The 60471-nt window shown below is 35.0% G+C and overlaps 7 protein-coding genes across 9 annotated transcripts in view; 3 read left to right on the top strand and 4 right to left on the bottom strand.

The window, feature by feature from the left end:
- Nucleotides 1–9759: 9759 nt before the first annotated feature.
- LOC141386517 (uncharacterized) lies at nt 9760–10901 on the bottom strand. The gene is made up of 2 exons (XM_073955114.1): nt 10811–10901; nt 9760–10744 (listed from the first exon to the last, which is right to left on the bottom strand). Exons 1-2 carry the CDS (start codon nt 10825–10827, stop codon nt 10069–10071), a joined length of 693 nt encoding a protein of 230 aa, XP_073811215.1. The 5' UTR covers nt 10828–10901; the 3' UTR covers nt 9760–10068.
- A 1091-nt stretch (nt 10902–11992) lies between these two features.
- Nucleotides 11993–13178, bottom strand: Prp38 (pre-mRNA processing factor 38). The gene has a single exon (XM_073989116.1). The coding sequence runs from the start codon at nt 13052–13054 to the stop codon at nt 12092–12094; it is 963 nt and encodes a 320-aa protein (XP_073845217.1). The 5' UTR covers nt 13055–13178; the 3' UTR covers nt 11993–12091.
- Nucleotides 13179–19080: 5902 nt separating this feature from the next.
- Nucleotides 19081–21638, top strand: shrb (charged multivesicular body protein shrub). 2 transcript variants are annotated; one of them, XR_012408555.1, is made up of 5 exons: nt 19152–19488; nt 20369–20546; nt 20696–20991; nt 21056–21431; nt 21523–21638. XR_012408555.1 is itself a non-coding variant. In XM_073956987.1 (4 exons), the coding sequence occupies exons 1-4, from the start codon at nt 19311–19313 to the stop codon at nt 21094–21096; spliced, it is 693 nt and encodes a 230-aa protein (XP_073813088.1). In that variant the 5' UTR covers nt 19081–19310; the 3' UTR covers nt 21097–21638. The 2 variants fall into 2 exon arrangements, 1 of the variants encoding a protein (XP_073813088.1); XM_073956987.1 differs by having other exon boundaries at nt 19081–19488; nt 21056–21638.
- Nucleotides 21639–21787: 149 nt separating this feature from the next.
- Nucleotides 21788–28317, top strand: LOC141387380 (uncharacterized). The gene is made up of 3 exons (XM_073956988.1): nt 21788–21982; nt 22042–27745; nt 27807–28317. Exons 2-3 carry the CDS (start codon nt 27716–27718, stop codon nt 28206–28208), a joined length of 432 nt encoding a protein of 143 aa, XP_073813089.1. The 5' UTR covers nt 21788–21982; nt 22042–27715; the 3' UTR covers nt 28209–28317.
- LOC141387381 (U6 snRNA-associated Sm-like protein LSm6) lies at nt 28229–30552 on the bottom strand. The gene is made up of 2 exons (XM_073956989.1): nt 30378–30552; nt 28229–28460 (listed from the first exon to the last, which is right to left on the bottom strand). Exons 1-2 carry the CDS (start codon nt 30466–30468, stop codon nt 28312–28314), a joined length of 240 nt encoding a protein of 79 aa, XP_073813090.1. The 5' UTR covers nt 30469–30552; the 3' UTR covers nt 28229–28311.
- A 6984-nt stretch (nt 30553–37536) lies between these two features.
- LOC141406419 (uncharacterized) lies at nt 37537–44631 on the bottom strand. Its single transcript, XM_073991778.1, has 3 exons — nt 44443–44631; nt 37815–37897; nt 37537–37747 (listed from the first exon to the last, which is right to left on the bottom strand). The coding sequence occupies exons 1-3, from the start codon at nt 44470–44472 to the stop codon at nt 37630–37632; spliced, it is 231 nt and encodes a 76-aa protein (XP_073847879.1). The 5' UTR covers nt 44473–44631; the 3' UTR covers nt 37537–37629.
- Nucleotides 44632–59909: 15278 nt separating this feature from the next.
- The window catches only part of LOC141405165 (uncharacterized), an 8541-nt gene continuing 7979 nt past the window's right edge, over nt 59910–60471 (top strand). For both annotated transcript variants that reach the window (XM_073989233.1, XM_073989232.1), the window contains exon 1: nt 59910–60048. In XM_073989233.1, the coding sequence (XP_073845334.1) occupies nt 60019–60048 (30 nt within the window). In that variant the 5' untranslated portion in view covers nt 59910–60018. The remainder of the gene's footprint in view (nt 60049–60471) is intronic.

Genomic DNA, 60471 nt, shown 5'->3' with positions numbered 1-60471 from the left:
AAAGTCGGACGAATATTTTAAATACTTAAGAAAAATTTGCTAGATATGAGTAACTATTGCAATTTATTCTAGAATTTTGGACGAAAATAGCTAATAGCAGTCCTTTTGTAACAATATTCGAGGTCTAATATGAAAATAAATGTTGTCAGCGTTTGGAAATGCAAAGAAACGTAATCCGGGCTTAGGTAAAGTAAACACACTTTTGGTTTTTACTTGGTGAAAATCGCAAGTTTCGTTTTATATTTGACATTAAATGTATTGAAGTTTTAGAATAGGGTTTCGAAAATCATTTTATGTCAAGAGATATCGGAAATTACGATGAATAATAAATTTTTAAGGAAGAAAATTTCCCCGAAAATAATGCATTTTTTCAAAAGGTTACCCCACGTTCTTTCCTGGACAATTTACTTCATTCTTTTGACATTTTTGTACTCATTTTGGATCCTCCGGTAAAGAAATATAATTTTCAAGAAGTAAAAACCATTATTTTCGCAATTTTGGCAGCCATAACCCTCGTTCATAGTAAGCGTATAATTTCAGTCGTACGCAGACAGTATGACAACTTCTACAGTTTAATTTCTCTTCATAATTTCTCACAGTTTTCGACATAAAATGATTTTCGAATCCGTATTCTAAAACTTCAATACATTTTATGTCAAATATAAAACGAAACTTGCGATTTTTACCAAGTAAAAACCAAAAATGTGTTTACTTTACCTAAGCCCGGATTACATTTCTTTGCATTTCCAAACGCTGACAGCATTTATTTTCATATTAGACCTCGAATATTTTTACAGAAGGACTGCTTTTAGCTATTTTCGTCCAAAATTTGGGAATAAATTGCAATAGTTAATCATATTTAGCATATTTTTCTTAAGTATTCCAAATATTCGTCCGACTTTTTATTCATGCAACTTTTTTAATAAAATTACGGCTATTTTTACATATTTCTATAGCAGAGGCATTCCAAAAGAAGAAAAGAACAAAAAATTGCGGAATTTTGCTTTGAAAATCCTTAAAAACTCCAAATATATAGTGCTTATAGGTGTACGAATACGAATTTTGCCACCCACACTGGCGCCATCTATACCTAAATGACGGAATAAATTAAAAATTTGTTTTGTTATTATAAAATCTTTCTTCGTTATGGTAATTCCTATCAATTATTTCATATTTGCATATAAAATATGGAATTAATAACGATTTTATTAATTTTTTATGGGTGTACGAATATGAACTTTGCATACTGTATATTATAAATTTGCGCGATCGATATTATCATGATCATTCTTCCAATTGGAGACCATTTCGCGACTGGTAATGACATTTTCATTTTGACCTTCCAAGGTTGTGACCGATACCGACATTTTGCACATAGGAGGGCATTTCGCGACCCTACATGTTCATTTTGCCTATCGGAGGGCAATTCGCGAACGACATAATTATGGTCATTGGCGACTGATATAATTGCGCGGCCGATACCGAAATTTTGCGCATCGGAGGACATTTCACGACCGGTAACATTTTGTTCATCTGAGGGCAATTCGCGAACGACATCATTACGATCATGGACGACCGATATAATTGCGCGACCGATAGCGACATTTTGCGCATCGGAGGACATTTCACGACCGGTAACATTTTGTTCATCGGAGGGCAATTCGCGAACGACATCATTACAATCATGGACGGTCGATATAATTGCGCGACCGATACCATTATTTGCCCCCAATTTGGCAATTATTATTGTCGCCAATATTGGTATCATTAGCAATACTATTACTACTACTAAAGGCCTGCGTACATAAGCTGCCCCGCCTGAATAAAGAAGGCCGAGGAAATTTAGAACTGGGTTGCCCTTTTCTTTTTTATTCTTTTATCAGAAGTAAGCAAGGTAAGCAGGCAAGGCAGCTTATGTACGCAGGCCTTTATACTGTTAAAAGTACTACTATTATTACGATTGACCATTTGTTCTGCACAGTTGCCATTATGTGGTAGAATGGGCATTGCGATATCCATTTGGCGTTTCATATGTATATGATTTGGCGTTTCATATATGAATTTTTGTTCAAAATGTGCAGAAAAAATGAATATATTTTATTTATTTATTCGATTTATTCGATATTTTTAAAAAATCACATACCGTATTTTCTTTTTTTTTTATAATATGAAAGGAAAAGCACTTTATAGGTTGTTTGTTGCCACATTGTGGTACACAGCAGACTTTCAATCGTGGCATCTAAAAAGAAAAATATATTCTTATTAATCACACTTCATCAATTAAGGATATAAAATACTAACAGAAGAATGAAATACAAATAAACAACATCCAATATAAATTCTCAATATTCCCATGGAGCTATTTCTAAATTACCCATTCCCACGTTTTCCCGTATATTCTACACGATGTGGGAGGAGACAAATATGCACGCCGGAAGACGTAATGATGATCGTAATCATTACGATGGAAGACGTAATGATTATGATAACTATTACGATGGAAGTCGTAATGATTATGATCATTTTTACGCCGGACGACCTAATGAGGAGGTACGTCGCCCTGTTACTTCCGTGAACTAGGGGCGAACGCCGCCCTGCAGAGCAACGCAGCAGAGCAGAGCAATGCAGCCCCGCAACTACTTATTGTGGTACAACACTTCGTTGAGGGGGAACGCCCCCCTGCAGAGCAGGGCAACGCAACCTCAGCCGCCGAGCACAGCTTATACGGCGTTTAGATTATAGTTTTTTGCAGGGTTAACCTTCTTTATGAGGATTTATTTGAAGTATACACAATGGAAATGACACTTGAAACCCAGACCCACTGGGTTAACCCGGTTATATGTAAACGGCTTATTAGTTAAACACATATTAAACAAATTATTTACTTATTCCGGACCTACAGTGAATCAACGTCAAAAGTATCCACTTCAATTTCTTTCATTAAAACTGTGATTGCTAACAGTTAATTAATGATAGCGATTTAATTCTTTTTAAATTTTTACATTAGGTCTTAACTTAAATATAATAAAAAAAATTAACGAATTTCGGGTAAATTTAGATAAAGAAATAAGAATTGTTAAACAACATCGCTTTCTACCTCACAGTGAAAAGTATCCACTCTAAAAGTTTTATGAAACAAAAAGGATTTCTTAGAGTTTTAGCACTTGGTATGACATCCTTTGTTATCCTTTATAGCTTCTAGACTTTTTGGAAAAAATTTAAATAAATTTTCGGTGCAAGATATCTGCATTTTTCCCCATTCTCCTTGCAAGGCATTTTTCAGGGTTCCTATACTTTAGATGTTATGTTTGTATCCAAAATACTCCATAAATTGCTGTGTATCGGGGAGATGTTTGAATCACTTTTGGACAGTTATGTATATGGCATCCATTCTCGAAAAATGTGTGATTTGTGCTTGAGGTCATATCTTGATGAAATTGGAATGTTGTCCCAAATCCCATTTTTTCAGCGCTATATTTCACATTATCCTTCAGAATGTTTAAATAATACATCTTATAGGTCATTTAGATATGACATCATTAGCCGGATTTAGCCCATTATCAGGTTTTATTTGCTAAATCCAGCCAAAATCTACCAGATTTCCCATACCAAAATAAATCCTCCTATTGAGTGGATTTGTTTTAAATCTGGCATAAATCCTCGTATACAACTCTGTTTTTTGCAACATGATGCTAGAAAATACAAAAAGTTGCAATCTGTCACAAGAAACAAGGTAGATGCATCGGTGAATTGCTACACTAAAAATGAAAAATATAAAAATTTGTAAACAAGGCGGAACAATTAAATTTGTTTTGATGTACAAAGTTGATTTTAGTCAACCAAGACTAATATTTATGATGTCTAAACGATAAAATAATTCTTTATTTGCTCTTTAGTTAGCATTATGTCCAATTTATGTTTGGTTTACATTCGGCGTCGTTTCGTGATTTCGAGGGCGTTTCGTGATTTCGCGCGGAATCAAGCAAAATTTATCATTATTTCGCATACAAAAATGAAATCATTTCATTTCGTGATTTCAGCGAAATCAACGTCGAAATCACAGTACTCATGGTATACAACCCTGTTTTTGCCTAAAAAAGTACCAAAAGTTGCAACACTTTTCACGTGTCACAATAAACAAGGTAGATGGTCAATTGCTGCAAAAAAAATTTTAGTAGCAAAATGTGTAATAATGTGAAAAAATAATAAATAAATTAATATAATAAATTAATTTGTTACAAGGATATTTTCCATTGTATTCCCGTACCCATGGTACAATAATTCTTAGGTAGGCCACAGCTAACAGCTGATTACAATTTTTTTTTTGTTATGGCTTAATCTGTCAAAACCGTGTTGACATGCAGAGTTGATATTTATTATTGATCAAAAAATTCAACTCTGTTTTGTTTTCATTTCAACATTTCGTTCTTCTTCTTTGTATACTCATCCGTTATCATTCATCAAAACAATTTTGACGTTTTACGCCATAGCGACAGGGTTGTATTTTTTGGCGATTCTCATACCTGGCCTACCTATGAATTATTGTACCATGCCCGTACCTTTTTAATCCCAGCAAAAAGTTTGCATCCACGGAAGCAATTAAATCACTGGTGCAAGTGTCACGAAGTGCTTCTTTTTCTATGAATTCCTCAGTGAATTTTACAAGGGAGCGCGCAGAAAGGAAGCACTCCATTTTGCTTCCGCAGCACGCAGTTAGGAAGCACTCCATTTTGCTTCCGCAGCACGCAGCTAGGAAGCACTCAATTTTTAAAATTTTTACCACTTTTACGAGTTTTGCGTTCCCGTACACAAAATTTGTATATAAATCGTTTACGACTTTTACCACTTTGTAAAGTACGGGAACAGGCCATTAATAAGACATTTTAATTTTATTCTTATAGGCCGTTTATATATAACAAGGTTAACCCAGTGGGTCTGGGTTTCAAATGTCATTTCCATTGTATATACTTCAAACAAATCCTCATAAAGAAGGTTAACCCTGCAAAAAACTATAATATAAACGCCGTATTACTTTAATTTCATTTGTTGAATGAAAATTGAATTTTTTATCGTTTATACATAAAAGTGCTTGTTGGATGTAATCCAAATGTGAGGAAAAGGATTGCCTTTTTCATTAGTCCACTGGAAGCGCATCCATGCATGTAATGAAATCCTCACTCCAACTTGCACCACTTCCATTTTTTTTTGCTGGGATGGTAATATTAGAAAAAACGAGCGAATTGTAAAAAATTTCTTTCCCATATAAATTTTCTAAAAAATACGGGAATGAAAAAATGACGGAAATTGCAAAAACTCCAGCAGAAATGTCAAAATCAACGTATCAGCTATCGTATTTAGATGTCAATGAACATGCTGCTAGTTTATACTAGGCCAAAATTATATGACAGAAAACAGGAGAAGAGGGTGTTTGTTATTCAGCGCTATTTTTGTTTAAAGAGAACTGTAAGTCTTGATAAATTTCGGAGTACGGGAACGCATTTGTAGCACTAAACAGGAAAACTACGGCAAGTAGTAATATTTTGCACGTTCTGAACACAACCAATATGTATTATTATGATTTCTCAACGATAAAATCAAGGCATATTCATTAGGCCGGGGCGATTTGTATGGAAGGAAAAAAGTGTTATCGGGCGCCTGGAGATTCTGATTTTTGGGATTCTACTGAGCAAAAAAGTCAACTAGACCATATGTCTACGGTGAAAATCGAGTCCCCGGATTTTGACTTGAAGTTTTTTTCAAGGATTTTTGGATATTTTGACATATAACACCCAAACCACTGAGATTTTCGATCCAACACAAAGACAACAATTGTAGCCAAGACAATAATAAAGAACTTTCTAGTACATCGCAAAAGCATTGCAACGCTCCTTCAGGTAGTTATGGCCTCGAGAAGGTGCACATTTTTCGGAAAATATCGATAAACGACACTGTGCTACAAAATGGAACTCAAAGTCAGTGGGTGGAAAATTTCTTTTGGAGATGAAAGCCCTTGGTGAGTGTACTGAGAACCCAAAAGGAAATTTTCACCATAGGTCAAGTTTCCGAGATATTGCGTGATTAATGGTTTAATTTTGGCCCCTTAATTTGTGATCAAATAGCTTTATATCTCTCTAAAGCGTTATTGTAGCTTCATTTTGACATTAAATGTCTTCAGTCTAATCGAATGGTGAATCTTTTTGTAGAATATTCCATCCCTCTAACTCAATTCCTTTCATGTCCTTTTCGTCCTTTATTTTTTGAACCGTAGTAAAAGTACCACAAGGCGAGATTTTACAGCATCCATATATTCTACAAAAATGTTGTTCAGAAGATTTTAGGTACGGTTCTCATTGATGACCAATCGATATTTCCTCGTTTTCATGGTCCTTTTTGACATTTTACCGGTTTTTGTTCAGAAAACTATGTTTTGTTTTTATGTATATTCGTTATTAGTCTGTGGTGCTTCTGAAATACTTACCATAAATAGCTCTTGTAATGACGAACACGTTAATAACAAATTTTATTGGAGGACAGATCCGGTTATCTACATTTTTGAACCGGATATTCTGATATTAAAACCGATTTTGGAACCGGTTTTAAGTAACCGATTAACCGAATATGTATATCATTAGAAAGATAATAAAATTGTCAATCAAATGACAGCAAGTAGCTGATTACAACTTTGTTGGTTCCGATGCTAAAACAAAAAAACCGCGTTCTTAAAATATCACTGGGTTCTTTTTGGCGATGAAAGTCGATAAAGATAATTTTATAAATCTGGAAAGGCAGTTATGTCATAAGTCAAACTTCTGAGTTATGGCGAGATGAATTTGTGTTATGTTGTTTTTTTTATCATGCACTTAAAGTTCATCAAGAATGAATTAATTTCGCCATAACTCAGAAGTTTGAACCACGTCAATAACTGTCCTTATCATTTTTCCATAGCGCAAATTTATAAAAGGTTCTACTTCTTATTTTTCCTACATTTTATCCAAAACTATAATGTTTTTTGTTTTGTTCAATATTTATTTTGAAAAGCTTCGTAACAACAAAGTTGTAATCAGCTACTTGCTGTCATTTGATTGACAATTTTATTAGCTTTCTAATGATATACACATTCGGTTAATCGGTTACTTAAAACCGGTTCCAAAATCGGTTTTAATATCAGAATATCCGGTTCAAAAATTTAGATAACCGGATCTGTCCTCCAATAAAATTTGTTATTAACGTGTTCGTCATTACAAGAGCTATTTATGGTAAGTATTTCAGAAGCACCACAGACTAATAACGAATATACATAAAAACAAAACATAGTTTTCTGAACAAAAACCGGTAAAATGTCAAAAAGGACCATGGAAACGAGGAAATATCGATTGGTCATCAATGAGAACCGTACCTAAAATCTTCTGAACAACATTTTTGTAGAATATATGGATGCTGTAAAATCTCGCCTTGTGGTACTTTTACTACGGTTCAAAAAATAAAGGACGAAAAGGACATGAAAGGAATTGAGTTAGAGGGATGGAATATTCTACAAAAAGATTCACCATTCGATTTGACTGAAGACATTTAATGTCAAAATGAAGCTACAATAACGCTTTAGAGAGATATAAAGCTATTTGATCACAAATTAAGGGGCCAAAATTAAACCATTAATCACGCAATATCTCGGAAACTTGACCTATGGTGAAAATTTCCTTTTGGGTTCTCGGTACACTCACCAAGGGCTTTCATCTCCAAAAGAAATTTTCCACCCACTGACTTTGAGTTCCATTTTGTAGCACAGTGTCGTTTATCGATATTTTCCGAAAAATGTGCACCTTCTCGAGGCCATAACTACCTGGAGGAGCGTTCCAATGCTTTTGCGATGTACTAGAAAGTTCTTTATTATTGTCTTGGCTACAATTGTTGTCTTTGTGTTGGATCGAAAATCTCAGTGGTTTGGGTGTTATATGTCAAAATATCCAAAAATCCTTGAAAAAAAACTTCAAGTCAAAATCCGGGGGCTCGATTTTCACCGTAGACATATGGTCTAGTTGACTTTTTTGCTCAGTACAATCCCAAGAATCAGAAACTCCAGGCGCCCGTGATGGTGTTCAAATCGCCCACTCTAATATTCATATAAGGTAAATGCATGAATTCCAACAACTAACAAATTTACAAAAACAACATTGTTGTTATTGAAAATTAATTGTCAAAGAAAATACTGAATAATAGGGTCTTTCTTAAAATTTGTTTATGAAAAACATAAATACATTTTGAAAATCCTCTAAAATAGAACAAATTTGAATCAAAATGTAAATATGAAGCATACAGAACTGGCGTAGGTCATTGTTATTACACGTTTACGGCGAAAAGAAGAATTTTATGGTAGCACATTTCGAAGTTTCAAATTTCATGAGTAGACCCTATTACATTTTGAAAACTAAATTCACAAAAAAAGTAAGAATACAGCTGATTGTCACTTCTACCTTGTATAAATATGCCTCGGATAAAATCATTTTTTATTTTTTCATTTGTGAGTATTATACACAATTAATACGATACAATAATTTTCGAAATAAAGCAGTAAAGTTCTATATTGTCGTTTTTTATGACTAATTCTTGTTTTGAAAATTCATGTTCGATCAGCTGCGCATATGCATCTACCTTGATAATTGTGATATGTTTGAAATCAACAAAAAGTAAGTATAAACACCGGGGTGTATTTTAGGATTTCGTGAAATCCAGTGGATTTTGGAGCGTAAATGTAAACTTGGCATTACATTAGCAACTTTTTCGTCATTTAGAGCTGATTCGTCATTTATTTGCTAAAACAGGCAACATTTTGCGTCATTTGCCATACAAAAATAAATGACGATAGCTGCGTCATTTATTCTAAACAACCCAGCTAACAATTTTTTCCGAGGGCTCTGATATCAGATTTTTTCTGAGATTTTCTGATTTTTTTTTAGAAATGTGGCCGCTTTAAAGCACGAAAACACCATACTATTATACGCAACCCTGCTTTTTCGCCATAAACTACCAAAAAATTCAACTGTTTTATGATGTCTTTGTTTGTTTGTGTGTGTTGTAGAAAAACAAAAATGCTCAAACGATGACAAAAGTGAAAATAAATGGTTAAAAAACTTGCAAAAATTATGTTTTTTTTTGTTTTTGGAATTAATTTAAGTTATTTGATACACATTTGTGTTGTGAAATTCCTATTTTTCAGAATAAATACCTATATTGTGTGCGTGTGTTTGTGTTATTGTATAAGTGTGTATGTGCGATTGTGTGTGTAAGCAAATGACGCAAAAAACAGATGTAAATACACTTCATTTGATTCTAGGATTTCGTAAAACGAAATCATTTAATGTGCATATGTAAATTGGACTTTAGCTTCGTTCCCGTACTTTTTAATAGTAAAACTCGTAAAAGAGAGAACTGTAAAAAATGTTTTCTCACACAAAAGTTTTTTGAAATACATAGTTCGGGAACGGAAAAATGCGAAATACATAAAAAAACTGGAACTGTCAAAGTCGGCGTATTAGCCAATCAGACGCCGGCAACCATGTTACTATTTTTTACACGCTCAAATTTGTCGAGTGAAAAGTTTTTAAAGAGAGCGTCATTCAGCGCCATTTTTGTTTAAAGAGAAGTTAGCATTTTACAACTTTTTTGTGTACGGGAACGGGTTTCCGGGTAAAATGTGTAAAAGTTGTGAAAACTTTTTAGCTATTCACCCTTATTACGGTTGGCGTTGTCGTAGGCGTTCAAGTGTCGTAGACGTAGTCGTAGGCGTTGTCGTAGTCAATCATTTTTGGTATTATGTAAAATTTTCGACTACGTCTGTTTTGTAATAGATTGCAAAAATACAGGGTGTTGAAGATTATTAACATTTTCGACTATTACACGCCACCCTGTTATAAAAAAGAAAACAAAAAATAGAGTCAGTTAAAATAAAAAAAAACAATTATTTATTAATAAACCATAAAAATGTTAAGTATGGGTTATTTTATATCCGACGATGAGGATGAACATACTCCGAACGATTTAAAAGTAAGACGAAAACAGTTACGACAAGAATCAAACATATTTTCCATGACTGATACTCAGTTGCTGTTGCTGAAATCCATTTCTGTGAGGGGTATTTGTGACTAGGGTGCAGGGATCCTGGTTCACTTGGACCTGTTGCTCATTTCCATGAGTGATACCTATGCTTACAAGGGTTATTGTGCGGGGATCCTGATTCACTACGACCTGCGGCTCTTTTGCATGAGACCTGCTTACGCTTTGGGGAGTAACTGTGCAGGGATCGTGGATTTCTAAATCTTCATGGATTATACATGCTTCAAACAGTTCTTCCTCAGTGGTTGTTTCTCGAAGCGTTGAAGGCTGCTGGATTCCAATTGACTGATTGCCCGCGTTTACAATTGTATCCAATTGTAACAAGCTTGATGCTGCTTCTTCCGTGTCTGTTAGTATGTACTGCTTGAAGGATCCTCCACCTGTAGCACGACATTCCGCCTTATTGTGAACTAACTTCATCCCTAACTTGAATTTGTAGTGAGCCCAGACTTTCATCCAACCCTCACCTGTTCGTACTGGCGGTCCTAAAATGTTGAGTTTCGTACTAATTTTATTCCACTCTTCTTTCACGCTAATTTTTTTTATTCCATTGCTGTAACCTCTGGCCAAATTTGGATTGTTCTGCAAAATCTGGACCATTGTGTCAAACTGCTTTTTTGTGGTGACTTTTGTTCTAAAACATGTGCAATATTATAAAATTTATACGAATATATAATATTTTTGTTATATAGACACATACCTTTTGTTTAAATCCATTTTATTTGTTCGTTTTTATTAACGTTTTAAGAAATTTGTCTGTTGTCGTCAACAAAATCTCTAACGACTAATTTTACAGCGTTTCTCGTAATAAAACGCCTCTCGTGGTAGCAAAATTGTAAAAGAATGGCATACAGAGTTGTAATATCTCGTATACGACATACATAATACCAATTAGTCGTTGCGAAAATGTTGTGTACGACATACATAATACCAATTAGACGTTACGACACGTCAATTTGCAATTTTGGATACGACTACGCCAACCGTAATAAGGCTGATTATTTCTTGCACAATAATAGTCCATATTTATATTAGGCAAATTTCCTTGCGGCAATTGTCAGTTTTCGGAAGAGAGAGGTGAGGCACATGGTAACCCTTTGCCTCTCAACACCCTATCTCACCGACAATTGCCGCAAGGAAAATTGCCTAATGTAAATATGGACATAGCAACTCAACTGTAGTTGCATTGCCAGAAGAGAAAATCATGCAATTCAAATGAGTATAAAGACGAACATTTTTGTCAAATTCAATAAATATCAGTGTTTTGAACCTTCTGCTATTAATACGGGAAAAGCTGGTCATGTACCAACCTAAGCTGGTTTGTAGGAGAGACACGAAAAGGGGATGGGAGTGGAAAAAAGTTGCTCGTACTGGCAATACCTTTTATCCCAATGATTACACATGCAAGTAACTTACAGACAGTTGTGTATACATATTATAGTCGAAACTTAAATTTTTTCGAACTGACACTTGCATGTGTAGACGTTCGGAAAAAAATTGAAGTTACTTTCAAAGCACTTACATTGATTACTGACAAGAAAATTTTGTCGGCAGTGAGGTTGTTAGTTGGTGTGGCAATGAATATGTGTGAGTGTATTTGTGTTTTTCGAACTGCCACTTGCATGTGTAAACGGGGGGTATATTTTTCATAATTGACATTAGCTCTGTTCCTTTACGTGGAAGAATCTTCAATTTTTACCACTTTTTACTCGAAACGCGTTTCTTTACTTTAGACACCATACAAACCATATGGAAGCAGTTTGCAACTTTTACTACTTTTCCCGGTTTTACCATTTTCAAAAGTAAAGGAACAGACCAATTGTTTTCAATGTTTTGAAACCAAGATTTGCCGGAAAAGAATTGTAAAAGGCAACTTGAAAGGGAACAAGAATAATTCCCGCAAGGAAGGAATATGCATCATTTTTTTATTGTTGTCAACATAATGTTGTGTAATGTTACATTTTTATTTTACATTTAAATACTAATATCTACGATCTCTACGATCACGGTCTCTATCGTGACGATTTCTGTCGCGACGATCATAATCGTCCCTTCGATCGTAATCATCTCGCCGGTCATAGTCATCACGTCGATCATAATCATCCCTCCTTCGATCTCTATCCCTTTCACGATCTTCATAACGATCTCTATCTCGTCTATCGTAGTCCCGTTCCCTGTTACGTTCACGTTCTCTTCTATCACGATCTCTTTGATATTCACCATCATAATCACGAGATCTATTTTGGCTGGTAGTGACAGCTTCTCTGCGTTCCGGCGAAGATGATAATGATTTTGAACGCTCTTTGCGTGATTTCCTAGATGATTGTTTTGCTTCTTGTTCTGGTACCGGAGGTTCCTCGTCACTTATCACATCTTCATCCAAATCCTCATCTAAGGGTGAAACTTTCGGTTCCAATTCATTATTTTCCTCGTGAACAGCTCTCTTCTGCAGCCGAGGCAATATAATGTCACAAACACGGTCACTTCGCAACAGCTCATCAATGAATTCATCCATGTAGACAATTTCAAAATGACCCAACCGATTTTGTCGCCTCAATTTACGATTGTCTATGTACAATGGTTCCAAATATTTGTAACAATCCAATGAACTGCCGGTCAGGCGGAGATAAAACGCTCCCAATGCTCTTACATATTTGAACTCTTCGTTTTTTATAAATTCCACAACAATATCTTTTTCCGGTTGGATTTGTAACATTTTCAGTGTGAGACATAGAAATTGTGTTGGTTTAATGTTTCCACCATACACACCGCCAATATAACGCAGTTCCATGGCTTTGTCCACCAACAATTCAGCGGTCAGGGCAAAACATTGTTCCTTCCAATATTTTGAGTCGTAAATGCGGGAACGAATAATTTTTTCAATGAGATATTGTGGGTTAGTGCCATGAACATTTTTGGCTTCTTTTACTGTACGATTTGCCATCTTTTTATCTTTATTTCAATTAGTTTTTAAAACATTTCGCAGAGAAAACACACGGTATAAAAATGTAAACAATGTCCGAGGCAAAATGTCAAACATTGAAATTGTAATAGATTGAACTCAACAATTGACAACAGGGTGACTAAGAGATGTGAGTCTGTGTTAAACAGGGTGAAAACGAAATTAAATATTTTGACGTATTTTTTTACGATGTGAAGAGAAAGAATGTGAAAGAATTGGTCTGTTCCTTTACTTTTGAAAATGGTAAAATCGGCAAAAGTTGTAAACGGCTCCCATATGAATTGTATAGTGTCTGAAGTAAAAGAACGCTTTTCAAGTAAAAAGTGGTAAAACTTGAAGATTCTTGCACGTAAAGGAACAGAGCTAATATCAAAGGGTGAAGAATCTTGCAATTTCCCTTTAATTAAAATTAAGAAGAGAATATTTTAGTGGGTGTGGAAACATTTCTATTATTTGGTCTGTTCCTGAACTGCAAGAATCTACTAATTTTTACTTTTTTTTTGATATTGACTTCTTGATTTGTTTGGCTTTAGGTCAGAAAATAAAAACAATAGGATTTTGTTTTTTATTTTAGTTTTATTTTTCCAATATTTCGACCCTCTCCGAAGGTCATCATCAGGGAAATTGAATTTTGTTTTTCTTTTCTTAACGACTGTCAAATGTGCACATCTTATTTTTTGCACGAGAATTATACAACAGTTGTAAAAAAAAATAATATGTGCACATTTGACAGTCGTTAAGAAAAGAAAAACAAAATTCAATTTCCCTGATGATGACCTTCGGAGAGGGTTGAAATATTGGAAAATTAAAACTAAAATAAACAAGTAAAAAATTATCAGTCGGCTTTGCCGACAGAGGTATACCCTCAGCATGTGTATATTGAAACAATTTTTTCCCAAATTACGTATGTATTTAGGGGGTTTTAAAAAATTTAGGCGTTTAAACCGACAAAAAGGCTGATTAGGATTAAAGTTCAAAAGTTTTGAGGAGGAGATACTAAAAGGAATGGATCGACATTGGCCGTTATGGAAGTGGATCTCCAGCCACAACATATGGTGCCATAGGGGGTTTTTACACTCTTCGGGCTTCAAGAAATATGGACTTGCCCCTAAAAAAACTTTAAATATCGTAATTGAGGCAGCGAATGCAAGTTGCTTCAACAAAAAAAGTTAGTCGATATTAGGTCTTAAAGTGAACTTATCCGAAATTTTGTGTGGGAGGTACCGGACGGAGCGGACAAGCAAAGTCCATATTTGAACCTGATCTATATCTGGAAGATACGTAATGATGTGTAAAGTATAGATCAATTCGGCCACTCCCTTCAAGAGTTACCGTACGAACAATTTTTCCGAAAATTTTTGAACTTTTGTGGGGGAGGTACCTGGAGGAGTGGACCGATATTGCCTATCTTCAAACATAAACTATTTTTGAACAAAATATTACCAAGGCCATATTTTGGATCGAATCGGCCCATCCGTTCGAGAGTTATCTTGCGCTCCAACCACCTCACAGGGTGTCATAGGGGTTTTTTGCAACTTTCATGCTATTTTCTCAGGAAGTATGGACTTGCCCCTGATGAAACTTGTACCGTCGTATGGAGGGCAGTGAATACAAGTTGCTAAAACAAAAATCAAAGCGATTCGAGAGATGGCCCTAAACTGAACTTTTCCGAAATTTTGTGTGGGAGGTACCCGAAGGAGTGGATCTATTGAGACCATATTGGAACCTCATATTGCTCTGGTAGAAAGTTTACGCTAGACAAAGTATGGACCAAATCGGTTACTCCCTTCAAGAGTTATCGCGCGCACAAACTTTCCGAACATTTTCGAACTTTTGTGGGGGAGGTACAGGAAGGAGTGGACCGATGTAGCTCATCTTCGAACTTAAACTAAGTTTGGGCAAAATATTACTATAGCCAAAATCTGAACCGAATCGGTTCATCCGTTCGAGAGTTATCGTGCGCTCCAGCCAGCAGGACAGACAGACAGACGGACGGACATTGCTCAATCGACTCCAAATTGTCTGAAACACATTTTGTCCAAACATACTTGGGGTCTAAAACGATTATTTCGATGAGGCACATTTTCATCGTATCAAAGTGTATATACCCTCCTTAGCCTAAAGGCTGAGGGTATAAAAACAAAATCCTATTGTTTTTATTTTCTGACCTAAAGCTAAACAAATCAAAAGTCAATATAGTCCAAAGGTCAACAATAATTAAAACAAAAATTTTTTTGATATATATTTTTTTTAATTTCCTTGCAGTTTAGACACGCAAATAATGTGTTTGTCAGTTTTTTATTCTTCTTTGGTATATAAGCTGCCTCGCATGCTTGCCTTACTTCATGGTACAATTACTAGGTATATGCATCAGCCAACAACTACAACAAAAACGAGTTCAGTACTGTGAAATGTCAAAAATGTTTTCCAAAAATAAAGCGATTCACACAACTTTTTCAACAAAATTTGATTAGGAATTTATTAATAAACACATTATTACAAAAACCCGTCAAAAATTCACGATTTTTCTTTTAAATTTTTGTTTTTTAATTTTGTGTTTTCAATTACAACAACTTTTGGCTTAAGATGAGTTTAAGCATTAAGCTCGGATCGATACCAAATTTTTTCCACAGGTAGGTCTCGTTACCCTGATCACAAATATATATAACATTTTTTTTGCGGAAGTCCATACTTCTCGAGATATGGGCCTTCGAAGTTCCGAAAATTCCCTTGTTAAATGTCGGCTACTCAGAGAAAAATTTTAATTTAAAAGAAAATGTTGCTCCCGTTCCCTAGATTGGCTCCTGTCCATAGCAGAAAGTCTAAAATCCCCGGCCGAGCTTAATGCTTAAACTCAACTTGCTCCCAACTTTTTTGACAGCTTACAGTACATCAGCTGGGCTAATGCGGGTACCTGTATGATTGTGCCATGCCTAAAGGCCTGCGTACATAAGCTACATATGGGTTGTCACTTTGCATATACATTTTGTATTTAAAAAGTGACAACCCATATGTTAAAAACATATAGTGTAAAGTACCCATTAAAGAATCGCGCTACTGATAAAAAACTAAAGACCAAGTTCGACCTAATACAAAGATTTCAGAATCACATTTGAATTAGGTCGGACTTCGCCGTTTCTGACATAACAAAAATAAAAGAATAAAGAAAAAAGGGGCAATCTAGTTCAAAATTGGCTCCGCCTTCTTTAAGGTCTGGGTACATAAGCTGCCTCGCCTGGTTGCCTTGCTTTCCTGCTTCATTTCTGACATAACGAAAATAAAAGAATAAAGAAGAAAAGGGCAACCTAGTTCGAAATTGGCTTGGCCTTCATTTTTCTTTTATTTTATGTTATGCCAGAAATGAAGCAGGCGAGGCAGCTTATGTACCCATGCCTTTAAGGTAGAAACACAATGACTTTTGTTGCTTGCTTCACGCTCAATTTCATGTAAATGAATAAAGGCCAGGTACTACCTAATTCAAATGCGATTTTGGATTCTTTATTCCTTAACACAATTTCAGGCTTGGATAAGCTCGGCATCAAGTTTTACAACTTTTTACTCGAAAAGCGTTCCTTTACTTCAGACACCATACAATTTATATGGAAGCAGAATACAATTTTTGCTACTTTTGCCGGTTTACATAAGGCCTGCGTACATAAGCTGCCTTGCCTGCTTACCTTGCTTACTTCTGATCATGGTAGAACAAATACAAGGTAAAGTTAATACTACAACAAATACAACTCGAACAACAACCACAAAGGAATTTGTTTTTGTTTGTAACGTTACTGCCAGTTGTATTTGTAAACAAAACAAGGAAATGCCTATAAATTATTGGAATTTAAAAAACTTATAATTTTTCACATTTGGTTGAATATTTTGGAAAACATGTATGAAAATTCTTTACATTTTCAATTTTTATGTTTCCACATCATTCCGCTAAATGCATAAATTCTCGCAGAAAGTAGAATTCTCGCAGACAAGTTTGGGGTCGCTGGAAATTCATACAATGTTTTGATTTAGAAATCAAAGAAGCACATGTTTATTAGGGCTTTATTTTTTTAAATTTTAACAAAATACCTCACATATTAATAAACGTTGTATCGCTTCTACAAGCGGGGATTTACTGCGCGACTTATCGTTCGAACTTGGAGGAGGTTACATATCATTGATATGAAGAAGTCTTTCTGGGAAATGGTTTTTTCCGAATGAAATATTTTTTTCTCAAAAAATATATGTCCCTAATGTACATTGAAATAGAAATAAATGTATAAAATGTCATATGAAATTTGACACTAACGTTACAACCCAGTTTAGTCAGCTGTGTATTGCTGCTACCTTTTCTTATTCTACCATGACTTCTGATAAAAGAATAAAAAAGAATAGGGCAATCCAGTTCGATATTTCCTCGGCCTTCTTTATTCTTTTATTTTTATTATGTCAAAAATGAAGCAGGAAAGCAAGGCAATCAGGCAGAGCAGCTTATGTACGCAGGCCTTTACTTACTTAGCTGGCCCATTACATAACATTTGTTCTATAGGCCGAACTAAGAAAAGATCTCCAATTCTCTCTATTTGTTGCTTCGCTTTCTGGAATACCGCGCCTTTTCATCTCATCATTCACTTGTTTGCGCCATCTATTCCTTGGCCTGCCAATTCTGCGTGCACCGCCAAGTCTGTGTTTATCCCACTTAGCGCCGATAATTGTTTTCGAAAATTATATTCCTGAGACTTTTTAAGCATTTTTTAAAAAATAGTTTTTTTCTCTAAAACGTATAGTTTTCCCGCAATCGGGCTTTCTTTTAAAACTGCCAAAAATTTTGGAGGGCAATATAGGTGTATCCTTATATGCCAATCCCTTGGTTTTTGATTGAGAAAATACTCTTACTATATTTCTAACAAATCCCTGACTTTTTATGATTCTATCATTTATGATTAAATTTTTATCGCATATTTAAATTTTTCATAAAAAGTCGAAAATTTCAAAAAGTCGATTTTTGTGAATTGCTTTGGTTTTTGGCCAATTGCGTGGAAATGCATAGGTCAAATAAAGCCTTATAAGCGTGAAATGACAGATAACAGACAATATTATAACAAAATGCAAAAAATTCCACAAAAATATTCGAAAAAATCAGAGTTTTACGTCAATTTTTGCAACCATTTTTGGTGGCGTTTAAACGACCAGTGGCTTTATCTGGGTTATACACCTTTTTATCGGGGTCATCATCGCTCATTCTTATGATATGGCCTAGCCAACGCAATCGCTGCATTTCGATACGTTTAACAATATTGATGTCGTTGTACAGCAGATACAGCTCGAGGTTCATGCGACGTCGATATTCACCGTCAATGCAGATTGGTCCGTAGATCTTTCGAAGAATTTTTCTCTCAAACACACCAAGCACTGCCATGTCTGCTTGCGCAAGTACCCAGGCTTCGGAGCCGGTTTTACCATTTTCAAAAGTAATGGAATAGACCAATTGCCATGTTACAAATTCTTCATTTTTCGTTTCCATACTTTTTGAAGAAATTTGTATGTGAACTAAATTTTTGACAGTTCGCCCTTTTCCTAGATGTTCTGTAAAAAGTGTTGGAACGCCACTAATGTCAAGCTAATGTTGAAGGTAAATTTTCTTCGTCGAAATCCCTAAGTGCATTTTGATCAAAGATGTCAATATTACAAGATAGGAAAAGTCAATTGTTAAAAATGAACTGTAGAGGGAGTTAACCTCTGTTGCTACGATGTCATAGCAACATTCTGTTAAACGAAAACTGTTAGTCATTGGAATATTGACAAGAAAAACATTAAAACTCAAGTTTGACGGCATTCGCTTTTGATTTTTTCATTGAATGAACAATAAAAAAAGAAAAGAAATAAATTTCAGCCACAAAACACGACGTTAATGTTTTCTGCCGCGAGAAATGGGAATCAAAAACGATTGGCATTGCTGTTATCAATTCCAGTGACTTGTGTAGCCATCTGTAACCAAAATGTGGAACTATTAGCATATGTTTTTGGAAAATGCATTTGTTCGGGTCTTTATTGCTATACGTCTTTGTTTTGATTATTTTTGAATCACCCTGTTAATGCAATATAATAAACGTCAAAGTCGATGACGCACAGATAGGAAAAAATTAAACAGCATAAAAGAGGAAGATAGTTCGCAATAATAATAGAACATTTTAATATTTTTAATCGTAATTTAAGGAACAACAAAAGAAAGAAATAAACCACAGCCAAGATGAGTTTCTTTGGAAAAATGTTTGGTGGCAAAAAAGAACAGGCTCCCACCACTGGAGAGGCCATACAAAAACTTCGTGAGACCGAGAATATGCTGATCAAAAAGCAAGAATTTCTAGAATCGAAAATCGAAGAGGAATTGAATATAGCTAGAAAAAATGCTTCCAAAAACAAAAGAGGTAAGTTGGCAAGGGGAAAACATTACACTAAGCCCCAACTAAAATGCAGTAGGTTCCCAAACTCCTTTGTGCGGCAAACGGTACGGTGGGAAGCGCTGGATAATGAAATTTTAATTTTGTGACGGTGTAGATGTTGTTTGTGTGCCATTACCCCAGATGATGATGATAATTATGAGTCATATGAAATGGTTGTGTGTTTTATCAACAAAAACAAATAATTGTCCAAACACAGATTTTATTTGAATTTACCATTTCTTTTTTTGTTTCTTGTATATTATTGGCTAACCATGAAAACATTTTCCTGATAACGCAATCAATGATGTCAATGTCCGTATCCCGGTCTGGTTTGCAACTGCTTTGCAATGGTCATGCCACCATTACATCACGTACACATAAACAGAAAGTAATATAGTGTTTACAATGATTCTATCTATTAGTTAACGTCCAAAAATTCGGTGTTCATAATTGGCCAATTTTTTTCCTAACACGAGCAATTTTTTGTTTGTTTTTTTCTTTCTCCCCCTGTGATAATGGTTATGAGACTTTCTGAAAGCCATTCGATGTTATAAGAAGAAAACATGAAAAAGGGTTAATGGAAAAATACTGGCCATAGCATGGAAATTATTGTTTTTCCATAATGCACTAGGAATAGTGTACAGCGTCTGCAAATGTTACATTGTCATCTACCTCGAACATGCCTGCTATGAAAGTCATATATTCCATTTGAATCTCACAATGTTTTTTTGTAATTTGTCCTATGTTTGGATTTGATTCATTTTTATTTCTTGTTTACAAAATTCTTTTTTCAAAATTGTTATTCCTCCTTGCATGTCGTTTTTAATATAATTGAACTAACATTATTTTTGCCCATATATTCTAGTGGCCTTACAAGCATTAAAAAAGAAGAAACGCTTAGAGAAACAATTGCAACAAATCGATGGCACCCTATCGACAATTGAAATGCAGCGTGAAGCATTGGAAAGTGCCAACACAAATACTGCTGTATTGACAACAATGAAGAATGCTGCCGATGCCCTCAAAGCTGCCCATCAAAATATGTAAGTTGAAGAAATGTGTTTTAAATGGGATATTCAAGAAACATATTCATAAGTTGTTTCTGTTTTGAAAATCAGAGCCTCCAGTGATTCTCACTTAACAGTATTTGTAGAACTTTAATATTTTACTAAATTTGTTTCCATTTTTCCAGGGATGTCGACAAGGTTCACGATATGATGGACGATATTGCCGAACAACAAGATGTGGCTCGTGAAATCTCCGATGCTATTTCGAATCCAGTTGCCTTTGGTGCTGACATTGATGATGAAGATTTGGAACGTGAATTAGATGAACTAGAACAAGAGAACTTCGATAAGGAAATCATTGGCATACCCGAACCATCTGCCACATTACCAGAAGTTCCCGACGAAGATGTTATCGAAAAAGCCAAAGAAAAGAAAAAAGCCACAACAACAAATGCCACAGCCGCCAGTGCAGCCGAAGAAGGTATGTTTATTTATTTCTCTATTTTAAAAGTATGAAATTAAATACAAATTTACTCTGTTTTCAGATGATCCCGATATGAAACAATTATTGGCTTGGGCTAACTAAAAAAACAGATCACATACAGTAACGTGTTTAGTAATATCTCATGTAAAAGACCATTGTGAAAAGGTCCCTAACAAAGAAACAAAGTTTTATTTTTGTATTAAGCCTACGTATAAATATAAACTTAAAGGAATCAAACTGCAAGAAAAAAAATCTACTCAAAGAACTTGGCATAAAAACTAAAGTATTTATCAACAATCATTACACACAATAATCGATTTGTTTTGATTTATAAAATCATGGGAATTTTTTAACAGAATTTAAATGATTATCGATATTAATAGCCGAAGCAGAGGTGTTTGTACCTTCAAAAAACGTTTGCAACTAAAAACACATTTGTATGTATTTTTTACACTTCCTGTATCATTTTTTTGATTTAGTTTATCGTGTTCTTTTTATTCCATTTATTGCATCTCTCTGTCTATCTAGCTGTGCGCTTTAATTAGAGATAAACAAGGAATCATAATCTAATCATATTTTATTAATTTAAACAAACAAAAACAACGCAAAATTGAAAAAATATACATTTATACTTTAAAAATAAACTATCTGTGAAATGGAGTTATTCAAGAAAAAAATAATTGCAGAGGTTTCCGAAAAAATAAAAATAGTGTTTGGTTATGCCAGCGTCGCCCATAATATTTCCATCAATACTAAAGCATGTGTGAAGCATGGGTGAAAAAACAACAACCACATGATGTTCATCATTTGTTTATGTACACGTACACTGTACGTGAGAGAGAAGCAAATGCAAAAACAACTCAGTTGGCGCCCCCACTATACTGTCTTTGCAAAGATTATACCCATGACTACGGCTGATAAGTAGAATGATAGGTTTTCTGTTGCCCCTACAAATGTGTTTTGATAACATGAAGAGATAAATAATAATGTGAGTTTATCAAAAGATGTTTTAGCCGATAAATTTAAAAAGTCTTATATTTATTTCAGGTAGTTGATTGTGCGGCAATAATTGAAAAGGAACGGATGAGTTTTTTTAAGAAATGGAATGCACCTTATTCAATGTCCATACCACGACGGTTGGGTTTATTAGTTAAAACGATTTGCCTGTCTTCGACAGAAATGTCAACATATAAATCAGTGATGGCCAAGACACCAAGACATCGCAGCAACATTGTTACATACCACCATTAGTTTAACATACATACACACACAAATGAACTTTTGTGCACGCGAAGATATGTTAGCGTATCCCGTGAGCATAGCAATTTTGATTGACACTGATGAAGTGGAGATAGACGTCATGGAATCAAGGTTTTGGTACACTGAAATTGTCTTTTCTTGACTTTGATGTTCTGCGTCCACATAAACTTCATAGTCCACGGCGTAAAAACGGTTGCTATTGATTTTGGCGGTAGATTCTGCAACTGTCTTACCTTTAATCAGGTGACCATATGGTCTATATGAAAAGGAGGAGTTAGGGAGAGATGACACCGCATTGTTGATGTAGCAGCATAAAAACCTACGTAGAAGCATAGGTTTGATGCTGGGATGGCAGCCGCTGGCCGAAACACTATGGTTTCGGGTCAATCCGGTACGAAAGAACTCGCTGCCGTGAGACCGCATTGTGCATCCATGTTTTAGCTTGGAGCTCCTGGACTTTTTCACCTGAATTTGAAATATCTTTTCTCTAATTCAATGCAATGTAGAATTCAGAATGTTGTTCATAAGTATGGGGTTCGAAAGAAAAAAATCCAGCTACAACTAAGGTCCATCCAAAATATGCCCTTACCTCTTTATCCAGCTTGCTACATTATTAAGCACATCTGTATGGCCGGTGCAGGTGCATGCAATGGTTTGCACACACGCCTTGCTCGCTGAAGGCCCGGGTTAGATTCCCAGGATTCCCAGATTCCTAGGCAACGTCAAATTTTCAACGGTGGCAAAATACCCCTCAACCTAATGTTTGGCGACATTTCCTGAGTATCTTAGCCATGTAAAACTTCTCTACAAATGGTGTCTTAGGACACGTCATTCGGACTCAGCGATAAACAGTAGGTCCCATATCATTGAGCTAATATGAATTGGGGTGCTCTCAGTGATGTTAGTGAAATCTCCCTTACAAAAAATTGTAAAATTGGGGAAAGGGAACTTTATTCATTGCTCTTATTAGTAACAACACATATCGAAGTGGAGAAATGACGGAGAAAGGACGAATTTTTTTCCTTAGAACAAAACAAAAATGGAAAAATTGGTAGTGAAAAAATCCGGATGTACAGAAGTCAAAATAAAGTCCGAAAATTTTCCAAAGAATCAAACGTCCACCACACCTCTAGAGGCGAACAAGGAAATCTGGTAACAGATGTGATTTTTTCAAGCCTTTGGTGTACATAATCACATACAGCCCTATTCTGAACGCATGGGAGTTGGGAATTTTTTCCCATTCCCACATTTTCGTATTCTGAATAAAATTTTGTGGGAGTTTTTTTTCCCATTTCCCATCTCCCCTCATTCTGAATGAAGTTCGAATTGGGAATTTGTTCCCATGGGAAACAGTTCCCATGGGAATGTTCAGATAATCAATCACAAAAAATTCTATTGAATAATTTTTAGACAGTAATAAACAGTCTAGAATAATAAGGCAACAAGAACCGGCGACCGAGCTTTTGACGACAGTTAACAATAGCCATGGTACAAAAGCAAACGGAAGACCTTATGAGGTGTTCTTCAATAAAAGAAGACCCCTTGAAGGTGACCTCTTGAGATCTTCTATAGGCAACTGATAACCTCTTATAGGAAACAAAAGACCTCTGAGTGCATAGGCAAGAAGACACTAGAGGTTTTCTATAGCAGACAAAATACCTCTTGAGACCCTCTATTGGCAACAGAATACCTCTTGAGGGCCTATATTGGCAAAAAATGTCTTGTAAAAAGCGACAAAATACTCCTTAAGTTTATCTATAGTCCAATATAAAACCTCTTGAGGTTGCTCATAGACGACATGAGACATTTTGAAGGCTTCTATAGCTGACAAAAGAGCTCTTGTGGTGGTCGATAGGCAACAGAAGGTCACTTAAGGTCCTCCATACACGACATAAGACCTCTTGGGTCTCCTATAGACAACAGCAGACTTCTTGCGGTATTTTTTAGCCAACAAAATACCTCTTAAGGTCTTATATAGCCTACAAAAGACCTCTTGAGGTCATCTATAGCCAAAAAAAGTCCTTTCGAGTCGTCCATGGACAACATAAGCTCTTATAAGATCCTCTACATATGTCAGAAGACCTCATGAAGTCTCTATAAACGATAGAAGACCTCTTAATAGACGACAGAAGACATTATGAAGACTTCAATTACCGACAAAAGACCACTTCAGGTCTTAAATGGGCAACAGAATTCTCTTGAAGGTATACCGGGCACACAGAATAATTTCTAGACAGTAATAAACCGAGTCTAGAATAATAAGGCAACAAGAACCGGCGACCGAGCTTTTCACGACAGTTAACAATAGCCATGACACAACAGCATAGGAAGACCTTGGGGGTTACTCTGTATTGCGATGCGAAAGCAAATGCGATGCGAAAGTTAAATGCGTTAAGAGTACAATTTGGTACTCTGTATCACAAACGCAAACGCTTTCGCAAAATAAACTGAAAATATGGCAACGCTGGCTGCACAATGTAAACAATAACGAAGAATGAGAAAAAGAAATGTCAAAAAATTGTAAATAAAAACATTTTAAAAACATTTTTGTTGGGTACTTGCGTTTTTAAAACTTGCTATTCGTTTATAACAAAAAAAAAATATTTATGGATTCGGTGGCGGAACGGAGAAACAAATTGTTCGTCTCAATAAAGATGCGGTTATGTACATTTAGACAACTAATGTATTGCAAATTGTTCGTTTGTAGCAACAAATTATGTAAAAGCTATACGATTTCTTGTGCAAATCGCTATTGGTCCTCAAAACAATATTCCATTTAACTATACAAAGTGTTTTTACGATTTATAAAAAATACAGTAAAAAATAAGCATTGACTACTACTTTGGGTGACAAATAAAGAATTTGGAACAAGTGTCGTTTAGAAGCAACTCTCGGATGGGTCTGAAATTTTTACCATAGCTAGCCCTTGGTACCCTAATTATAACGATATTTAATTTTCCAGAGTTTAGTCTATACTTCCCGAGATATGGGTCTTAACATTTTTACTTGTATCACCATTATTACTAAAACCTATGAAATATGAGACTCGACGAAGAGTACTTTCCAATGCCGCAAATAATTACTAATTGTAATTTGATTTTTTTAATAATAATTTATTAAATTATTATACGTCAACATTTTAGCAACATTTCCCTAAAAGAATAAACAATTCTGATATAAATACAAGCATTTAATTATGCTAACTTACATGATTCGTTTCCTTTGCGTTTGATATTTTGTTAACGCAAGATATTTGCGCTTATCGCACGAGTTTGACATACGCTTTCGTATTACAGAGTGCGGTGATACCAGATTTGCGAAAATTAGATGCGAAAACGCATTAGAGAGTACCAATTACTGGATTCGGTACAATTTTTCTTACGCATCGCGATACAGAGTAACCCCCCTTATGAGTTGTTCTTCAATAAAAGAAGACCCCTTGAGGTGTTCAATAGGCAACTAGACCTCTTGGGATCTTCTATAGGCAACTGATAACCTCTTAAGTTCTTTTATAGGAAACAAAAGACATCTTGAGTACATCTACAGTCAAGAAGACATCTAGAGGTTTTCTATAGCAGACAAAAGACCTCTTGAGACCCTCTATTGGCAACAGAATACCTCTTGAGGGCCTATATTGGGAAAAAATGTCTTGTAAAAATCGACAAAATACTTCTTAAGGTTATCTATAGTCCAACATAAAACCTCTTGAGGTTGTCCATAGACGACATAAGACATTCTGAAGGCTTCTATAGCTGACAAAAGACCCTTTGTGGTAGTCGATAGGCAACAAAAGGTCTCTTAAGGTCCTCCGTACACGACATAACCCCTCTTGAGTCTCCTATAGACAACAGCATACCTCTTGTGGTCTTGTTTTAGTCAACGAAAGACCTTTTGAGGTCTTATATAGCCTACAAAAGACCTCTTGAGGTCATCTATAACCAAAAAAGTCCTTTCGAGTCGTCGATGTACAACAGACGACAGAAGATATATTGGATGTTCTATTCACGATTGAAGGCCTCTTGAGGTCTTCTGGTCTTCTATAGACGACATAAGACCTCTTTAGGTCCTCTATAGATGACCTCTTGAGGTCTTCTATATATACTTGGCATCCAGAGGAAAGATTGGTCTATAGGAATTGTCTCTGCTGATTGTTCCGTCTTGTTTAGAAAGGGGGTATTTCGGAGTATTTTCGGTTTCCTGGGGTTTGATTTCTTATCCCTTTTCTGTTCAGTTGGATCTAAAACAAATTGCTTGCAGAACTTTTGCAGATATTTCATGGCACTTTTTGCTTCGCCAAAAACTCTTGATTGTGTCCCATAATTTATGCAAACTAGAGACGCATTTACACAGGGGGGTTACTTTCTATTGGGATGCGATGAGTAAGAAAAATGCGATGCGTAAGGAAATTAAATGAGTCTCCAATGCATTTTCGTATCTCTTTCGCAACTATTTTCTTCCATTTTCCTTTCTGGCATCAGAGCAACATGTAATACAAAAGCGTATGTCAAAATCGTGCGTTAACGCGAATATCTTGCGCTAATACATTTTAGACCTTTAACTCTGGAATTATGGCCTGACCTCCAAAGAAATTATACCGTTATAATAGGGTCTGTGAGTAACCTGCTTCAAAACGATCCGTGCGAAATACTACTCGATTTAGTGGACCGATTAGTCCATATTCGGACTATATGTATGGAAGAACTATTCCGAGGAGCAAAAATTTTGGACCAAATTTCGGGGGCCGGCTATAAAAAGGGAGTAAGGACTTCACCTTTGGAAAAATTATGTTCCTAACAAGGATTTCTTGGGAAACTATGAGACTTCCGTATAAGAGCGTTAGTAATAATTGATGTTTGAAGCTCTTTCGTCAACGTTGTTCCCAATATATCAATCTGAAAACCGTATACAAATATCATTAGTACTCTCAAAAAAACATTTATTGGCTACATTTAATAGTCGTCACAATTGGCCGATAAAAATGCCGGTATTAATATGGGATGAATGTTTGACCTTGTGTTCATTATTACAAACAAAATATTGAATTTCCCATTTGTTGTAGATAAATAAATAAAATAAAAACACAGTTGTAAAAATGCAGTGGCAAAGCCATACACACTGTGGTCAGTCTACAACAAGTAGCAGTCAAATGCGATCTATACCTGATGTGAATAATTAATTAGATGGTTAATTGTAGGTGGTTTGTGCTCTGATGAATGGGTGACAAATGGCTCGTAGTCATCCCCATAGTCATTGACATATCAAAGAATTAAGCAATTGTATTTTAATATTTTGGGATAAGTTTTGAAACTTCTGCAAAATGATTTGGCGGCCACCAAATTGGAATTGGGAGGTTGGTAACTAACTAATGCCACAATTATTTTGAAAAGTTTAGTCTTAAACATCAGCTTAAGCTGATAACAAGTAAATTGTAGGAAAACCTAAAACATCAGTAACGAGCGCCATGAAGGGAATATTGGCTGCCGCTTTATTGGTAAACAACTCGTATTATTCTTTCTTCAAATAACGTCTGTATTAATTTCTTAACATTTTAGCTTTTGGGAGCATTTTTACCGCTCCACCAAGCCTTACTTCATGACCTACATGAAGTAATTGATTTCGATTCGGTTAATTTACGAGATTTCCAATACTTTAAAAATCTACCCTCTCAAGATCCCAAAAGGGAGGCTAATTTATTTTTGGAACATTTTCAAAAGAAGAAAGCAATTTTGGACTATGTGGAGCATTTATTTTTGGGGAATTCCCCATTTACTAAGGAAAGTGAAATTCCATTTGACCCCCACTTCGGTCGTGCTTGGCGTCCTTATTATGTGCGTAAATTCGGTTGGCGTGGTGAACGTTTAATTGATTCTTTGGGTCGTGGTTATTCATTGAAGGAGTTACGTCAATACGGTGCCATACCCAAGGAATATGGAACGAAATATTATCCAAATTGAAGTGTGAATAACGACGAAAATTAAGCCAAGTGATAATTTATTTATTTTTAAATTAATTTATTTATTACAAAATGTGTTGTACAAAATAAAAAAAACCCTAATGTTAAACTCTTCTCTTTTGTGTGGATATATACAAGACATTGTTGCCTCTTATGAAAGCATCGCCGTATTTATTCTTCAGTTGACCATTGACATATTCTTCAGTTTGATCAAGAGCGATGTTCATATAACCATCCAGGCAAGCTAGAACACCTGTGAAGAAAAAAGAAATATCGTTTGTTTTTAATTTGGGAGCATATTTTAAATGATGATTTTCTGGCTAATGATCTAAGCAGTCGGTGGTTACTTATTATCCACATATAATGTCCTCATCCAAAAACTATCACAGCAGTCAATTTTGTAATGATAAACAGTCTCTCTGTTGACGGAATAATTACCAGATATAAGCCGCCATTTGAGACAAAGAAGCAGTAGATCCTATTGACCTATTTCGATTGGAATTAGTTTAAACAAGTCCAATTGGAACTCATGGATCAAGCAAATTGAGTTTAAGCATTAAAGCTGAAAACACGTCCAACGTTTGAGTAAAGTTTTGTGTCATTTCTGGTAGGTGAATAAAGAACAAGTAAAAAAGTATCAGGCGGATTTGCAGACAGAGATATACCCTCAGCCTATGTGAACCCTAAACACCTACGAACCCTAAACACGGTCTTTTCAGAATTTTGTGGCCATTTTAGGACATTTGAGTTTGCCTACAAAAATGTGGATGAGGATTAATGTTCAAAAGTGTTGCGGAGGAGGTCCTTAAAGAAATGGACAGACATAGTCCATTATGAAGGTGGATTTTATTTTGGGAGTCATATCTTTTCGATAGATATCGCGCCCACTAGTCATTTCAGTGGGTCTTCATATAACTTTTGGACCAGTATGACAGGAAACATGGACTTGTCCACCGAAAAAATAATATTGCTGTAAATAGGACCAAAACGAACAGCATCGGTATTAATTTCCAAAGGATTTTCCAACATACCCTAAACTGCACTTAAACAAAAATGTTGAACTTTTGTGGAGGAGGAACCCTAAGGAGAGGACCGATATGGGGCATTTTAGAAGTTAAACTAAATTTTGACAAAATATTAGGAGATCCAAAGTTTGAACCAAATTGGTTGCCCCGTTCAAGAGATGTCGTGCATACCATTTTAGTGACATTTTTTAAATATTGGGGAAGAACGGAAGTTGTGGAACGGTAATGCCCATCTTTCGAACTGATACTAAGTTTGGACAAAATATGACGTAGGCCAAATTTTGGACCAAATCGGGGATCAACTGATTTAATCCAAATGTGTTATCGTGCTCTCCAGCCACTACATATGAAGCCATAGGGTTCTTTTTACAACTTTCGGGCTGTTTTCTTAGGAAGTATGAACGTGCTCTTGAAAAACTTTTACAGTCGTAATTGAGGCAGCGAATGCAAGTTGCTTCAACAAAAATCACACGTGATTCGAGAGCTGGTCTTAAAGTGAACTGATCCAAAATTTTTTGTGGGAGCTACCCTGGGAGTGGACAAATATACTCCATATTCGAACCTGATCCTATATCTGGTTGATATATTAGGATGTGTAAAGGATGGACCAAACCGATCACTCCCTTCAAGAGTTATCGTGCGACAATTTTCCGAACTTTTGTGGAGGAGGTACTTGGAGGGGACCGATATGGCTTATCGTCGAACTTAAACTAAGTTTGGACATAATACTGCGAAGGCTAAATTTTGAATCGAAGCGGCAGATAGGTTCGAGAGTTATCTTTCGCTCCAACCACTACACACGGTTTTTTTGCAACTTTCAGGCTATTTCTCAGGAAGTATGGACTTGCCCCAGATGAAACTTGTACCGTCGTATAGGGGACAGTGAATACAAATTGTTATAACAAAAATCAAAGCGATTCGAGGATGGCCCTAAACTGAACTTTTCCGAAATTTTGTGTGGAAGGTACCAGAAGGAGTAGACCGATTCAGCCCGATCCGAGAGGTGCCCCTAAACGAGACTTGTTCCGTCAGTTCTGATGGAATAAACCATGGAATATAAACATAATTCAGTCGTATATATCTAAAAACTGACTTAACATGTAAAAGAATGCGAATAATATTAGAATTTTACAATTTGAACGTACCTCTGTAATCCACGCCGCTGTTTAACTTGACCACGACTGGTCTTCCATGGATTTGATTGATAAATTGAGATAGAGCTTCTTTTCGCGACATTTTTCCGGTTATTAATTATTTATCCGCTTTTAGCACACGCTTCGATTTCCTCTTGCGCTTCTCTTCAACTGTCAACGAAAGAAGGGAATATAGGAACACGATAAATCTCAAAATCAAAATAAAACGACTAAGGGATCTAAAAGTCGAATAAAGTAGTCGAGAGTGTGTAGGGTTTTGTTGATTGTTTATCGAATCTATCGGTATAATTTGGCTTTCAATGGCTTTTTTTATCTTTTTAAATATAAAGGTTCGAGATATTTATAAAAGAAGCATTTGTTTTCTATTTTAGTCAATAATTGTTTTATATTATTAATACAATATTTACGCTTGTATTAAGCGTTGTTTACACCATCTATCAATGTCGTATGAGATGTCAAATTTTCTACCTGCGAATGTTGTACACATAAGCTTTGTTCCCGTACTTTTTAATAGTAAAACTCGTAAAAGAGAGAAAGTGAAAAAAATTGTTTTCACACAAAAGTTTTTTCAAAAAGTTCGGGAACGCAAAAATTGAAAAAAACGTCAAAAGAGCTGGAACAAATGTCAAAGTCGGCGTATCAGCCAATCAGACGCCGGCATCCAAGTTACTATTTTTTACACGCTCAAATTTGTCGAGTAAAAAGTTTTTAAAGAGAGCGTCATACAGCGCCATTTTTGTTTAAAGAGAAGTGAACATTTAACAACTTTTTTGTGTACGGGAACGGGTTTTCGGGTAAAATGTGTAAAAGTCGTAAAAATTGTAAAAACTTTTTAGTTCTGGAACAAAGCTATAGTGTGACCACTATGAAAATTTTCATCTATCAAAATGATTTGGCAACTCATATGTAAATTTTTCATTTAGGGAGCGCTTTATTTGATACGACATTCTCGTATGTAAACATAAATTTATCAGCTGTTTTTGGGCATTCTCAAAAAAAAAAAAATGAAAAACAAACTCTTTTAAAAAAAGAAAATGGAAAGTTATGTATATTTAAATATTTAGAAAAGTAAATAAAGGGTGTTTATAATGTTATTTTTAGATCGATTGGTCTAAAGAAGCAGTCTTGGAAATGATTGCTTTGTGGCAAAAATATGAATGCCTCTATAACCCCAAAAACCTATTCTACCACAACAAACATGCTAGATATTCATTTGCCTTCAACCAAAATTAAAATTTGCCCAAATTTGCAACTCAACAATAAATGTAAACAATGACAAAAACAGCTGTTTTTATATTTATAGGTTATGTCATACGAAAATAACACTTGAAGGTATGAACGCACAAACAGAGGTGGAAGCGAGTCGATTTTCAGTCGGCGGCGCGTCGCCGCCGATCATTTTTTAGGGGTTTAGCCGCCGCCGACTACATCGGCTCAAATCGGCTAAAAATGCGCCGCTGTCAATTCGGGTTAGGATGGCGCGCGCCGTAATTTTTTAGTGAATTAATTAATTTTTTGTTGGCTGCGAAAAATAATCTCGCCAAATACAATGAATCCAGTACGCTTACATATAACCGGATTTATTAAACACATTGCGTTTCAAATATCATTTCCATATGTCAAAAAGCTATAATATTGGCCTGTTCCTGTACATGATAAAGTGGTAAAAGTTGTATAATTCCCAAAAGTGGTAAAGCGGTTTCTACACGGTATGTTTTATGCACATAAATCTCTTGTGAGGATCAGTTCCAACTCGGTTTCTTATGATACAGAATGATATGAAGTTTTAATACATTAAAAACTTTTTTATACCCTCCACCAAGGTCTACAGAAGCTTGGTCATTCAGAATACGGAGCAAGTTGAATGTACTCACTATGCTAAAAAATTGGTTTAATTGTAATTCTTTAATTAGCCGGCCTTCGGCCGACATTTTAAGACTTTATCCTTTGGACAGGTGCAAACCTAGAGCAAGGGAACAACATTTTTTTATTTTTAAATTTTTGTCTTATTAGGTGGCACTTTTTACAAGGGAACTTTTGGAAATTCAAAGGCCCCTATCTCGGGAAGTATTGATTTCCGCAAGAAATGTTTTATATATTTGTGATCAGGTTGACGAGATATACCTGTGATAAAAATTTCATCTCGATCCGAGCTTAGTGAAAACATTCAACTTATGCCCAGAATACTGTAGGTCCACACTAGAGAAATTTCACTGCAAAAATTTCATGAAAATAGGTGTTCTTAGATCTAATTCCCCATTTTAGCAATTTCTTGATTTTACTCTTCTATGGAACTCGATCTAGAAACGCATAATTTCATGAAATTTTTTAATGAAATTAACGGTAGTGTGGTCCGTGACTTAACAACATTTTACAGCAAATATGAAAGATTTTACATTATGCCTGATTTAGACAATTATCTGGTTTTATTTGACATACATAGGTCAAAACTTAAGGGCTGGGTACATAAGCTGCCTGGCCTGCTTACCTTGCTTGCTTCTGATAAAAGAATAAAGGAGGCCGAGCAAATTTTCGAAAAGGGCAACCCTTTCTTTTTATTCTTTTATTTTTATTATATCAGAAATGAAGCAGGAAAGCGAGGCAATCAGGCAAGGCTTATGTACTTGGGCCTTTAGAACTATGCGTGTTGCGTATAAAAATACAAAAACAAAATACATGTAATTCAAATTGAAATATGTACATGTATTTTGTTTTTGTATTTTTATATGCAACACGCATAGTTCTAAGTTTTGGCCTTCTAAAAATAGCAGTATTTCGATATTTGAGGTTCCAAGAGGTAAGAAAATTATAGTATGTATATATTTGATTTTTAACAAATTGCGCCGAAATTCAGTCGCCGCCGACAAAAATACGAATGGCGCGCCGCCGCCGTCCTTGTAAGTGATGAGCCGCCGCCGCCGAAAAAATCAATTCGCTTCGTTGTCTGCGCACAAATTGAAAGTTGTATGGATGACGTCAATTTTGACAAACATAGATAATGTCGAATGGGTGAAAGAAATGACAGCTCATGTGACATTGATATATGGTGTAAACAGCCCTTTAGGGATACGTAAGTCGACATTCGATTAATCAATTCGTCACTTTTGGTTTGATCGAAAGATTGATTTTCTATTTTGATTTTATGGTGGAGTACACACGATCAGTTTTGACTGTCAGTTTTGCTCAAATAATCGGTTGCTTGCCAGTGTGGCCGTTCACTTTTGTCAGTCATCAGGCAACCACAAAATATTTTGTGGTTGCTGGGTGGTTGGACAGTTATCGATAAACTGATCGTGTGTACCTAGAGCTGACAAAAAAATCGATGGCACTATCGATAATATCGATTATTTTTAAAAATTAAATAATAGCTCTGTTCCAGAACCTGCATGAAGGTACTATTTTTAACTACGATAACGTTTTTTCCTTTATGTTATCGGAAAAAATAGTAAAAATTAGTAGATTCTTGCAGTTCTGGAACAGCCTTATTGATAGATAGTTTTGTCTTTCGATGTTATCGGATTAAAAATTCCTAACCTAAAATTCATTGAAATAAACAGAAATTTCGAGGCATTTCGGTTTTGTGGATGCAAAAAAGTATGTTCGTAGTCACACGTGCAAATTTTTCGGAAATGTAAATTGTATTTTTGTGTCTTTTTATTAAAGCTGGGTACACATTGTCAGTTTTGAATGACAGCTTTGTTTTTGCTTGCTAGTATAGCCGTTCATTTTTGTCATTCATCATGCAGCCGCAAAATGTTTTGTGGTTGCTGGACGGTTTGACAGTTATCGATAATTGCGAAATATCGACATTCAAAACTGACAATGTGTACCCAGCTTAAAGCGGGGTACACACGATCGGTTTTGACTGTCAGTTTTGCTCAAATAATATGTTGTTTGCCAGTGTGGCCGTTCACTTTTGTCAGTCATCAGGCAACCACAAAATAATTTGTGTTTGCTGGACTGTTTGACAATTATCGATAATTCCGAAAAATCGACAGTCAAAACTGATCGTGTGTACACCGCTTAAGATATTTTCAGTCGAAATCGAAAAATCGATTACTGTATTGAATGATCGAAAAGTCGACTATTAGTTCTGAGTAAAAATCAAAAGATCGATTTTTGAGATCTAAGTTACTCTTATGTTACACGCTAAAACTTTCATACGAAACTTTCCCATTATTTTGGCGTTCATAGATCGAGTTCCATACAAAAGTAATTTTATGAAATTACTGTAATGGGGAACTCGACCTAAGAACTCCAAAATAATGGGAAAGTTTCGTATGAAAGTTTCAGCGTGTAACATAAGAGTAAATACCAAAAGATCGGAAGATCGATTTTTGAGTTTTAACAAACAATCAAAAGTTCGAAAAGTCGACTTTTACTTTTGGTCTGTTCCAGTACTGAACATTTCTACACATTTTTACTATTTTTTTCGATAACATAAAGGAAAAATCGGTTATCGGAGTAAAAATGTGTAGAAATGTGTAGTACTGGAACAAACCATTTGTAATACGTATCCCTACGTTGTATGTCTTTGCCGACTGTCAGAAACATGCTACAAAATATGCTTTGCCTTATGCCAGACTATGAAAATTTTCATGTACGTGAAAATGAGTTAATAGGCAAAAGGTGTGAAGGGGGTGAAACTCTGTACACAAGGTTCTGTAATCTGAAATTATTCTTTGTGTTTAAATTCGTAACTCCCAAACCAATGCAAAGCAATGAAAATATCAAAATTTTCATATGATTTCATATATGTGTGTAGACGTCAATGAAAAATTGGAAGAAAATGGCAAAACGTTTTCAATGAAAATTTTCATAGTCGGGCATAAGACTTAGTCCCGGTCCACACTAGCGTGAATTTCATTAAAAAATTTCATGAAATTAGGCGTTCTTAAATCGAATTCCTCACTGCAGCAATTTTAATATTTTACTCTACTATGGAAGTCGATCTAGACACGCATAATTTCATGACATTTTTTCAATGAAATCACTCTAGTGTGGACCGGGACTTATGAAACTACTCATTCATAGATGGCGCTGCTAAAACACAAGGGGACACATAATTAGTTCTTCTTTTTCATGTTTTCCTCTAAGTTAGTTTTATTTTTCTAATTATTTATTGTTCTAATTACTTTTTAATAAATTATTTGGTAATCATAAAAATGACGAGCACTTTAAAAATTCAAACTACCAACAACTGTGGGTAAATTAGTCGTTAACGGGTTGGATAATCGCACTACCAATAAGTGAGATCTTCTTTTCATACATCGATTTTGACAAAAAAAAATTACCAATTTTTTAAACTTTTATTCACTGTATGTGAAATATTTACTAGTTTTGAAACATAAAGAGCGTACCTAAATATTCGACTGACAGATCCAAGCCGTTTATACAATTCTAATAAGTCTTCTCTCCTCGAAAGACTTATGCAAGGTATAGAAGGTCTTTTGTCTATAGAATATCTGCAAAATTACTTCTGTCTATAGAAAACCTGCAGCAGGTATTCTTTCTATTTAAAACAAGTGGAAGGTCTTTTGCCACTAGAAGGTGGACTACTGTCTTTATAAAATCTATCATCTGTCTATAAAAAAGCTGTGTAGCAGATATTTTGTCTTAAGTCCCGGTCCACACTAGCGTGAATTTCATGACATTAAGCGTTCTTAGATCGAATTTCCCTCTACAGTAATTTTCTGATTTTACTCTACTATGGAATTCGATCTACACCAGTTTCAACAGTTATTCAGAAAATAGCAGTTGTAATTCAGAAATTCCATTTAAAATTCAGATATTTTATTTGTAATTCAGAAAATCTCTTTGAAATTAAGATATTTTATTTGTAATTCAGATATTCCATTATTTCAATTTGAAATGGAATGTATGAATTTCAAATGGAATATTTTAATTCCAAATGGAATACCTGAATTACAAATAAAACATCTGAATTTCAAATAGAATTTCTGACTTACAAATGGAATTTCTGAATTAAAAATAAAATATCTGAATTTCAAATGGAATTACTGAATTACAACTGCTATTTTCTGAATTACAGTTGAAAATTGTGTAGAAACGCATAATTTAATGAAATCTTTTAATGAAAATCACGCTAGTGTGGACTGGGACTAAGGAGATCTGTTGAAAGTATTTCGTTAATCGTGTAGTTGAACTTAGAAATCCTATAGTTTCGGATCTCGCCACAGATCCTCATCAGTTTCCTTGTTTCTTGTTTTTCAACAAGAAACTTTTTATACCCAAGGGTGGCGAGATCCGAAACTATAGTCTTTCCTGCCTTACCACTTGATAAACATCGCCAATTTTTGTCCATCTAATAAATTAAAGTTGTTTTAATAAAATATTAAAACAACGACTGTGGGATTAAGCCTGACTATTTTGAAAAGCAAAATAGAAGTCGTCATCCCAAATAAAAAACGCCAACCCTCCTAATTGTGCGACCGGGCACCGTGAAAGTGTAGTTTATTGCTGTCATAAGCAAAACCTACAAATTAGTTATGTGTTTTTCGTTGAGACTCAACGAACGCATAGCAGTGCGAAAGATTTGATTTTGTTTGCAAGTGAAGTTGCTCCAGTTTAGGTGGAGCCAAAGAAATTCTCGATCAGAGTGTTTCTTTGGGCACGTATCTTTTTGAGCGAGCAATTTACTTTTGGGTATAAAAAGTTTCTTTTTGAAAAACAAGAAACAAGGGAACTGATGAGGGTCTGTGGCGAGATCCGATACTATAGTCTTCCCTGCCTTACTCCTTGGTAGACAACGCCATTTTTCCACTTATAAATTAAAGTTGTTTTAATATTTTATTAAAACAACTTTAATTTATGGGATTAAGCCTGACTGTTTTGAAAAGTAAAATACCAGTCTTCTTTCTATAGAGGACCTTAAGCTGTTCTGTCTATAGAAAACCTCTATATTGTCTTTCGGCTATATAAAAACTTCTTGTCTATAATACACCTGTAGCAGTCGTTTAATCTACAAACTATCTTTCGAAGGTTGTTTGTCTATGTAATATGGATTCTGACAATAGAAGAAGAACTACTTGGGTCTTCGATAATACGAAGAGATATTGAAGGTTCTTTGTAGTCCGAAGACATCTAGAAGGTCTTCTGCCTATAGGAAATTACTAATATAAAAACAAAATGATATGAAAAAGTATTTATTACCAATTTTAAAAATAACTTAAAAATAATTTACATATAATACTCTAAATTATTAAATAGTGTTTCGTTTGATTTAGTGAATACCCTCTAGTGGTGTATAGGTTTTGTATTGGTATAAATCAGGTCCACCATAGCCGTAAAGTAGTTTACCACGTCCATTAGCATCGTAATATGGATAACGGTATTTTGGTCTGCAAAAAATAGCACACAAGTCAACATAATCTGTTGCAAAATATAAAAATATTCAATTCAAATTACCTTTCGAAATATTGGAAATTTGGTGCTCTTGGTTGGACAGTGGCATTGGCTAGGCGCAGCAAACAGACAACGACCAAAAGGAACTGAAAGTAAAAACATTATAGAAATTATGAGATGTTATTAAAAATAATGAAATTAATTGATTCTGAATATGTTAAATTGTGTATGTATGTAAAAGACCACAAACGAATGAGTAATATCGATGGGTATTTATTCATATCAATCATACGCCGTTATCAATGTCACACATTCACATTCTCTAGAACAATGAGTTCAGGGTCATTTCAGTGGAAGCATTGCGATTGAGTTAAACCAAACATAATTGTACATAACAAATATCAATCACAAATCAATCGAATTCGTTCCACAAACAAATTAAAACCGTGTTCCGCTTATAATAAATTTATAATGAGGAGGAGGCATCTTAATCTATCAGGATTCAAAAATTATATGTGTCGTTATGTTTTGATTATTCTGACACACTATTTAGCACAAATTTGCCAATCTCCAACACTAGATCACTAGGCCAATTACCAAGATTTTTCACTTTCTTCAAAATCCCACATTAACTTCTGTTTTTATATTCGCTAATTCACTTGTGTGCTGTGTATGTATTTCATAAGTATGACTTTTTAATCCACTTCCCGCCTTTCTTACACTTTCAAATAGACATTGCAAAAATTATGTAATTTCGAGAAAAGCGTACGGGCAAATATTCAATTATACCAAACATACAAGTAAACAAGTATTGCTACCGTTTTTGTTGTTTCTGGTGTTTTTTTTTTTATTGTTAAGAGGCATCATCAGCTGTTGTTAAACTTGTTATGACATGATCACCATCTCTTGTACTCCGAAAGGAAAGAGCAGGAAATAGTTGTTAGTGTTGTTTCATATAAACAGAGAGTTGAGTTTTACCTCTCTGGCCAAATAAAAAACCTGATTCTGCATAGCCTCAAATATGGGGAATAGGTCAGTTAACTAAACTGAGCTTGAAATAATATGGGTTACACACATAAAATGAGTATGAATGACGGACGCTACACGATACGAATTACCGGTCATATGCTTTGCTCATATTTGTGTTGAGTAAAAATATGCACAGTGGTTCTAATATCGGAAAGGAAATATAAAGACGACATTAAGTTTCGATGAAAATTTCAAAACGATTCTTTAAGTCCCGGCCCACACTAGAATAATTACACGGTATCATGTGTTCCTCATTTTTGCTTTGTTGCAATGTTCGTATGCAACGAATTGTATGTTTTACTTTACATTTTCTTTTACTTCCATGTCAAAATTTCAGTGAAATTACTATTAGTGTAGACCGGGACTAACAGCCCATCCCCAAAGGGTCTTGGACACCACTTGTAGAAAAGTTTTTCATGGCTGAAATACTCAGGAAATGTAAGTGTTCACTGAGTTGCTATCACTGAAAATTTTGATGTTCTGGTCAGGGGTTGAACCACAGACTTTTTGGGTGCAAGGCGGACGTGTTTACCACTGCACCACGGTGGCGCCCTTAAACTGTACTTAAACGAAAGTGTAGTCCAATAGAAAAAATTTTACGATGTTCAAAATCTTTACCAAATTAAATATTCAATTAATGTCGGCAGGGTTTTTGGAGCTTTTGGGTAATATTCTTAGGAAGTATTGACTTGCCCACTTGTGTGGGAGGTACTCGAAGTGGTGGGTCGATATAATCCATACTCGAACCTGGTAAAAATATTACGAGGAACAAATTTTGGACCAAATCGCTAACTCCCTTCGAGAGTTATGGTGTGCACCATATTGGCAAAAAAGATTATGAACTTTTGTCGGGAAGGTATCTGAAGGAGAGGACTGATATGGACCATTTTCGAACTTGATTTATGTTTGAACAGAAAATTGCGAGATGCCAAAGTTTGGACCAAATAGGTTGATTAAGAGTTATCGTGCGAACCAAACGGCCAAACAAGGCTAAATCGACTCAAAATTGTCTGAAACGGATTTCGTACAAAAAAAAAAAAAAAAAAAAAAAAAAATTGGGGTCTAAACCCATTTTTTAAATCTATAGCTTAAATGCTTAAAATATAAAAATCTACTTTTTTGTTAATCTTGGGTCTCCTCAAAAATCTGTATTCAAATCCAATGGCTTGCGAAATAAAACATTTTAAAATCCACAGGTGTTGACCTCTCTGAGCACTTAAAAAATGAAAAAAAAAATCCCAAAACTTTTAAAAACACTGTTCAACAAAATGGAGGTGAAAGTCTGGGGCGCGGAAAATTCCTCTTGGTGGAGAAAGGCCTTGGTGAGTGTATTAAGAACCCTGAAGGACAGATCCGACATGAGTCGAACTTCCGGGTTATGGCGTGATGACGTTTTTGCTAGAGACCCTGTAAGCCATCAGGAATTAGCGTCATATCTTTGTTCACTGTTGATTTAGCTTATTTTTGAGATGACATGTCTTCAGTCAAATCGAATGAGGATTATTTTCGTAGAGCACTTCGACCTTCTAACTCGCTTTCTTCAATGTCCTTTTCGTCCTTTATTTTAAGAGCCGCTATAAAAGTACCACTGGATGACGTTTTTCAGCCTCGAAATGTTCTGTAAAAATCTTTAAAAAATCCTCTTTGGGCATTACCAAAAATCTTTCTTAAATCTTCGATTGGATCTCCCAAAAATCTTTGGACTTCCCAAAATTTATTTAAAAAAAACACGATTGGACCTCACAAATATCTTTCTTAGATCCACGATTGGATCTCCCAAAGATAGTTTAAAAATCCACGACGGGACCTCACAAAAACCGTTTATAAAATCCACGATTGGACCTCTCAAAAATCGTTTCAGAAATCCACGATTGGACCTCTCAAAAATCGTTTCAAAAATCCACGATTCTTTTGCGGGTCTTTCCCCAGAATCCTCAAAAATCATTTTTTTTTTCATTTAAAAAATCCGCGTTTCGCGTCTATTTTGAGAGGTCCCAAATTCGTTTAAAAATCCATGTTTGGTGTCTATTTCGGAACCTCTGAAAATTCGTTTAAAAAAAATCCACGTGTACTGTCTATTTTGGAACCTCCAAAAATTCCTTTTAAAAATCCACGTTTGGTCTCTATTTCGGAACCTCCAAAAATTCTTTCAAAAATCCACAAGTGGTACCTATTTTGGAACCTCCAAAAATTCTTTTAAAAATCCACGTTTAGTGTCTATTTTGGAACCTCCAAAAATTCTTTTAAAAATCCACGTTTAGTGTATATTTTGGAACCTCCAAAAATTCTTTTAAAAATCCACGTTTAGTGTCTATTTTGGAACCTTCAAAAATTCTTTTAAAAATCCACGTTTAGTGTGTATTTTGGAACCTCCAAAAATTCTTTTAAAAATCCACTTTTAGTGTCTATTTTGGAACCTCCAAAAATTCTTTTAAAAATCCACGTTTAGTGTCTATTTTGGAACTTCCAAAAATTCTTTTAAAAATCCACGTTTAGTGTCTATTTTGGAACCTCCAAAAATTCTTTTAAAAATCCACTTTTAGTGTCTATTTTGGAACCTCCAAAAATTCTTTTAAAAATCCACGTTTGCTGTCTATTGTGGAACCTCCAAAAATTCTTTATAAAATCCACGTTTAGTGTCTATTTTGGAACCTCCAAAAATTCTTTATAAAATCCACGTTTTGTGTCTATTTTGGAACCTCCAAAAATTCTTTTAAAAATCCACGTTTAGTGTCTATTTTGGAACCTCCAAAAATTTTTTATAAAATCCACGTTTAGTGTCTATTTTGGAACCTCCAAAAATTCTTCTAAAAATCCACGTTTAGTGTCTATTTTGGAACCTCCAAAAATTCTTCTAAAAATCCAATTTTAGTGTCTATTTTGGAACCTCCAAAAATTCTTTTCAAAATCCACGTTTAGTGTCTATTTTGGAACCTCCAAAAATTCTTTTAAAAATCCACGTTTAGTGTCTATTTTGGAACCTCCAAAAATTCTTTTAAAAATCCACGTTTAGTGTCTATTTTGGAACCTCCAAAAATTCTTTTAAAAATCCACGTTTAGTGTCTATTTTGGAACCTCCAAAAATTCTTTTAAAAATCCACGTTTAGTGTCTATTTTGGAACCTCCAAAAATTCTTTTAAAAATCCACGTTTAGTGTCTATTTTGGAACCTCCAAAAATTCTTTTAAAAATCCACGTTTAGTGTCTATTTTGGAACCTCCAAAAATTCTTTTAAAAATCCACGTTTAGTGTCTATTTTGGAACCTCCAAAAATTCTTTTAAAAATCCACGTTTAGTGTCTATTTTGGAACCTCCAAAAATTCTTTTAAAAATCCACGTTTAGTGTCTATTTTGGAACCTCCAAAAATTCTTTTAAAAATCCACGTTTAGTGTCTATTTTGGAACCTCCAAAAATTCTTTTAAAAATCCACGTTTAGTGTCTATTTTGGAACCTCCAAAAATTCTTTTAAAAATCCACGTTTAGTGTCTATTTTGGAACCTCCAAAAATTCTTTTAAAAATCCACGTTTAGTGTCTATTTTGGAACCTCCAAAAATTCTTTTAAAAATCCACGTTTAGTGTCTATTTTGGAACCTCCAAAAATTCTTTTAAAAATCCACGTTTAGTGTCTATTTTGGAACCTCCAAAAATTCTTTTAAAAATCCACGTTTAGTGTCTATTTTGGAACCTCCAAAAATTCTTTTAAAAATCCACGTTTAGTGTCTATTTTGGAACCTCCAAAAATTCTTTTAAAAATCCACGTTTAGTGTCTATTTTGGAACCTCCAAAAATTCTTTTAAAAATCCACGTTTAGTGTCTATTTTGGAACCTCCAAAAATTCTTTTAAAAATCCACGTTTAGTGTCTATTTTGGAACCTCCAAAAATTCTTTTAAAAATCCACGTTTAGTGTCTATTTTGGAACCTCCAAAAATTCTTTTAAAAATCCACGTTTAGTGTCTATTTTGGAACCTCCAAAAATTCTTTTAAAAATCCACTTTTAGTGTCTATTTTGGAACCTCCAAAAATTCTTTTAAAAATCCACGTTTAGTGTCTATTTTGGAACCTCCAAAAATTCTTTTAAAAATCCACGTTTAGTGTCTATTTTGGAACCTCCAAAAATTCTTTTAAAAATCCACGTTTAGTGTCTATTTTGGAACCTCCAAAAATTCTTTTAAAAATCCACTTTTAGTGTCTATTTTGGAACCTCCAAAAATTCTTTTAAAAATCCACGTTTAGTGTCTATTTTGGAACCTCCAAAAATTCTTTTAAAAATCCACGTTTAGTGTCTATTTTGGAACCTCCAAAAATTCTTTTAAAAATCCACGTTTAGTGTCTATTTTGGAACCTCCAAAAATTCTTTTAAAAATCCACGTTTAGTGTCTATTTTGGAACCTCCAAAAATTCTTTTAAAAATCCACGTTTAGTGTCTATTTTGGAACCTCCAAAAATTCTTTTAAAAATCCACGTTTAGTGTCTATTTTGGAACCTCTAAAAATTCTTTTAAAAATCCACGTTTAGTGTCTATTTTGGAACCTCCAAAAATTCTTTTAAAAATCCACGTTTAGTGTATATATTGGAACCTCCAAAATTCTTTTAAAAAAATCCTACTTCGGAACCCCCAACAATTCATTTAAAAATCCTGTATATTAAGGAACCTCAAAATATTATTTTTTAATTCACGTTTGGTGTCTATTTTGGAACCTCCAAAAATTCTTTTAAAAATCAACGTTTGGTATATATTTTGGAATCTCATGTTTGATTGGAACCACTGTGAATTGTGCGATGTGTATGAGACACATGAGTTGCACCTTATACTTTAATAAGCCAAAAACATAGACAAGACATACACAATGGCTCAAGGTCTTTCCATACAGCAAATAAAAGATGTTGTAATATTATGCTTACTTCCCCTCCCTCCCTCCCTCCCTAAGCACTCACTACTCCTCATCTAACAAATTATTAAGCCAAAAAAATGAAATGAGGCCAACAGAGCTGTGAGACACACAAAAAGACGTCTCAAGGCGAACTTGTTTTTAAATTTTGACCAATGACCGATTGATTTGTTGTGACTATTGTTGTTGTTGGAGGAATTACATTTGATGTCAATCACCGGCTGTTGATTCTTTTGTTATGCAGCAGGAAAACCCCAGAAACCAAAGAGCTTTTGACGGTAAGTAGTATTTTCTTTTTTTAAGTTTTAATTAAAATTCATAACACATTTCCAGTAATTTCGAAAGTAAAGTTTTGGTTTTAACTATTTTTTGTTGTTGGGTCCCACAATTGTTGTTGCCAAACTTTGTGTGTTTTCCCTCATGAAACCGAAAGTGGCAGTTAAAGAATAACAAACTATTTGCCGCATTACCACCACCATCTCCACTGGACAAATGAACTGAAAGAAAGTCGGGAGGTGTTGGTTGTTTGGCAAACAGCGACACTTTAGAAATTGGTGCCATGTTAAAGAAAGTTTCATTTTTTTCAATGTTTTTTATTCTTTAAACTCGAACTAATTGTAAATGTTATTATGGGCACTTGTCATATTGATGGCTATTTCTTTGAATAAAAGGTGTTAATTTTGAAAATTTTCACTGCAGCACTTCTCACTTTTGTAGACTTTTTCGTAACATAATTTTAAAGTTATTTTATTTTTATTTTTCTTCACTTACGGGTAGCAGAAATATGCCCAATTTCAACATTTTGTTTATTAATTATTTTTGGTTATTCTTATTTTTCTAGATTAATCCCTTATTTGGGTGTTTTTTTTCTATTTGCTTCGCCGTTTGAGTTTCACTTATAACCGTTTTAAAGCTCGTTCAAATTGTGACTAAAAATTGAATTGAATATTTGTCGTGCGGCTGATGACAAACAATTGTTGTACCCCGGTTAGGGTGTATGTGTGTATCTTGTCTCAAGACAACAGTAGCAACAACAACTACAACAGAGCATGCAATTGTACAAATTAACAACTAAACCAGAAGACGAAGAGTAATAATAAAACTAGTTGGTAGTTGGAATATTTACAAAGTTTTCATTGAGCCAGACTTTAACTGCCATAAGCCAAAATGTAAATGTGAGATTAAAAGAGAGACTTAGCAAGAGCAAGTCAAAGCAATATGATTACTCTTTGAATAACTCTCTTACAAGGCCAAACGTTGGTAAGTTGGATGTTTATTTTGGGGTCTTTGGAATGGTGCATAAATTGCAGAATTTTTTATAATATTTAATAAGAAATAGAAGAGGATGACCTTAGTCAGCCTTACACCTGTATTCTAAAATACACACTTTTCTGAAGGTTTGGTCCGGTCCTTAAACATGCATTTTTTTATCGATTTTTTAAAGAGTTTTGCCACACATTTTGGCTTGGACTTTTAAACACTTTTCAGAGGTTCTGGCCAGGCGTTTAAAAGTGGTATATAACACGACATTGGTTGTGGATTTGTATTTTGTCGGAAGATAAAAAATAGTCTCCCGTTTTATCACGGTGGATAAAAGACTTCCCACAATTCGTATAAAAGCTAAATTCTTCTACATCAGTAAAAGCCTTTATCTTCCCAAAGTTATGCTCAATTTGAAGAACAGCTGTTTACAAAAACTCTAACAGACACTCTATTATGATGGGTGTCTCCCTCTCCACGGTTTCCGTGTATTAGTGGCTCATCGTAAAAAATACCTTCGAGACAATTCTGTTTGAATCATAAAAAACCCGACAATTTTAGTGGTTAAAGAAAATTTTAAGGTAATAAAATTAAACTAACAATGGCAAGAAATTACAACGTGATCATGATCACGTTCATTAAAGACATATAAGTGTGCCCTGAGATGTATTTTTGTGTGTGGGTTAATAGCGCCTCTTCGTTGCAATGTTGGTAATAGTAATGGCAATTGTGTGGGACGTTAAAAAATGAACAAAAAAGTTACGCATGCGCATGTACCATTTCAGATTGTCTCCACTTCATATTACGGAAGCCGACCGAGTACACGAATGTCTGCCACAATTTTATGGTTTTTGCAAAAACTGGTGGTATCAGTGAATGACTTAAAGAAAAAACTATGAAAATGTTGATTAATGTTATGGTGAGGACAATTTTCTAGGGAGGGGTTATAATGACACGGTTCTCATTATGTATTACAAGTTAACCAAGTGAAAAAGTATCAGTCGGCTTTGCCGAGAGAGATATACCCTCAGCCTGTGTATGTTGAAACAATTTTTTTCCCGAAAAACTTATGTATTTAAGGGGTTTTATGGTGTCATGCTGAAGAAAACTTTTACGATCGTAATTGAGGCAGCGAATGCAAGTTGCTTCAACAAAAATCAAAGTGATTCGATAGCAGGTCTTAAAGTGAACTTATCCGAAATTTGGGAGGTACCGGATTGAGTGGACAAATGTAGTCCATATTTGAACCTGATCTACATCTAGTAGATATATTAGGAATTGTAAAGTATGGACCAATTCGACCACTCCCTTCAAGAGTTTCCGTACTAACAAATTTTCCGAACATTTTTGAACTTTTGTGGCGGAGGTATCTAAAGGAGTGGACCGATATGACTTATCTTCGAACTTAAACTATGTTTGGACAAAATATTACGAAGGCCAAATTTTGGACCGAATCGGTTGATCCGTTCGAGAGTTATCTTGCGCTCCAAGATATGGAGGGCACTGAATACAAGTTGTGACAACAAAACTCAAAGCGATTCGAGAGCAGGTCCTAAACTGAACTTTTTCGAAATTTTGTGTGGGAGGTACCCGAAGCAGTGGACCGATTGAGCCCATATTGGAACCTCATCTAAGTCTGCTAGAAATTTCACGATATGGAAAGTATGGACCAAATCGGTTACTCCATTCAAGAGTTATCGTGCGCAAAAAATGTTTCGAACATTTTCGAAATTTTGTGGGGGAGGTACCGGAAGGAGTGGATCGATATAACCCATCTTTGAACTTAAACTAAGTTTGGGCAAAATATTACGAAAGGCTAATTTTGAACCGAATAGGTTGATCCGTTTGAGTTTTATCGTTCGCACCGGGCAGACAGACGGACCCAGCAAAATTTGAAGGAAGGGGTTCCATGCGATGACGTGATTTCATGGCATCTTTTGCATTGGTTCAAACGAAATCGTGAAAGATCCGACCTTTTCATTAGCATTTGAACCAATGCAAAGAAAGTCGGGAAAGATTCGATATTTTCATCAGCATTTGAATGCATGCAAAGGAAGTCGTGAAAGATCCAATCTTTTCATCAGCATTTGAAGCGATTCAATCGATCCAATAAAGATGAATTTTGTGTTTTATTTATACACATTTCCCTAAATATATAAGATTAATTACACTGTGCAGCAGCAGGTTTGGGGGTGGAAAATTCCATTTGGAGATGACAGCCCTTGATTTGTATATTAAGAACCCAAAAGGAAATTTTCGCCATAGTTCAAGTTTCTGAGATATCGCGTGATGATTTTTTTGATTTTTCCCTATAATACTTGGGAAAATATCTTCATATCTCTCTTTAAATCGATTGGCGAATTTTTTTGTAGAACACTTCATTCTTGTAACTCATTTCCTTTCATATCCTTTTCGTCCTTCATTTCTTGAACCGTAGTAGAAGTACCACAAGGTGAGATTTTTCAACATCCAACTTTAGATGCATGAAAAAAGAACCTGACAAAAATTTGATCACGCCATAACTCAGAAGTTTGACCTATGGCATAACTGTCCTTCCGGCTTCGAAGTATTATCTTCATCGACTTTCATCACCAAAAGGAATGTTTCGCCCCCCAGCCTTGGATCTTCATATTTGCGCGTAGCAATCTTAAATTCTTAAAATCGGTTCAAAAACGGTTTTTTATACCCTCAGCCTTTAGGCTAAGGAGGGTATATACACTTTGATACGATGAAAATGTGCCTCATCGAAATAATGGTTTTAGACCCCAAGTATGTTTGGACCAAATGTGTTTCCGACAATTTGGAGTCGATCTAGCCATGTCCGTCCGTCTGTCTGTCGGTCTGTCTGTCTGTCCTGCTGGCTGGAGCGCACGATAACTCTCGAACGGATGAACCGATTCGGTTCAAATTTTGGCTTTCTTAATATTCTGCCCAAACTTAGTTTAAGTTCGAAGATGAGCTACATCGGTCCACTCCTTCTGGTACCTCCCCCACAAAAGTTCGAAAATGTTCGGAAAGTTTGTGCGCACGATAACTCTTGAAGGGAGTGACCGATTTGGTCCATACTTTGTATAGCTTAAACTTTCTACCAGAGTAATATGAGGTTCCATTATGGTCTCAATAGGTCCACTCCTTCGGGTACCTCCCACACAAAATTTCGGAAAAGTTCAGTTTAGGGCCATCTCTCGAATCGCTTTGATTTTTGTTTTAGCAACTTGTATTCACTGCCCTCCATACGACGCTACAAGTTTCATCAGGGGCAAGTCCATACTTCCTGAGAAAAAAGCATTAAACTTGCAAAAAACCCTTATGACACCATGTGAGGTGGCTGGAGCGAAAGATAACTCTCGAACGGATCTGCCGATACGGTCCAAAATATGTCCTTAGTAATATTTTGTCCAAACATAGTTTAAGTTTGAACATAACTCATATCGGTCCACTCCTTCAGGTACCTCCCCCACAAAATTTCAAACATGTTCGGAAAAAAATGTTCGTACTGTAACTCTTGAAGGGAGTGGCCGAATTGGTCTATACTTTACACGTCCAAAAATATCTACCTGATATAGATCAGCTTGAAATATGGGCTATATTTGTCCACTCCATCCGTTACCTCCCACACAAAATTTCGGATAAGTTCACTTTAAGACCTGATATCGAATCACTTTGATTTTTGTTCAAGCAACTTGCATTCGCTGCCTCAATTACGATGGCAAAAGTTTTTTTAGTGGCAAGTCCATACTTCTTGAGCAAACTTCGGGCTGTTTGTAAAAACCCTTTGGCACCATATGTTGTGGCTGGAGATCCACTTCCATAACGGTCAATGTTGATCCATTCCTTTTAGTATCAGCTCCGCAACACTTTTGATCTTTAATCCTAATCAACATTTTCGTCGGTTCAAACGCCCAAAATTTTTAAAACTCCATATATACATACGTATTTTGGGAAAAATTTGTTTCAATATACACAGGCTGAGGGTATATCTCTGTCGGCAAAGCCGACTGATACTTTTTTACTTGTTTGTTCAAAAATTGAGATGACCGGATCTGTCCTCCATGAAAAGTTGTTATTAACGTGTTCTTTATTACAGGAGCTTTTGTTGGTAAATATTTCAAAAGCACCCAGATGTTTACATAAGCAATAACTAATTGGTAAGTCTACATACCAATAAATAACCAATATCGAATATACAGAAAAACCAAACATAGTTTTTTCTGAACCAAGACCGAGTAAACATCAAAAAGGACAATTAAAACGGGACAATATTGATTATTTGTCAAAGAGAACCGTACCTAAAATCTTCTGAGCAACATTTTTGTAGAATATTTGGATGTTGAAAAATCTCATCTTGTGGTACTTCTACTAAGGTTCAAGAAATAAAGGACGAAAAGCATATGAAAGGAGTTGAATTAGAAGAATGAAATATTTTACAAAAAGATTCGCCAATCGATTTGACTAAAGACATGTATTCTCAAAACGAAGCTACAATAACGGCAATGAGAGATATGAAGCTATTTTCCCAATTATTATAGGGGAAAAATCAAAAAATTCACCACGCGATATCTCAGAAACTTGACCTAGGTCGAAAATTTGCTTTTGGGTTCGTAATATACTCAACAAGGGCTTTCATCTCCAAAAAGAATTTTCCTCCCCCCAGATTTTGAGTTCCGTTTTGTGTCACAGTGTTATTTACAATAGGCTTGATGTTATCGGAGACTTGAAATCACAACAAACCTTGTTAAAACTGCAAAGGATTGGTGAAAATGACATGCCAATGCATGCTTTGGATCCAAAGATGAATAGCATCTTTTGGGGTCCACGCTCATATAAATTTCATCCCCAGCAAAATTTGAAGGAAGGGTTCTATGCGATGACGTGATTTCATGGCATATTTTGCATTGGTTCAAAGCAAGTCGTGAAAGATCCGATCTTTTCATTAGCATTTAAACCCATGCAAAGGAAGTCGTGAAAGATCCGATCTTTTCATCAGCATTTGAATCATTTGTACATCCCTACATGTAGCGACATCAAAACAAAAGAGTATACATTTCCAACATTTTTGTTATAAAATTACAAAATTACAAATTAAATGTAGGTTCACGAACTAGAAATTCTTAATGAAGTGCTGTTGGAGTCCATGTCGAAATCTGAACTGGTGATGAGAAGATAATATAAAAGCATTTGTAAGATGAAGCAAAATCAGTGGCTGAGGGTGGACGAAGTAAACTCTGTTGCGGTGCAGCGGCGGTGATAAAATTGAAATTTTGGGTGTAAACTTTATGCTGATAAATTAGTTCTAGTTATTTCATGAATTACTTTGAATTAATAAAGAGTTTGGTTTGTCATAAAAATCATATTTCAATAAAGAATTTTCGGCTTAACTCTAGTTTAGTAAAAACTCTCCGATTTTTTTGAAAATTTTACCAGAGGTAGATATTGTTGCGCTGATCACGGAAATATACAATTTTCTTGGGGGAAGGACCCGGTTACCCGGTTATTGGACCCGAAAGTCCGGGTACAAAACCCGGGTTGGACCCGGCTCTACTGAACCGATTGCTACAAAATGTGTATCATTGGAAAGCTGGAAATACCTATCCGGGTCCGTCCCCCACGAAAATTATATATTTCCGTGATCAGCGCAACAATATGTACCTCTGGTAAAAATTTAAAAAAAATCGGAAAGTTTTTACTAAACTAGAGTTGTTCCGTCAAAATGACATGCTTATGATCCGACAATGAATGTCATCTTAAGATCCGAAAATGAATGTCATCTTATGGTGGTCACGCTCATATAAAATTCATGAGTGAAAATGCTAAAAAGATGACATGCCAGATCACTTGCACCCATGATTGAATGGTATCTTTGGCATCGAACATTTTGCTGAGGACGGACATGGCTAAATCAACTCCAAATTGTCTGAAACAGATTTCGTCCAAACACGAAAATGGTGACTCCTATTGAAAATTCAAAAATTTATTAAATTCATTAAGACTACAATTTTTGCTTTAGCCGATTTCTAATAGGCATTACCATTTTTGAAAAAATCAAAAAACTGAATAAGGCCACAAAAATTGACAATTGACCCTGGCAAATCGTAGCTTTCCACCAAAATTCTGCTTTGTGGGATTTTTTGCTATTTCCCCCTTATACGCATGTCTATTTTGACTAGACTACACTCACCTGTCTCCTCTTTATGACACAGCCAGTCCATCGTGAACACATATGGTCTGTTCCAGTACTAAGAATCTACTAATTTTTACTATTTTTTCGATAACATAAAGGAAAAAATGTTATCGTAGTAAAAAGTAGTAGCTTCTTGCAGGTTCTGGAACAGAGCAATAGAAACCAGAACCAAATAACTGAAAAGATATCAACGAACGAACACATTTGCTTTGCTACAACAAATCCACAAACAAACTCGCGATTTACATCATGTCGGCTACAATACAGTGCTCTTGTGACGTCTTTCCCAATCCATTGTATTTTCTGTATGACAGTAATATCAGCTTTGTACTTTCCAAATACATGCACCTGTCTGCAACCTGCACCTTCTTCGTAAAGAGTTTGTGAATGTCGTCTACTTTAGAACTCCTTTGTTTTTATACCCTCCACCATAGTATGGAGGGTATATTATTGTTACGAATGTAACTGATAGGTTTAAGTTAGTTTAGTTTAATTTCCGTTAATTTAAAAATTTGAATTGTAACGTAAAGTTTTTATTACGCAGTTACTTTAGTTAAGCAACAACAACTACCATGTAGAACTCTCTTCATCATTCTAGTCGTTACATTACCTTTTGTTAATGTTCTTTTGTTTGTTTTGTTTTGCAACAATAATGTAATTATCGTTTAGTTCCTACTTCTTGTATTTCGTGTAGTTGTTTGTTGTTGTAGTTACGTCATTACTGTGCTTGTATGTATGTGAGTATGGATGTTCGCTTAGTGCGAATGTGTGTCTGTGTGTTCGCTGCACAGATTCGAGTTGTTGCCATATTTCTAGATATTTCTAGACCAAGGAGATTTTGGGTATAAATAGAGTTACGAATGGCAACATTGGAGGAGTTGTGTTTTAAGCGTTGAACTGAACAGATCGGTTAAAGAATATCTGCGTGCTAACTAGAGACTTGCTGTGTGCTAGTAATTAAAGTCGGTTCTGAATAAGTGTAATAAAGTAAATAAAGCATTGTAGAAACGTAATCTAAAACGAACCCTGTTTTATTTGGTACAAATCGTACTGGGGAATAAAACAACGTCTACACGGACATTAGTTAAACCTAATTCCGTAACATTATGTTTGTTTTTCAGCTTGAACTAATCATTTGCGACAGTATACATATTCTTGATCAGAATAAAATTCTGAATCGATCTAGGCTTGTCCGTCTGCCCGTCCGTCTGTTGTAATCACTCTTGCATCCACAAAAATGGAGATGGAACACTGAAAATTTAGGAAAATGCCTGCAAATGCAGGTCAAGTTTGATGATGGGCTATATGGTCCACGTTTTTGTATAGTCCCAAATGACGGTACCGCCCGACTTCAGGAATGTTGACGTTGTTTGCATTTGCAGACCGACATTTAGGGTTCCTAGTTTCCACAAAACTTATATATAAAAAAATATGGATATAGGTCAATGTTTTGATATAGAACCCATATAACGATACCTCCCGATTTTCGTTATTTTGAGGATTTTAGCTAAAATTTTTAACCAAATTAGCTGTAATTTGACATTGGAGGTTCTCAATGGTCACGAAACTTCTCCACCTAAAATCTTCAACGAATGTCCATATAACGATACCTCCCGATTTTCGGTATTTTATTTATTTATTTATTTATTTATTTATTCAAATCCATTCTAGTAATACTAGGCCTACAAGACCATATAAACGTATTACTTAGCATATAAATCCTGAGTATTTAATACTACATTATAAAATATAAAAAATTATTGACATCAATAATCCTTATTCTTGGCTCCCCAGCCGTAAAAATATATATAAAAAAACAAACAAATGTAAAATGGCCAAGTGAACAATAACCCATACAAGCTACAATTATGTAACTAAATGATTGAAAACAACAATACGTAGTTGCGAAAAAAAGACAAAGTTATAAAATTGTATTTCAAACAGTTCGGCGTGAAATTAGATGAGCATGAAGTTTCTTTCTAAACACATTATTAGAGTGAGAAAATATCCTTAGTTCATGAGGCAGTGGATTCCAGGTACGTGCAACGCGAACTAAGAACGATCTTGCATATGTATTTCTAATAAGTATAGGAATATTTATCTGCGGATTTCTTATTGAATGGAAAAACGTAAAGCTCGAATATAGGGACGTAGGTTTTCCAGACTTAATAATATTGTAAAAGGTTAAGAGGATACGAATAGATACAAAGTCAGCAAAAGAACACCCCAGAAAACGTTTCACGTATTCGGAAATATGACTTCTGCGGGGAACGTTGAAAACGAATCTCACAACCGCATTCATAGCTCTCTGCAAACGAGCAAGTTGGATACCTACGCAGCCTGAGACAACTTCTAAACCATATAATATGTTAGACATTAGCATGGCATGGGCTAAACATTTCTTGACCCGAAGAGGCATGTATAGATTGGAAGCATATATCCTTCTTAGCAAAGACCAAATTCTTCCAGATAAAGCATCAATATGTTGTTTAAATGATAGTTCATTGTCAACTACAACACCTAAAATCTTGTGGTGCGTAACAAAATCGATATAGTTATTGTGCAAACAGATGTTCATATCAGGAGCTGCGTTCTTAGTCCTACCAAACATTAAAGCCTTAGTTTTTGAAGAATTTATAGTAAGATAGTTGGTGGTTGCCCAACACAAAAATTGCTGAAGACATTCATTTATAGAGTTCTCGAACGATAACAAATTACTAACGTGACCTACAAAAATCAAGAAAATATCATCTGCAAATTGAAATGTCCTGCAAAACTCAAAATCTAAGGCATCACGCAGGTCATTAACATAAAGAATGAACAACAATGGTCCCAAAACAGAACCTTGCGGTATACCACTATGAAGCGAAACTGTGTCGGACTGACAGCTGTTAGCAACAACAAACTGACATCTGTCTCTTATGTATGAGTAAATAAGCTTGCAGGCAGTGAAAGAAAAATTAAAATTGTCTCTTAGTTTTGTAATCATATGAAAAAAATTTATAGAATTGAAAGCTTTCGATAGATCAAGAGATACTAAAACACTTAACTTTCCTTCATTTATATTCTGACGAATGAAATCAGTTGCTTTCAAGAGCAAATGTGTTGTGTTGTGCCCCTGACGGAACGCATACTGGGTATCTGAAATCAAATTAGATGTGTATTCTAAAATCTGATCTTTCAAAATGACTTCGACGACTTTTGAAATAGCTGGAAGGATAGATATAGGGCGTAGGTCGTCAGGACTACGAACATTTTTTGTTTTTGGAATAGGAACCACTCGGGCATTTTTCCAAGCTAACGGAAAAGTTGAAGATGTTAAAATATAGTTCACCAAATGCAAAATATATTCTGAAATATAGGGGTAGACAAGTTTTAGGAAGTGTATAGGAATTCCATCAACACCCACTGATTTAGATTTAATTTTGGTCATAGCATCAAAAATCTCCACTGCAGAAACACATCTAAATGAAAAAGAGGAAGTATTGTCACTGAATTGGGTAAGATCCAAATCATTATTTGATGTTAGATTGCCTTGCGCAAAAAAAGTATTTATGTCATTTACATCGATATCAAACTCAGGGCTGTCATGCTGAACACATCCCGAGTTTTTGAGTAGTCTCCACATTTCAACAGAACTCATGCTACCAAAAAGCTTTGAAAAATATCTACGTTTCGCCCTGCGAATAACAGTCCTTGCTTTGTTACGATACCTACAGTACCTTAACCAATTGTCCTGAGTCCGAATAGACTGGAAAGCTGAAAATGCCAGATCTCTTACTGACCTTGCAAACGTTACATCACATGCTTGAAACCAATTACTTGAAGATAAATGTATTTTCTTTCTAATTACTGGTACACAAGTAAAGAGATTCGTTAGCAAATCACTTATATAAGAACACTTTATGTTTACATCTATTGCATTTAACATTGCATTACTGTCAAACGATTCAAGAAAAGAAAATAGGCGATCCCAATCTACATTGCTAAAATCACGAAATTCTATAAAGTCGGACGGACAATGAATCTTGAAGCCGAGAGATGCAAAAACAAGGGCATGGTCAGACACAGATGGACATTGGACCTGATCAAAATGGCTTAGGCACGAAATATCACTCAAAATCATAAAATCAATAAGTGATGTAGTCCTTCTTCCTAGATCGAAATGCGTTGGTTTGGAATTATGTACTACAGACATACTATAACGTGTACAGAAAGCTCGAATAGCATTCGCTTTGGAGGCATTAAAAAGATTGGAGTTAAAATCTCCTAAAATTATAACATTGGAATATTTAGAGATTAAATGCTTATGATGGTGTTCAAAGCAAACTAGATTTCCAGAAGCCAAGTAGACAACGCCAAAAAGAATTTTAACATTATCAAAATGAGTTTCAATAAATAACGATTCACAACCTACGACAGAAATCTGAAATACAATTCTATACGAAAGTCCATTGCATATAAATATTCCGACACCCCCACCCCTGCCAGGACTTTGTCGGTCATTACGACAAAGCCTGTACCCGGGTAAGAAAACAGCATTATTACTAATCTCAGAAGATAGCCATGTTTCTGATACAGCAAACATATGAAATATGCTATCTTTTAAGATTTGTCGCAATTCATCAATTTTATGATGGGGCTTGATGCTACGGCAATTTAAATGCGCAAATTTAAAATTTTGATTGAATGGATTAAGTACAGATTTAATGTAAGAGTTATTGTTCACAACTGGACCAAGATTATCATTTAAATGCATCATTAGGCAAGAAATAAATTTGGGAGGGGAACCAAGAATTAAAACTAAAGACTATTACTTTTAAATATAAATGCATTATAACAATTCAAAATTAACACATTCATACAGCTGATCATTAATTTGTATAAAAATGAGATCATTATTCATTACACTAATAATACAGAAATATTGAAATGACTGGAAAAAATACTTATTTGAGGGAATAAGAAAATACTGCATACACATTACTAGGATGAAGCGCCCACTAAACCATTCAGAAGCGAGTTACACTTGTTGGCGTCAGCATACATTTCTTTCCCGTCCGAAAAGAATATTTTGGCTTTCAATTCATTTGAATTCAGAATTTTAAATTTTGAAATAATGTTTTGCTTTCGCAGTTTTCTACACACAGAGTTGAGGTAAGCTGCACCAGGAGAGTAATGCTCGTTGAGATACACTCGGTTTTCTAAATCACCACCTTCACCTTCTATAATATCGCTAATTTTAAGACTTCTTGTTTTAAAGTACTCCTTCATTATGGTGTCACGGGTATGCACATTATTAAACTTGACGAGTATCTGAGTTTTCTTGCTTATGTAAGATACATGGTTTATGTCGTGGATTGTAATAGGAACATTAAAAAATGCACTCAAGGATAAAACTGGAGAAATGAGGTCAGTCAACCCCGCTGGCAATCCACCAATTAAAATGTCAGCTCGGTTAATTCTGCGATGTAGCATATTAATTTCAGCTTCAAGCTCAGAAGTTTTTGATGCAGTGTTAGATTCCACATTTTTGATCCGCTCATTGCAGCTATTTATGTCATCTCTAATTTCAGATAAACATGAAGTCATTTGGTTGTTCATGCCTTCAATCGCCGTCTTAATATTATGCAGGATTAGGATTTTAGCTACATGTTTTGACCGAACCACCTGTAATTTAACATTTGAGGGTCCCTGTGGTCACAAAACATCTCCACCAAAAATTTTGAACATAGGTCCATGGTTTGGTATAGCCCGCATATAACGGTACCTCCCGATTTTCGGTATGTTGAGGATTTTAGCTAAATTTCTTGACCGAACTTGCTGTAATTTGACATTTGAAGCTTCAATTCCGCACGACATTTCTCCACCAAAAGTTGTCAAACATGAACCTAGTTTTGGTATAGGCCCCATATAACGGTACATCCTGATTATCGGTATTTTGAGGGTTTTAAGTAGATTGTTGGACGGAACTACCTGAAATTTGACATATGAGGTTATCTGCAGTCACGAAACTTCCAAACCAAAAATTTTAATCATGGGTTCATATTTTGTTATAGCCCCCATATAACGGTACCTCCCGATTTTCGGTGTTTTCCGAACTTGCTGCAATTTGGTATTTGAAGCTTATATTGCGCACAACACTTCTCCACCAAAAGTTGTCAAACAAGGACCTTGTTTTGGTATAAGCCCCATATAATGGTACTTCCCGATTTTTGGTATTTTGAGAATGTTGGCAAATTTTTTATCGGGTGCCACCGTGCTGCAATGGTATGCACACCAGCCTAGCACACTAAAGGTCGTGGGTTCGATTCCCCGGCCAGGCAACATAAAAAACTTCAACGGTGGCAAAATACCCCTCAGTATTTTGGCGACATATCCAGAGTATTTCAGCCATGTAAATCTTCTTTACAAGTGGTGCCTTAGGACACGCCGCGGCGTAGTAGTAGTAATTCGAACGAATTTGAATTCGAATCGTCTTAGTGAAACAGGCCATAAGAATATTTTATTTTTGAGGGTATAAAAAGTTCAGCCCGGCCGAACTTAACAACTTTCAACTTGTTCTCTTTGTTCTCATAGCAGGATATTTTTTTATGTATAGAGATGAGTTACCAACCCGACAACTACATAAGTTTTTTTTGTTCTTATGGATCATCTCGCGACGCATGTTAGCTCACTACCGTTCACAGGTGTAAAATGCATCTCCAGGTTATACCACGGAAAGTCTGTGTCCACTTGAGATGAAAGAGAGACAAAGTATAGTCGCTGAAATCTCTACATACAATTTTCGCTCTTCAATTTCTACCATAAAATCTAGCATTGCATACTTTCACCTTTTCGTTATTTTTAAGTTGTACGTTCCCTTTTAAATATCCCTCGTAAAATACACCGTTATAAATGACTTTTCTTGCGTGAGGGCTTAAATATTGCAATACGCATGCACATACTTTCATTCATTAACGTTAAACATGCAAGCTGATGAAGCTGTGACTTATGTAATTTATTTATTTTCGTTTGTTTTGCTTATTTAAGGGAACCTGTTTTATAAGCAATTTCATTGGAAATGTTTTATGTGTTTTGGGGCCCTGTCATGTCCGTATAAACAATATATTTTCTTTTATAAAAAATTTAAGAAATTTGTTATATGTACTCGTTCCCACAGTTCACATACCCACAGCTGAATCGGGATTCAAGCAAAGCCGAAATTCTTTACATGTCTTCTTTTCAATTTTCATTAAAATTGAATGTAATCAAAGTAAAGTATTACTTTTAAAAGACATACACAGACAAATACACATCTGTAGTCTGTTCCAGTACTGCAAGAATCTACTAATTTTTAATATTTTTTCGATAACATAATGGAAAATTTGTTATCATAGTAAAAATTTGTAGTTCCTTTCAGGCTCTGGAAACGGCATATGATCTTACAAAATTTGTATACATTTAAGGCAACATTTGCATCAAAACTATTTTAACAAAACGCTTCGATTAACTTGTCAATTCTGTTGAATATCTGTCAAATAAAATTCATATAACACTTGTTTTAGGTCCCAGTGTAAATTAAAGGTTTTAGTCGCCCTTTATTCGACGTTTTGTCTCCTTCATTTCATTTCTGTTTTTTATCTAGTGTAACTATCAAAAGTACAAACAGTTCAAAGGTCAATGAATTTGTGTTAAACAAATAAATTAACTTAAGTACTTAACACCGACAGCAAATGTTTAAAACTATTAAATTAATTGCTCATACACACATAAACTGGTTGCATACATTGACCAAGTTTTGTTTTTTCTTTTCTTTTCGTTAATGGAAATTATTAAGAATCACTGAAGCAAAGCGCATGTTCAACTGCAAGAAAAAATCAAAATAAACTTCCTTGTCTGTTTATTTGTTTACATTATGGAATAAACGTCATTATGACATTAACCCTGCTATTACGTTGGGGTCATTTGATGACCCAAATCGTATTTATCATCTCCGTATGTCTTACTGGTGGGATATAATTAAAAGTCCTTACAGTCCAGTGCATGGATTTTTGAGATATACTGAAATCAATTAGTTTCATCAATATTTTGTGCTTAGAAGTATATTTATTGCATGTGTATACACATAACATGTTAGGGTCATTTTATGACCCCGTCCGTATATAATTTGGCATGTCAAAATTTAATTTTAGTTTTTTAGCATTTTCCTTACATATTTTTCTTGTTTTATATGACAACAAAACAAAAAATAAATAAAGAATACAAATTTTTCATTTATTGTTGTAATTTTTACGTACAATAACGACGAATCCTAATGCTTTCAGTTCAGTGACAGATCTTTTACCGATAATATTGACATCGAATTTATGTAAATTTTTAGTTCTTTACTGAATTTATTAGTGATCAGACAAAAATGTTCTCTAATAAACACTTCAAGCTATTATTCTACGCCTTAAAAACCTTTTAAAAATGTACACTATATAATTTTTTCAATACATGGGTCATCAAATGACCCTAACAAAGCGTATTTGATTTTTTTCTAACGTAGTAGCAGGGTTAAATATTACATTCAAAAAACCAGTTGGGCTCCGTAACCAATATTCACCACTTATAAAATATTTTTCTCCCGCTCTTAAAGTTAAGAGATTTGCAAGCGAGAGTCTGTAACTCAAATTCGATTTTATATCAATTTGGAGATGAAGTTTTTTCTTTTTATTATGAAATCCGCTCTTAATTGATCTAATCTACCTGTCTACCTACCTGACCATACATTTTTGTTTTTTACAAAAACTCAGTTATTAGCCATTTGCTGAATTCGACTGTCATTTAGTTAAACAACGTAGATCAACGTGAGCATAACGAATATTTTCATAGCCAAAAATATTATTTTGCAATTTGATAAAAGCTAAAACACGAAACAAAAAATGAAAACCTTAAGCCTGTTTACCACTTGTGTGAGTTGAGAAAAAATAAGTGAATTTAAAGTTTTGCAAAAAGGGAGTATTTTTAAGTTAAAAGTAATAGTATTATCCCTATTAAATTAAAAAAAAATTATAGCAACATAAAAAATAACATAATTCAAGGCAATATTTTTTTTAATACCTTGTTAATAAAGCATAAAGACGTATATTTTGGGCGAGGTTATTATGAGCATTATGTGTTTCTTATTACTTTGAAAGAGGCATTAAAGACGTGATTCAATATACCCTATATGTTGCTAATAATAACTTTGGCCTGTTTCAAAGTTTGCTACAATTTGAAATATTTGTCTCATGACCACGATTGAGTGAATTTTGTTAACTTTGTCTATACGGATTTAAGAGGTTCGTTAAAAAGATATAACGAATTTTGAATTTTCGCGGGATATACGATTTTCA

This window comes from Musca autumnalis, unplaced genomic scaffold, assembly GCF_047663935.1.
Source record: "Musca autumnalis isolate F117 unplaced genomic scaffold, ASM4766393v1 scaffold_5, whole genome shotgun sequence".
NCBI classification, from domain to species: Eukaryota; Metazoa; Arthropoda; class Insecta; order Diptera; family Muscidae; genus Musca; species Musca autumnalis.
This window is presented reverse-complemented; position numbering and strand designations above follow the sequence as displayed.

Bases quoted from the DNA above. Each gene is read 5' to 3' on its own strand.
- Prp38 (XM_073989116.1), bottom strand. From the start codon at position 13,054: ATGGCAAATCGTACAGTAAAAGAAGCCAAAAATGTTCATGGCACTAAC.
- LOC141387381 (XM_073956989.1), bottom strand. From the start codon at position 30,468: ATGTCGCGAAAAGAAGCTCTATCTCAATTTATCAATCAAATCCATGGA. The intron at 28,461-30,377 runs GTACGTTCAAAT...TTTTCTTCACAG, and splicing joins CAGCGGCGTGGATTACAGAG to GTGTTCTAGCTTGCCTGGAT.
- LOC141387380 (XM_073956988.1), top strand. From the start codon at position 27,716: ATGAAGGGAATATTGGCTGCCGCTTTATTG. The intron at 27,746-27,806 runs GTAAACAACTCG...TTAACATTTTAG, and splicing joins TATTGGCTGCCGCTTTATTG to CTTTTGGGAGCATTTTTACC.
- shrb (XM_073956987.1), top strand. From the start codon at position 19,311: ATGAGTTTCTTTGGAAAAATGTTTGGTGGCAAAAAAGAACAGGCTCCC. The intron at 20,547-20,695 runs GTAAGTTGAAGA...CCATTTTTCCAG, and splicing joins AAAGCTGCCCATCAAAATAT to GGATGTCGACAAGGTTCACG. The intron at 20,992-21,055 runs GTATGTTTATTT...CTCTGTTTTCAG, and splicing joins CGCCAGTGCAGCCGAAGAAG to ATGATCCCGATATGAAACAA.
- LOC141406419 (XM_073991778.1), bottom strand. From the start codon at position 44,472: ATGTTGAAATTGGGCATATTTCTGCTACCC. The intron at 37,898-44,442 runs GTAAGTGAAGAA...TTTTACTTTCAG, and splicing joins TGGGCATATTTCTGCTACCC to TTCCTTTTGGTCGTTGTCTG. The intron at 37,748-37,814 runs GTAATTTGAATT...TATTTTTTGCAG, and splicing joins AATTTCCAATATTTCGAAAG to ACCAAAATACCGTTATCCAT.